The sequence below is a fragment of the Centruroides vittatus genome, unplaced genomic scaffold (assembly GCF_030686945.1).
Source record: "Centruroides vittatus isolate TY-2023 unplaced genomic scaffold, ASM3068694v2 contig_1033, whole genome shotgun sequence".
Lineage (NCBI taxonomy): Eukaryota > Metazoa > Arthropoda > Arachnida > Scorpiones > Buthidae > Centruroides > Centruroides vittatus.
In genome coordinates this window covers 77137-144332 of record NW_027120671.1, presented here as the reverse complement: position 1 = coordinate 144332, position 67196 = coordinate 77137, and the positions used below count along the sequence as shown (strand labels likewise).

At 29.4% G+C, this 67196-nt stretch overlaps 1 protein-coding gene and 1 pseudogene across 2 annotated transcripts; one reads left to right on the top strand and one right to left on the bottom strand.

The window, feature by feature from the left end:
• The first annotated feature begins 28927 nt into the window (after positions 1-28927).
• On the top strand, positions 28928-45598 carry MED4 (mediator complex subunit 4). 2 transcript variants are annotated; one of them, XM_067262409.1, is made up of 6 exons: positions 28928-29124; positions 32053-32171; positions 35468-35583; positions 35790-35934; positions 37266-37412; positions 45330-45598. In XM_067262409.1, the coding sequence occupies exons 1-6, from the start codon at positions 29039-29041 to the stop codon at positions 45374-45376; spliced, it is 660 nt and encodes a 219-aa protein (XP_067118510.1). In that variant the 5' UTR covers positions 28928-29038; the 3' UTR covers positions 45377-45598. The 2 variants fall into 2 exon arrangements, with proteins under 2 accessions (XP_067118510.1, XP_067118501.1); XM_067262400.1 differs by having other exon boundaries at positions 45325-45598.
• A 3997-nt stretch (positions 45599-49595) lies between these two features.
• On the bottom strand, positions 49596-58220 carry LOC136968376 (aldehyde dehydrogenase 1A1-like; annotated as a pseudogene).
• Between the last annotated feature and the right edge of the window lie 8976 nt (positions 58221-67196).

The window sequence follows — 67196 nt, the reverse complement described above, 5'->3', positions numbered from 1 at the left end:
AATTTAAAGGCTTAAAGCTTAAGTTTAATACTATATATACTTCATTTTTAAAAAAATTTAGTTGAGATTTATATGCATATTTAGATAATATTTCATTTTCTCAATAAGAGATTGCATCGCAGTTATCATTTATTTATGTATTTATTTTTATTTTTTAAATAGATTACAATCTTTTACACGTAAAAAACAAAGAGTAAAAAGAATAATAATATAAAATTCTCATTTAATTTTGTTAGTAATTTTTTTCAATAAGTTCAAAACAGCTATTATTTCTACGATAATTTATAATTAAGTTTTCGTAGAGATGAGGAGAAAACACATGATCAATAATTAAATTTAACTCTTGACATTTGTAGAGAATTATTTATAAAAATAACTGTTTTAAATATTAAACAGTAGAAGAATTTATTTATTTGTCGTCATTTTAAAAATATTATTTTGTTTTTCTTTTCTTTTTTAAGCAAGTTAGAAACTGTTGCATCAATTCAGAAAGTCGAATATTCTATGGTCAACATAGAAAGACAGGGTTTTCTCACTAGGATATATCACAATCCATGCCTGTAACTTATTGTATATGATTTGCAGGTGGTCATATACACCCTTACTGACACATGTAATATTTCCCATCGAAGATATGGAAAGCACTTATTATAAGTACGGAAATAGAGAAAGGAACAGGATATCCTGAATATTTTTCCTTTATACAAAGATCTTTATCTCTCGAAGAAACATTCCACATGAATTTATTTCTCTGTAAATCCCTATTTTAATAATCCAACTATTAAAATACAATTCTCACGAATAAATTTAGAATAAAATCGATATTTATCCTATGTAAAAATATATTTTCACTATTTTATCTTTATATTTATCAGAAAATTCGTACGTCTGATATTAATGCATTTATATATTTCATATTCCATATTTATCATTTACGTATGATAAACTCGAATATAAATTATTAACAATATTATTGCTATTGCCGTTATGATATATAATATGATATTATATATATATACAATAATCTTATTATGTAGCAAATTTAATTATTTATAAATTATATTCCCAATTACATACATACTCTGTAATTTGGTGACTGTTGTTAAGCATGTGTTTTGTTTAAAGTGTTATATAAATAAATTAAATTATTATTTCCAAAAAGGAAATGTGTATATGCATTTAATACCTGGTACTTTATGCCTCATCATACCGTTTAAAGCCAGTGTTATGATAATGTAGAGGATATCAGGATGTATGTGTTTTATGGTAGCTTATATGTCTTACGCGTGGTCCTAGAGTGTAACTCTAAAAATCTTGATCCTAATCGATCAAGGGGTTTAGGAGTTAATAGGAGAATGAAATCAGGGGAAGGGTGGGGTTTCAGGTTTTATGGTAGCCTATATTTTCCGCGGGGTCATACGAAAAATTTGATGCAGATCGATCAAACAGTTTGGAAATATAAAGAAAACAAACAGAGAGACATTCTATTCAGGTACATTATCGTATATAATGTGTATATAGTTATACATTATATATATACACATTATATAGAGTCAAATATGTATAAATATTGATACTTGTATTAAATATTATGATAATGTAAGTAATGCATTATTGTAATGTACAGTGTATGTATGAATACCTTATATACTTACGCTTTTACTTTCTACATTAGTATATTTATTGTTAGTTTCATTCCTTTTTGTAGCATGCTCAGGTTAGATATACTAAATAAACCAAGGAAAAAAAATAATAACAAAGAACACAGGAAAAGAAGAGAATATATGGTAAACAACGAACAATGAGTTTACATTTTTTCAATATCTTCTTTTTTCCCTTTAATATTTTGTAATATTAAGATAAATAATGCATGTTATCTTCTTGCAACATGCAAGGTAAATATGTATATATTCGCTAGCATCTGTAGCTACCGGTAATATAATCCAAGCCAAAATCTATTTAAAATAATTGTTTTCTCTTAATGTAATTAGATTATCTGAATTATGCATGTTATAAAATATATTTTAATAATGCATTATTCTCATTATTTATTTACATATTTTTAATTAATTATTTATATTTATTCCAGTTTAATAAATATAATCTTTGATTTCGGAAAATTGTCTTTCCTTCTTTATGTAGTTTAATTATAAAATTTATTGTTTTTTTAAATAATAAAATCAGAAATCATTGAATATAAAAAGATTAAAATTATATATTTATTGCATTTTATATTATTATTTATATTATTTTTCTTTAATTAATATAAGCACTGTACTGAGTATGCAGCTTCGATTTTCGGGGGAAAAATGTTACTTCATAATTTAGCCGCTAGGCGAAATTTGGCGTTGCTGTTTTCATTAATATGTTCATTACGTTCGTTTCTGACAAATTTCGAGAGTTAAGAAACAAACTGTAATTATTTTACTTTATTTACAAATGCAATTACAGATGTGAATTGTGGAATTGAGTTGCGTATTTAATATGTACCGTACATTAAGAAGACAGCAGCACCAATTTTCATTCTAGCGGCTAAATTTTGAAGTAAAATATTTTTTCACGGAAATCATAACCCCATATTCAGGACAGTATATATACCAAATTTGGTTGAAATTTGCCCAATAATTCTTTCTACAAACAACTTGAGCACCTACCCTTTAATTATGATCAACTGTATAAATAAATGTATTGTATTAACAAATAATTAAACGTGTAACAAAAATAAATTACTTTAATAATATAGAAAATTGTACAATTTATATTAAATAATTATATTATAAAATAAATTACATAACTTTAATAACAAAATATATATATATACTTCTTTGATACTTGATTAATTATACACTTAACAAGAATATTTTATGATAATTGTTTTCTATAAATATGATATTTGATAAAGTAAATCAGTGAAAAAAGTGAAAATAATTTTATTATTATTATTTTTTTCCAATAAATTTTTTAAAACATTCTTTAAAATTTTATTACTTCGTATTTTAAGATAAATGATGCATAATATTTTACATTTATAAGCTTGAAGTATTGTATTCTTTTCATTAATTTTACGGTTTATGGCTCGATTTTTTCTACATAATTTCATCCAATTTCAAATTTATTATCTAAAACAATCTCGAATCGAATAATACAAAATCAAGGTAATAGAATAGAGACAAAGAGAGAGAGAGAGGGAGAGAGGCAGAAAGAGAGAGATAAAATCATATCATCCATAACATTACCATTGGTTGTTAGTTTAAGCGAATGTCTTAATATAAAATATTCGGAAATTCATAATTTTATAAGTATACATCTAACAGGAAACTTAAGATAATAATCTTAGTGAAAGCACCTTTCAATTTTAAATAAATAAACTATTCATCAAGGCGAATTATCAATTAAATATCATAATTATTTTACTGATTTTGAATTATCCCGAGTAATTTATCGCACACGGTTACTGAAGACAGGATCATAAACGTGAATGTTCGTCGTAAAATCCTGGATGATTATTGTTGCAATGCACATTAAGATATTGCACTTTATATTACTAGTTACGAATGGATAAGTGAAGCAAATTTCAGAGAGTAATTGCGAAATTTTATTATTAAGAAAATTGTACTTATTTATAAGAAAGAATAAACCAAAAAATAATAATAAAAATTCTATTTTTTTATAGCCGAAACAATTTTTTTTATTCATACAAATTTTACTAGGTTTTAGAATAAAGCATTTTACCTTTTCTTCTCTTCTTATTATTCCCAACTGGTTCGACTTTCTCCTCCTTTTTATATTATATAATATATAATATATATTTTATTCAATATTCAACGATCAAAAATTCGAGAATTATGACACGAAATTTTGTTTTTTTTAATTTGAGAATTATTTTTTATTAACTGTTAAATTGTATTTAACTCGTTTTTACTTATTTTGGTAGAGGATAATAAAACTCGTTTTATGTCCAGTAAGCTTGATTTCTGTGATAATGACCGTCTTGGATATAAAGATAATCGAAAGAAATAATTTTTTTTCCCCTTTTTTTACTACTTCCTTCCATCTATTTAGTCTTTCTATATATATATAACTCTTTATATTAATGAATAGAATAATTGAAGATGTCTTAAAATAGCTCTAGTAAACGTACAAACCAGAGAAGAAAATTTAAAATAAAAATATATATATATAAAAATATCCCTTCTAAAAATTGATACTCGGAAATAAATTTAAGTTATATATATATTGTTATAGAAAATTGTTTTTCTGAAATAAACCAATTTAAAATCGATAAATTCTGTTACAATCGAGTTGTAAAAAGCTAGTAACAGTTTATAATAAGGTTTGTTATTGTAGACGGGGGAGGGAATTGATAAATCGGTAGATTGTACAGTACAAGAGGAAAAAAAAAATAATAATAATAATAATAAATAGAAAAAGAAATGGAAGGGGGAAAAAGAAATAGAAATTATCTACCGTTTCTTCAATGGAAGAAACTCGGCAAAAGTTTTAACCTTAGTCAATGATATAAAAATGGGAATTGCGTATTTCCCACGACATTGATTGGCTAACCATAATGGATTGGTTGTTGAATGTTTTATCCCCAAACGTCATTAGTATCCACAACGGGTGATTTAGATTTTGTTGTTGTAATGAATGATAATGATTAAATATCATTCCTTTCCTATTTAAATTAATATTGATCTTCTGGAGGATTTAGTATTCAAGTAGTTATTTATGGTAATAATTAATTTCCAGAATTTATACAACTTTTAAATTGTTTCCTAAATTCTTTAAAAATTTAATTTATCTTCCATTTATTCATTATGATAATTTCAAATTTAGATATCATTGCTTTTATTTTATTTTATCTTTTTATTTTATCCATATTGAAATGGAGTTGTATCGACGTTCGAACGATAATTTAACTTACAGCTTGTTAGATATTGTAATAATATAGTTATATTAAGAGAATTTGAATCCCCGATTCAGTAATAAAGGCAAACGAATCTCATTTATAGGAAGGTGCTTCTAAAAGTTTAGAGCTATGAAGTTAATAAGGGAGACGTAACTTCTATATAATAAAATTCTAAAGTATAAAAAGATATTACCAGAATCTAATTAAGATGATTTATTAAATTGTAAAGTTGTAGAATAATACGAATCTTATAACCTAAAAATTTTCATACAGGATGCTGCATATTTACAATCAGAATCGTTAAAAGTTGTTTACTTAAGATGTTCTAATTAAAATTGCAATCAGGTTTTACAATAGATTAGATTACTCTTAAGGTGTGTAGTACATAAGAAATCCTTTAATTCGATATTAAAGCAATTCTTCTATTGATAAATTCTTAGAAGATTAGAGATTATAATCTTCTTATAACGCGTAGATAAGAGAATTGGAGTGCATGGTATGCAGAGAAACTCGAACTCAATATCTTAATAGCTGCTGCACTCGAACTCGAAACCTCAATATAGTGCAAGGGATACTGCCACTTACGTAGACAGCTGCGTACCATACTGGATGTCGAAGAGTTATGATACAGTTATAAAATTACTATCATATTATTAGGTGATAAATCAATGCCTGTGAATTATCTATCTGACAATTTAAATGTGTAATAATAGTAGTCTGACAATATGAGAAATTGAGTGAGAGCATTCTCGAATTAATGAGAAAATATTGAGATGATGTATTTACATAATCAAACGGTAAATTCTATTTTATTGTTCATCCAATTGTAAACACGATTATCTTAAGCAATTAAAGAAATATAAATTTTCATTTAAGTCAGTGTTGTAGTTAAGTTATATAACAGAAAATCTTTGCTATTTTATCAATTTTAAAACCTTAGAGAAATAAAAGAAAAATGATTATTACACAGATTCGGTTTAGGTAATTTATTAGATTTTAATTAAAAAAAAGGAAAAAAAACTTACGAAACTTCCAAGTTTATAAAATAAAGAATAAGAAAAGATATTAATGATATTTGAAAGAGAGAAGGAAAATCAAAAATGTGAAAAAGAAAAAGAAAATTAAATTGAAAACCTAGCCATTCCTGTAGTAATGGAAGGTTTGCAGATCAAAAGCAACAGGCTTCTGCACGGAAATAAGGAACAAAATATTGAAATTAAAAAAGGCAATAATGAAAAAATGTACTATTAAACAAATCTAGAGAAATGAAAGAAGAAGAAAGAAGAGAATGCAAACAGATAATAGAGAATAAATATCCATAAGAAAGAAAAAAAAAATAAGATGCAAATCTATGAGTTGGAGAAAATAATAAAATGGAAACGAAAACAAAAATAAAACATGAAAATAATTCTCTGAGGAAAAGAGTGAAGGAGAAATCTTTGACCACAAAAAAAGGAAGCGACAAAGTAGTCGAATAAGAATAAGGAAAAAAAAAATAAAAGAGTATAGAAATATTTTATTATATACTTGAGATTACCGGTTTGTCCACTTAAATGACATTTTGTTATTCTATAAAAATGTAAAAATAGCAATTCCCTACTCAACGAAAGTAAGAAAGGACGAAGTAAAATGTTAAAAAAAAGGGGGAGAAACGAATTAAATGCTTTGATAGAAACAAAAGTTAAAATGAGACTTTAAAAAACTTTATTCGGAACTATAAATTTTAGTACAAGTCATATTTCAATCAAAAAGTTTCTTCTTAACATTAGTTTAAAAAAAGAGAGAGAGAGAATATTCTTCATTCTTGTAACGTAATTGTATTTCTAATCAATACAGTTCAATTTCCCTCAAAAGAAAAAGAATTGAATTATTGAATGTATAACCCGCATATTTCTAGAAAAATTAATGCCCTCCTGACATTTTCCTTTAAAAAATTATTTTATTTTATTTTTTATATATATATATATAAAGAATCGATACATGGTGATTCTAATTTACATTCTACTTTACTTTAAATTTTCAGATTGATGCGTTATGGAAATAAATTCTTCAACTTGATTGTATACAGTGCCTGAAGCGTACATTACCTTTTACAAGGTTTCAAGTATAATATGAACTACGTTTATTGAAGTTTACAGTTATCCCGAAGCCAAAGAATATAGAAAAACAATTAGAAAAGAATATTATATATATATATTTTCCATCTTTTTAAACATTTATTGGCTTATCAAATTGCTTTTTTTTTTAGAGAGAGTTCTTAACGTATGCAGCTTTCTTTCTTTTTTTTTTTACTCTACACCGAAAAACATCCTGAAGAAAGTAATTTAAAAGGTCGAAACATGTCTCAATCAATGGATTTTTTCTTCTGAAGATAACTGCTATGTGAGAAGAATTGGTTAAATCAACTGCAACATATCTTGTCAGAATAGAAGACATGTTGACTCTATATGATGAAGTTGATCATTCGGAGAGAAGTTAAAGGAGGGGAAAAATAATAAAAGTACTTTTTTTCTAGTTTAATTGTTATGTCTTAACGATTATTTCTATGTCTAAAGGACGTTCCTAATTAATTTCTTATGGCTAAAAATTTAAAAAAAATTGAAGAATTTCTGCTACCGATATCGATGCTCGTGTGAAAAATATAGAAGATAACCTAACTTGACACATATATAGAAGGAATAACAAGTTTAAACTGAGGATATAGAAACTTTATTCGTCCGTGAAAAATATATAGAGCGGAGAAAATAGATATTTTATAATATATATCATTTTATAAACGATTCATATAAAAATAAATGAATCATAAAGAAGTTTGCCGCAAAAAAAATTGATTATTAATACGAGTTATAATAGATGAATATTCAACTATTGCATGCTTAAATATGTAAATGATTGTAAATTCAGCAATGCGAATTTAAATGCAATGGTTGTAAATTCAGTAACACTAGGATGTAAATGCGATGTAACATTATTATTACTATAAATGCATTATACTGACACGAGAGGATTGTATTCATTTTATACAAATTGTTTAAGGTAACTACATTATAGGATCTATCTAGAATGCTATTCAACTAGATAATCACTCAATAAATTCAACTAACATGTTCGTATTATCATTACAACACTAGTTTTAGTAAATTTTCAACACTAAATAGACAATTAGATTACTTTTAACGCTGATAAAGGTAGATGTAAACAAATATTGTCTTTTTTTTCCCCCTAGGACCCATCGTATCTTTGAATCTATACAAAATAGAAAAATATAATCTTTAGATGATTAAATTGTAAATGTTTTCAAATAATATATACTAAGAAGAGGCGGTAAGTAATTTAAATATTTAAGAATAAACTATTAAATACCTATTTATTTATAAAATAATGCTCGTATTTAATTAAATTTTAAAAAATTATAGATATAAACGAATAAATTTCTATATTATACAGTTTTTAATTATTAGTTTTTCATTTATTTATTAAATATATTAGTCTAAAAAATTATATTGTTCTAGAGTTAACACTGTTATATCGACACACCTACAATGAAAAATATGGCAAAAAATATGTGAAAATTGAAGAAATTCTTTCATTTAGTTTACTTTGTGTAAATACTGATAGAAAGGGACGAAAAAAATATATTAAAAAAAAAAAAGCAGTAGTGACTGCTACTTTGGTATTTCTGTACTGTAAAGACATTGTGAATGTTTGTCTTTCGTATATGTCTTCCTGTGTAGACATTGCTTCAAATTGTTGCTATAAATCTCTTCTTAAAGAACCATTGTTTGATATTTCGGTCTAGGCACCGAAAGAATAACTGAATAATACAAAAGACAACTCGAACATTGCTGCATTTATGTCCCTTAAATGGCAACTTAAAGTCGTTGTTGATCTAAGAGCTTATTTTTTTTTTCTTATTTTACCTTTAAAAAATTTTATGGCAATAATTTTATTGTTTTTTAAATATAGTATATATATATATATATATATATATATATATATATATTATGTATTATTTTAAACAAAGCAAAAGAAGAAAAATTTATAAGCAGATTAAGCAGAGAATAAATTTTGGTATATCTGTAACCTCCTTAACCTTGAGCCACGTTAAAGATTTATAGAGAAAGAAGAAAGAACAGTCGTGCTATTGAATATCTTTTCTGGCACGGACAATAAATATATGTCTTTTATGGAAATTATCTCTATTAATTCTTATAAATAACTGGTGATGTTTAATTTTCAACACTTCTTTATATTTTTAATGTGGTAAATTATATTTAGAAGTCTTATAAGATGTGTCTACAAGTAAAATTAATGGAAATTATTATTATATCTTAGATAAATATGAAAATTTTCGATTAGACTTTTCCGCTCGTCTTTGGTAAACTCTTAAGAGGTTTCACAAACATTCGTTAAGTAACGAATCACTGAATAATTAGAGTTATTAATTAATTTTTCAAGTTAATAAAGTTTTCGGTGAAATAAATCTAATGATTTATTTTTAACTGTGATATTTTCTATTTTTATTTTCGATTTAAGTCTTTTATCTTATTTGCCATGTTGTATAATATCGCTTTAGGATGTTTTCGTGTAATGTAATTGTTTCGGCTTGTTGACTATAATCTTGATCATTCATCCGGAAAAATTATAAGGTACGAAAAACTTCTCCTCCTTTTTTTTTTATTTATTTATTTATTATTGAATTGCAAATGCTGCGGTTACGTAAAAAGAAACAAAAACATATCCGTCATTAAATAAACACTCCAAACTGTTTCTGTTTATTTACTAGCGCACAAATGAAATAAATAAATCATTATTTTGAACTATGACAATTATAAATCTTCAATATTCTAGTAGAGATTCCTGAACAGATTAAAAATTCGAAAAACATTAATTTATCTTCGAGCAAATAAAAGTTCTAACTTCTAATCTGTTTACTCTTTCTATACTTCATTGATTTCCAATCTTATCAATAAACACTAAGAAACTGTTTATAGTAAAAGGCATTAAATAAAACCAGAAATCGAACCCGAATCCTCGTGTGGTATTTGAAGTCGATAGTAATTCTTTACTCCTTTTTTTTAAAAACTTTAGCTCATCATAAAAGCTAAAATAACTGTTTAAAACTTACAAACGAATTCCCCTTCTGCATTTGAAAGATCTAATTAAACATGTTTTAACAATATTTCAATTATAATTAATTCCGAAACTGAAAGAGGAGAAGAAAAAAAAATAAAACTGTACTCGATTTACTGAACCGCTCATCTCTTATACAACCGTTTGTACATAGTTTGGGTGTTTACTCTAACCTTTTCTACCCGAGAACATATATCAGAATCAAAACAAATAAACAAACCATGAATTAAACTACAGACAATAACACAAGAGTTTGCTGCAAGATCAGCTAGTTTCTTATTTGATTTTAACGTCATTTAAACAAAAGGCTCTAAATTTAGGACAGAAAATCGAAACTAGTAATTTAGCAGAATAAAGAATATTTTTTTTTTTTTTTTTTTACGAATTCTCTCGTAAATAATCTTTCGGCTGGACTGAAATAAAAAGTTGAAATTTGAAGAAAATTCAGTTTTCTTTGAATTTTCTTAAAGAAGAGGGGGAAGAAAGAAAAAATAAATAAGTTTAAGAAGCGAATTTACATACTAACGTCAAAGAAGATATTTCCTAATACAGACAGATCGACATACGAATGACTGAGGCTATTAAAGGCCCAGCGTACTGCTCTGAGGGATCCAGGATTTAAAAACCCAGAAAATTTTCGGAATTGATGTAATATGGCAGCAAACCAAGTGGACCATCTGGGCATTCCCCGGGAGAATGTTTTTAGAAACTAGTCCCTTACAACACGTGAAGAAAACCACGTGGTCAAGCCGTTGGTCATATGGGTGGGGGTGTATAAAATCACCACCTGACTATCCCCATTGTAGGCCGAACCCATGATAGATTTTTTTTAAATCCATAAGGTAAAAAGAGAGAAGAAATAATAATATAAGACAGATCAATACTAACTACACTGAATTTTTAATCGAGTATTTTCAGATTTTCTTACGTAACATCATTGGATTTATCCTTCTTCCAGCTTTATCGTTAAATTATTTATACAATAATTAATTTCAAATTAGAGATAAAATTCTTTCTTAAAATTCGTATTTTATTATAGAATTTTTTTCCTTTTAAATTTCTAATAAATTATTCATTCTTTTGATTATGGAAAAAAAAAAACCTTTTAAAATTTTCAAAATAAATAACTTTAAAAATAACTGATTTCGTATCTAAACTTATTGTAACTTTAGTGAGGTCTCAATAGATTTATACACTCCTACGAAAGTTTGACGTCAGTTTTCTTTATAAAGATGAAAAAGTGACGTCAATATGACGTAAAATGCACACTTGGGTTTAGTGTACTGTACTGTACATTTGTTTCCATTAAGCGTGCGGATGTGTTATATTATAAAATTAATTTGATTAAATTCTTCTTTCTCGATTATTTTATATCTTTTTAATTTTTTTATAAATATATTATTTTTTTAAAAACTACTCATAAATTTTATCAATAAATTTAAAATATTATATAAATAATTCATCTTTTACAAACTAGATGGCGGTACAACATGATCATTTTAAAATATTGTTTAAAATTTACAGAATCGCTACATAAACTAATAAAATTAATAATTTAAATTATAATTATCATATTTAATTCGATTTAAACTAATAAATATCATTAATTTTTGTAAAATATAATTTAAATAATAATTTAGAAAAATGTATTTCTTATCACCAGATGGAAGCACCGAATGCTAACGATTTAATTCAAATTTAAATTTAATTCACGTATTAAATTAATTTTTTTTTTTAAATTCGAAAAACATTTATTTAAATATAAAATATTATTGTTATTATTTGAACAAAAATAAATACTACTTTTCAGCAATTTTTAATTAAATTCTATGTACTTTATCTACCAAATATTGCAGAGGTATAATGAATACCTATAGTTATTTATAGAAATTAATTATAGGACATTTGATATGTATATGTATTATAATAATAATGTTTAAAAATATTATTACTGATGAATGGGAACGAGCTATTGAATAATAGATAACAAGTAGCGTCCTGTTATATGAATATCATATGAAAAAGATTGATTATTAACATTAAAACTTCTCTTACATCATCAAATCCTATCATTAAGTACTTGGTTATCTTCGTGGAATGTAGAAATTATTGTTTCTTGTCATATTTATGCTTATAATACATAAATTTATTATGAAGAATGCTCCTTTTCTGTTTAAAATGTGGTTTAAATTTTTATTTTCTTATATAAGTGAGTATTCTTCATATAATTCTCTGCTAGTCGATTGAATGTTTTCTTATTTATAAAAGGTGTATTGTTTGGCCAGATAAAGAACTAGTACATAATAAAACATTAAAAAATTACTATAAAAATCATATTAATATTTAATTATCTCTATTATATAGACGGGTAAATATTACAAACTGATACCAAGTTGTGTTGAGGATTTGTGAAAGAATGAAGCACTCACCATTGTTCTCATTCGTATTATCTACAGGGTGTCCTAAAAGTTTCCATACATACAAGGGTGAAATGTAACTTTATTCACAAAATATTAAAATGTCAGCATTAAGATTTGTGTTTATGTGTTAGACACACGAAGAAAACCCAGAACACTGCAGCCCATTGTAGTGTGTCCAGCGTGGTGGCCAGTCCATTGATCAGGCACGAACCAATGACCAACTACCAGTGTTCAATGGTTTTATTTATTCGGACACTGGTAGTTTTGATTTTTGTCACTGTATGGGGACTTTTGGGAGATCCTGTATAACAAAAGGGGTTGTTTGTAAATTACGTAACTCAGATACAAGTGGTTGGGTTCGTACGCAAGTATTCGTTACGATGCGTTACAACGAGGTGAAGCCTTTGCAAAAACGTTACGTGATGCTGGGTAACACTTATGTTTCTGAAGTGTTACATAGCGAACCGTCACTGTTTTTCACGTGTAATTATACATCAATCTACGATTGTGAGTATTTCTTATCCACTTAGCAATTAAAATTTAAATCTTTTACCATAATAAAAATTTGTCAGTTGATTATAATAATTTATTATATAACGAATATCAAATTTAGATTGCTATTATAATAAAGAAAGAAAGTTTAAAACACGAAATAAGTTGATACGTCAATATAAATGAATGATCTCATACAGAATTCCATTTTCCATTTAATTTTTATCGCTTAGAAAATTAAGGGTTGTTATTACTTTTCAGTTCCTTTCAGTCTCTTATAATCTCTGATAATGAGGGAGGATATGCGTAATTTTGGGGATGGGTATGTGTGACAGCGTTACGGAACTTTACAGGAGAGTAGAATGGTAGTTTAAAAATATATAAATAGCGTTACTTAATTTATGGACGATCCCAAAATGAGAAGGTAGTAATAGATTTTTTAAAAAAATAAAAACCTATTTAAACTGACATTTATGTAAATTATTTATAAACACATAAACAATTGTATGACGATGATTGGATTTTAAATTATTTCATATAAATTTTACGTAATAATACATTCTATTTTTAGCATTTTCTTTTCTCTTCGAGACAAGGTTATTAAATTCTGTAATGTTCGTAAATCAATTCTATGATGTTTTGTAACTGTATGATTTCTATCTCTACCAATAAATTGCGCTTGAAACTTACTCTCTAGCGACCATAATATTTCTAATCGGTGTCACAAAAACTAGAAACAGCTGTCATGGTGGGCACATTACTAATTTTACTCAAAACTACTATAAAAAATATCCAAGAAAAGTATTTATCTTCCTGGATATTTCTTAAACTTTTTAATAAAACCAGAGTAATGTCTATGTAAAATAATGATATTATTTCAAATACAGTGTGGGTATATATATACACAATTCTTGAAAGCAGAGAAATATCATGTTATATTTTTCTTCATTTTATAACTATTTTATTAATCAAACTTAAAGGTTTATTATAAAAAAAATCTTTTCAAATATCAATTAAATTCAAGCAGATTTTTAAATTCTTTACCTTTACATTTGTTTTCGTTCCTGTATATTAAATAAACACTCTCAGTTAAGATAGTATGATCCTTCCGACAATGTGATAATCCAAGTTATTAACATAATATAATTAAATTTGTATATAACCTATGTAATTCTGTGAAATCGTAATAACATTTAAAAAAATTCAAATTTATAATTAATTAATTATTATTTTGTTAATGTAACCCTTGGTGCCAAGATGGCGGTTCGTCTCTGATTCCAGCAAGGAAATAGTGGGACGCACGTTCTAATTTAACCTAACCTATTCTAATAATTTGGTTGCTAATAATTATGGTAATTTATTAGACTAGGTTAGAACGTGTGTTCCACTATTTCCTCGCTGGAATCAGAGACGAGCCGCCATCTTGTCACCAAGGGTTACATTAACCTATTATTTTTATAACGACAGTGACACTGTGTGAATGTTGAGAGTATGTAAACGAAATCGAAAAACATAATTAAGATATTAAAAGATAAAGATAATAAGCATTATTGAAATAATACGAATATAATCTACTGCTCTGGGGGACCCGGGATCGAATCCCCGAAATCCCGACGAGCTATTGGGTTTGGTTATTTGAAGACATAAAATATACAGTAGCTAGTATCTAAAAAGATAAAGTTAATTTAAAATTAATTTTAAAGCGAATAAAAGTTAAATAGGAAATGGAATTCTGTATGAGATCATTCATTTATATTGATATATCAACTTTTTCCTGTTTTAAACTTCCTTTCTCTATTATAATAATAATATGAAATTTGATATTCGTTATATAATAAATTATTATAACAACTGACAAATTTTAATTATCGTAAAAGTTTTAAATTTTAATTACTATGTGGATAGGAAATATTATTTGCTATCTCAGGTTGATGTATAATGAAAAGAAAACTAAATTAATTAAGAAAATGTACAGATGGTTTGCCTCAACAATTATAAATTAAATTTATACTGAGCATAAGCGAAAATATAGCCCAGTGGATGGCCGAGGCAATTAAGGCTGATTGTGTCGTTAAAAATTGTTTTTCTGTGGGAAGATACTTATCCACAAATTCTCGAAATCGGGAGCAGATAAAACCAAACAGTTTTTTGCATTATAATCCCACTTAATTCTTCTATTAACGTACGGTTCAGAATTTTAAAACTCGAATTCCCATTTTTAATACATCTACTAGAAATTGCCTACCTCTCTAGGGAAATTGCAATCAGCCTACCTCTCTAGGGAATAGAATATGGTGGAACGAAAAACTCCAGAAATGTTTTGTTTGGCCTGAATATATCAGCTCTCGTTCTCATCAACGTTATAGGCCTAATGGAACCCACGGTAGACCCAGAAATAAAGCTCTCTTATGCCCACAAGGAGGAGAGAAACTTTAAAAAAAAAAAAAAAAACCCCTAAAATACAACGAAATAGAAATTAAAGTTTACATAAATATAAATCTATTTATTCATAAATGTAAATGCAATAGAAATACAGCATTATAATAGAAATTAACAGAAATTGTTGTCCTGAATAGACTTAGGAAGGAGCACATAACCAAAAATTAGAAATAAATAAATAAATAAATAAAAAATATCAAAAACTCTAAAGTATATTCCGATATGTATTCGTAGGTGTATAGTATAAGTCTACAAAAACAAAAATATTTAGGTTTATCCTATTCTTATATCTATTTCCGATTCCTTCTTACGATGATATTTGGACATCCAATAAAGTCTACTTTAAAATAATGTTAGAGTTCAGCTTTTTTTTTTTTTTTTTGGTTTTATTATTATGCAAAATAATTCAGTCACTCCGTATCATTTACATTTTTATATTATCGAGCCTTTCTTTGATGCTATCTACTCGTGGTGCCTTTCTTTTCTCTTCTACATTTATGTTATTCAAAGAGGATTATAATTTAAGAGTTGTATTTGAAGATTAATATAAAATGTATAAAATTCTCGCAGTACCATTATGCAAATTTATTATTTTGTTCTTTTTCCATGAATGTGATATTTTCTATCACTTCAATGCTACTTACTGTAATTACTGTATCTATTATGTAAATAATACAGTAGTTTCATTCAAACCACGTACAGTACGTAATAATTATAAAAGCTGTAATTGCGATAATACTTTTTACAAGGAATAATTATACTATTTATAATTCTGAGTTAGAATGGAGCCGATGTAATGGATTTTGAATGTGTATCGCTCCGCCGCCGTAGCTAAACAACGAAAATTCTTCGAAAAGTAATATTTGAATTTTAGAGAAACTGAATATTCAAACATCATGCCGTATAACGTCGTGTGACTTTTGTTTTTATCCTATTGCGGGTTCGTCCAGGCCCACGATGGGGTTGCCGGGTGATGAATGACATGAGGGTAATTTGTCCCGGATATGTGACTTTCTTCCGAAAAATTCCTGGGGTTTTTTAGACTTTTCGAATCCTTTCTCAGGCCCACAGAGCGGTAGACAGATGCATTAACCACATCAGTCATCCGGCAGATTACTTATGTAAATTAATGAACATAGTGGCATATCCAGGCACTGCTCAACGCAGATTTGGGGCATACAGTTATATTAAATTCATATGTGCTCCTTTAGTCTGTGCTCCACACTTTTTGGTACGTCTTTCCAAGAAATATCGGTTCAAATTTTTCTGCTTTTATGTGTTTGTACAAGATTTACTTTCAGCTATTAAAATCATACGTTCTGTGTTATTTTATTTAATTTGATTTAAAGAAAGTGACAAAACAGATTGCTTCGGTATCAAGGAGAACCTGTAGCACCAGAAGCACTTCTTGGATATGCTCCTAAATGAACATAAATTCAATTCTTATTCTGGGAAAGGCCCACCAGTGGCCAGTGGATAAAACTACTGAACACCGGTAGTTGTCGCGGGTTCTGCCTGACCAACGGACCAAATAGTAAATTTAAATACCTAAGATCCTTCGTAGCGTGAGGCTCGATACTGTAGCTTGTTTAGTTTATATGTAAATTCAATTCTGTTCCTATATTTTATTAATGCAAACATCAAAAAAAACAAAGAAGTTTGTATCACTATTACACTGTATTTAAAATTGACTGAAGAGAAAATTCAATTTTAATTTTTTAAATTAGATAACAATTTTCTTGGTGGAGATTACATCTCCTTATCTCCTTGGCTAAGCCAGTGTTTAATGATGAACTAATTTTCATAGAAATATTTTTTTTTTAAATGATCCAATCTGATTTACCAAAATTCCGAGTAAAGTTCACTTTCAGATATTTAATTATGTATAGAAAAGATAGAATTATCTTTCCATCGGATATTAAAGAACATCTAATTAAAATCATAAGGTAATTTAGGTAATCAATTCAAATTCTTACAATATTAAAATATCATTTGAAAGCAATTTTCGGCAAAGATGATTGTTAACATTTAATTACTTTTAATATTTTGTGAAATTTTCTAGTAATTATAGAACTTTGTAAAGTGTAATTAAATAAGTGATCCTTTATAATATAATAACAAGTAATTTTGAAAGCATTTATGTAATTTATATGGTATAAATATTCCTAATATCTTATTATTAAATAAATCTCTAACATAAATTTATCACTACATTAATTTCTCTTTTCCGTCATATATAAATATATAGAATATGTAGCTTTAATTGATAATCGTATCGTATCCCATAGTAATTTAAATATTTAAAATTTATCGTATCATTTATCATTTCTAATATATAATTTAGAATGTTACTACAGGGGAATATTTTCATTCCAAAGAGATTACAACATTAAATTTCTATTATTCTTTTTTACATTCCTTAATTATTACTTGCTAGACCTTTAAATCAATTATAAAATGAATTTGATTTAATATTTAACCGTCTAATTAACATATAAAATTTATGTATGAAGCTATATCATTGTATAAAACCAGATACATTCGAATACAACAGATGTTTAAAAGCTTCGTGACGATTCATCGATTGCCGGTGCCGCCATTTTTAATTTATTTTATTTCATTTTTTCGTAATAGGCATAATAGAAAAACGTTTGTGACGATTTTAAACTAAGTATTATATACTGTATAAAGAATAAATTTTAATTCTTTTCCCCCTATGGGCACTAAGAGGATCCTTTTTCCGTATCCATAGTCAAACACGCAATGGGGCAGTATGGCGAGAGACGGGGCCCGACATATTTGGAACATAATATAATATTGGAATATAATATAATATAATATATTTGGAACAGTCTTTCCATCACAAATTCATAGAAATTGCTCGCCCAGGATTCGATTCCGGATCCCTCAGAGTAGTAAACTGACGTCTTAACGCCTCGGCCATCCGGCCTTCGATTTATAGGCCTATATTTAGAGAAATTCGTACGTATGACAAATCTTTTGAACTATAAATCCTAATTATAATAGTTTCTAGAAACAATTCACAGTTATTCTCCCATCAATAATCAATAATTCTATTTATTGGTAAATTAAAACGTGGAGACATAGTACAATATAAAAATTATATTTCTGATGTAAACTTATCGAAGAAACAATCCGTTTAAACATTTATATGTAAATTGGCGTCGTTTTTACATTGTCGGGGGGGCCATAATCAATTGTACTGTACACGTAATTAATGGGGAAGACTTTGCCAAAAATGCATCATTGTGCACAACGGGGAGAGAGGAGATCAAAAGTCGCTCTGAAACTGTACACACGTAATTAATGAAGGGTCCCGTAGGAAGGAGTAAAAGAAGAAATAAAAAATCACTTTAAAAAATTATGTAAATTAGAATATTAAGTTATTTAAAATACGACATATGTAAACTTTCAAAAAATATTTTTCTATCATCATCAAGAAAGTTAATTTATTATTGTAAATAATAAATTATTTACAATAAAATTCGAGTGGTTTTGTTGATCTTGAAAGAAGTTTTAATTAATTTTCTTTCTTTTTTATACTTTAAAGTTATAAAATCTATTTTAAAAATAAACGACAAACAAGATATATATATATATATCTTACCGTATATAATATATACTCACCTCGCTATATAACTTATATATATATAATTAAACCCTGTTTTAAAGGTGAGATGAATACTTTTGATGACGCCTTACATTAATTTAGTGTATAAATCGTGTATAAATTGAAATTTTAGTTGTTGTTCTTAGCGAAATATTGAGCTTGAAATTTAAACCATTCCAAAAGCCAAGAATCAAATGTTTCCTTCTAACCTTTTATTTATGACAATTTCTAGCAAACTTACAATGGAATAAATTTTATTAAGTTATATACATATTAATGTAGGCGTGTGTATACATAGCCTACAGTACGTATGTATAATTTTCAACTCATATAAGACACTCAAATACTTCACACAATTTGGTAAAATTTAAATATTAATACAGTCGAACTTCTAATAACGTTTACCTCTAAATAGAACCATGGTTTTTTATATATATAAAATATAAAAATGCACGCAAAATAATCCTCAATGGACACCTCCGAAAAACGACCATTTTTTAAGTTCCGGTATGACTGTTGTTCGGAGGTTTGACTGTTCTTTTTTTTTTAATAATTTTGTAAATATTTCTTCATGAATAATTAGAAATTATTAAAAATCTTTTAAATAAATAATTTCAAGCACTAATTTTAATCATTTATATTAATATTTCTGTGACACGAGATGCTGTAAATGGGATTCTTAAGCAAATCGTTGACCGGTTAGGTAATTAGATAATATTTCCTTATAAATATAAATGACAGCGAAATAATAGAAGAATAAACACAAATTATAAAATTTAAATGTTGTTGTAATAGAATATTAAATTAAATTATCATTTGAATATTCTAGTTTAATTGGGTGATGCATACGAAGTGTCAAAGTAACAAAGAATAATACAGGTCTACGGTATTGTACAGGTTTTTTTTTTTTTTTACTTTATATTTACAATTAATCGCTCGTTTTCTCTTGATGTTTACTTGTTTCATATGAGAATTTCCAGCTTAACATTAGAATTAGATTACTCATTGAAAAATCCAATTTCAAATTTACAAGAGATCAAGAATTTATTCTAATTACTACCAAAACAATCGGATAATCCCTCGCATATTCTAAAATATATTCATTACTTAAATGAAAACAAAGACTTACGACATAGGATTATAACTTAGTAAATCTACTGATTTAGTTAAAATAGAATTTGTTAGAAATCAAATAATTTCGTGTTATTAGAAAAGACTAATTTCCTGGTGATGTTCAGTCGATAAACCTTATCGAAATTAGATTTTAAGATTATCTTAAATCTAAAATATTCTTAATTTTATACATTAATAACAATGTTCTAAATAAATGATTTATTAAAAGTTACAAATTAAAGAATGATTTGCTTCAAAATCAGAAATTTCTTGTTCTTCGGGGACTTAACAGCGAAGGCGTTAAACTATTCGTGATGAAAGATATTCTAAACGGGATCCATTTAGGTTAGATTAATTGACAAAATTAACCTTTGCCGGTATTCCCTAGAAAACTAGAGTATTCCTCTACCAAGCATTTTGCCTCATGAGGGATGTTTCATCCAAACAGTCGTGAGAAATGAAACTGGGAATAAGAAGTATCTTACACCATCAATCTCATTGTCCGCTTGTAATAATTGTTTTACGCAGTTTTTAGATACGGTTTTCATTTTAAGGTAATATAATTATTCTTTATTAAGCTTTAACAAGGCATACAACAATATTTAAATATATTCTCGCATGCAAAATAGAACTACAATAAGGATGAAGTTTTCAATTAAAATTCCACTTAAATTAAGATAAATATTTTACGTACTGTACTTGGATTTTCCGATCAGTACATATACAAAGATTATATAAATAAATAATAATGCAACGATACAAAATATTCATCACATGTTTATTTGAAGTCAGAAACGTTTCGAAATTATTTATTTAATATATTAATATAATCATCAAACTATATAAATATTCAGTAAATTCAAATTTCCCAACTTTATCGTGATAATTTGCAATTATTTAAGACCATAATTATGTTGGTACTAGCAGACATGTTCGAGAGGAAAGTAAGCTAATAAGAACTAACATTAAAATGAAAACCATATTAAAGCTTTGATTATTTTAGCTTACTATTATTATGTTTATCGCGAAATATTAGGGGATGACCCCTAATATATGTCCAGTTTCTATGATAGCCTGAATGTTCCTAGAGAGGAACTATAGATAATTTGATGCAGATCGATCAAATAGTTTAGAAGCGCATAGAGAACAGACAACCAGACATTCTATTTTATATATATTTAAATAGATTCAGCAGTTTTGCTTTTATAAGATCATATATAAATTTTATTTATTTATTTATAATTTTAAATCGGAACATAAAAAAAAAAAACATTATATGAAAGTATGATAGAATTTTATATTATCTTGTGCTGTGTGCTCAAAATAATAATAATTATTATTATTATTATTTATTTATATTAATTTAACGAAATATATTTTAATATTGACGTAATCTTTCGTGTAGTTTGTCCTGGGTTTCTTTTAATGTAGTGATGTATTAAAATTAATGTAAATTATACATTAATCGATCAATTTATGAAATATAAGGTTAAGTAAGTAAAATATTTTCAAGCTCTTTATTAACTTTTACATACGTTAAAAATTTAATTTCACTAAATTTATATTATTTAATTCTCTTTGATGACTTCGTATACTTAGAATGTCTTAATTCAAGCAACAAAAAAATATTTAAGGAACGTTTTAAGATTATAATCTGGCCGTTTCAGTTAACAAATAATAACATAAGATTAATTTAAATAATTTACTAGAACGAAACTACTTTAGAGTAATATAATATATATAATATATATATATTTATTTAATTCAAATAAACAGAAAATAAATTCTAATTAATTCAAATAAACATGTATAAACTTAAAAAAATTAAATTCGATTCAATTAATAAATTATTAGAGGATGTTTTTTTCATCTTAAAAATAATTATTTTTCAAAGATAGATCAAGTGTTATAAAGTATATAAATACATAAAGTATACCTTGTTAAAAATGTTGATAACTTTGTAACTTTGTCAAATAAAATTAATAAAAAGTACAGCAACGAGTTGTATAAATTTCCCGGTAATCAAGTTAAAACTCTGTGTGTAGCGTCATCTGTTATGAGATTTTATTTTAAAAACTTTTTATATTATGAATTATTATAAAAGTTTTATTAAAGTTGTTAAAGCTAACGACGAGTGGAATCTTCATTAAGTATGACCCTACTGGAGTTATGACACACGACGCTTTATATATCTCCACCCCCTCGACCTTTAACCACCAAAATTTAATATCATCAATGCCCCTAATATACAAACTTTCCTGCAAAACTTCAAAAATTTTCGACAAAAAACACAGGAGTTATTAAGCTTCAAAGAGGGTGAACAAAATCGTGCCTCACACACTAACATTCATACATACAGAAAAAACTCCCGAACAGCCGGGAAAATTAAAAAAAAATAAATAAATAAATAATTCTAATTTATATATTAAAATATAATCATATAAACTAATTAAAATTTTAAATAATTTTTAACAGTAATCAGTCTCAGATAATTTAGTTTTATAAATTTTATATGAAATTATAATTCACGTAGATATAATAATGATAAATTACACCGTTATAATATAAGCAAAAGGTAATTTATTTACCGAAAGATTTTCTGAAATATTCACTAGAATTATTCGATGAAAATTTATTAGTCGAGTGAATAATTTACTAAAGGCTTATAATACTATTCAAGCATGAACCATCGATCACTTTGCTTAAGTGATTTGTTCCCATTCATCAGAGACTTCATTATGTTACCGATGTTATGAGATAATAACAGTATACAAATAAGTTTTAGGTGAATCAGTCTTTACTACAATATAATTATTAGTTACTTTGAAAATTAAACTAGCTTATTAATATATATATGAAAATGTACTTCCATATTAAATAATGTGTTCATATATTGTTAAATAAACGTGATTTATTATCTTTTAGATTCGTGCGGCTCAATATAGCAATTCAAATAGATCAGTTTTGGATACGTTACACACTTTAAATGCAAATAAAAGTGATTTTAAAAAGAAAAAAAGTGTGAATTTGAATCGAAGTTTATGGCAAAAGTTACATTTAAATCGGCACTGATAGGAATAAAGTAGAATTGATTGGGATTACGTTTCAACCTCCATTAAAGGCCATCCGTTTTCAGAAAATTTTCTTTGTTTTCGAATAAAAGTGTGTACAAAATAACCTCCAAATAACGGCCATTTTTTTATATGTTCCCGTCAGTGGCCGTTGTTCACAGGTTTGACTGTATTTGAATACATTAATCTAATTGGATCATTACCTGTTATTAAATTCATCATAATTAAATTTTTTTGATATAATTTAATATGTATTTTTTCCCTCTTTTGTTAATTTTAAGACCGTCTAGAATATGGATTTCTAATTATTCTAAGTGTTCTTAAGAAATAAACACACGAGGAAGTCATTTTCATTATGATTTAATGTTGTTTGAAGTATATTTACAACTCAGATGGAACAAAACTTGAGTTACAGAGAAATTGGAATTATTTATCAATAACTAACTGAAAATTTATGTATATTATTTTAATGATTTATGTCTAATCTTTCTAGTTGATATGAAAACACAGTCGCGATCGGTAAGAATATTTTATTTATTTTACTTGTCGTAAATTTTTATTATGTATTATTGAATCGTAAATTTCTTGTTATATGTTCGAAATTATTTTTACATAAATTATGTAAGGCAAACAGTCGTTATGATGCGTTACAAAGGGGTGGGGCGGTTTACAAAAACGTAACGTAATGATAGGATCTTAAAAATTGGGGTAAACAGAATGATTTATTTTTATTTCCGAGGAGTTGCATAGCGAACAGTACTGTTTATGTCACTGCTTTGTACGTTATACAAGTAATTATTACTATAATGTAACGTTCGATACCCCGTATTGTGACTTATTCCATAGTGCAATTAAGAGTATCGATCGATGGATACGCATTACGTAATTTTGTAGTTGGGTATATACAAGAGCGTTACAGACGTGTGAGATCGTAGTATAAAAAATAGCGTTACGTAATTTATAAACGATCTTATATATATATAAAAACATTTACACTATTCGGTACTAATAAGGGCTAAATACAAAAGCTATTGAAACTACTTTCATAATCTTTTTACTCAATTTTTAATTTATTATAGTCCAGCAATGGCCGAATGAATAATTAAAGCCACTGAACACTGATAGTCGCGGGTTCGCACCTGACCAGTTGGCTGGCCACGTGGAGTTTACCGAGTTTTCTTCACGTATCTAACACCCAAATAAAATATAAGGTCAGTTTCCAATAGAAAACCTTCTAAGGCTCTCTCTTGACCATGTCTTATACCATCAATCCAATTTAATTTATTATTATTTTAGATCTGAAACATAATCAAATTAATATTTTAAAATAGCGTAATAATTAAATTAAAAAATTAGTAAGCCTATGTCATTCTATATTGTAATCTACAGTCTATAAATTTCTTATTCCATGTAATATACGTTGATTAATTACATAAGATGAACCATTGAACTGATTACACATCCTCATTAAGATAGGAAACTATGATTAATCGATAAATATCTAATGAAAACAAAATTTAAATTCAAAACCATTATAATACATTACCAATTCTAACGTAATAAGGGAATAAGAATACTACAACTATTTTGATAGACGAATCAGAAGTGAAAACACATCTCGAGATTATCATTTCTTTATCTTTCAAATTTTAAAACATACCTCAATATAATATCAACGATAAAATCTTCATTTTGTATTTATGAGCCAGGCAATCGACTTTTGTAAAGACGAATCCCAATAAAAATACGCAGGCCTACTCCATTGTATTTATAATTTTAAATTCTCGTTTAAAGACACGTACAGATTGTCCTTAAATGAGAATAAATGCCTAGTGTAATAGCTAAATAGTCAAAAATTTAAATACAGATCAATTTCAAACTGTACTCTAGTTTATATTTATAAACCTATATACACGATAATATATAAAGTATGCTTTATTAGTAAACTCTACTTATAATTATATATATTTGGAAATTGATTACTAATATATCATTTGGTAATCTCCTATACTTCATGTGAATGGGCATAAGAAGACCTATTCACTATTCCAGGCTATTTTAATTAATCCACCTCCCTTCCCATTAGACTTTCATTATCTTCTCAAAATGATAAGTAGAATAAATAGATAAAATACTGTAACTTCATCTATTTAATTATAAAATACTCCTACACATACATAAAATATTAATACATATTTTATTTTATGTAATAATTTAATCATTTAATCTGAGAAAAGTAAAATTGTTTTTCTCAAATGAAAAATATTTATACAATTTAAATAAATAAATAAATGTTTATCTAAAGCTGCGAACAAACATTGACTTCTGTTTTCGTTTTCAATCAATTAACAAGAAAAGAATAATGTTTGTTTCTTTGTTTGAAATCCCAAATCCATTATGTTGACAATATAAATATTGTTATTCCACTGACAGTCTAATTTTATTGTAAAAATTGCAATCACCATTATTACTGGAGATTGCAGAGGCATCAACGCAATCCATCAAAACAATTATCATATAGAATACATCTTTGTATACGAACTAAAATGTTAATCTTTAGATGAATTAATTTTTCAAAATCTGCTCTGTTGTCTGTACTAAATAAATATAGAAATAAAATTTATATTTGATGTAACGATGGATGGTTTTCTCGTAAACTTCTTTCTTCTTAAACAATCGGAAAATTTTACTTTCTAATGGCTGACATTTTAAAGTAAGATTTATTATTCTGGAATGGTTAACTGATGTCTGATAGAAATGTTTTTTATAACTTATTTTTATAGTATACCATTCGAAAAACTTCGAATGGTATACTATAAAATTTATTTTATTGCTTCATCTGCACCGATTTAATTTCCATATGTTTGCGAAACACTAGTATTTATGTGCATTTAACGTGTATTTTGTAAGGAATTATGTTTCATGCATACACTCGTACCTTTTTGTCTCTTCGTTAAGCATGATAGTTAAAAGTAGGCTTTTCAGATGAAAAATTCTAAAAGGAGAAATTGGATTGGATTGATGGAATAAGACAACGCAACACATGGCGATCTGTCAAAGAGGAATGTCTTTCGGAAAGCCTTTTTATGAGAAATTGGTCCCTATTTAGGTGTTAGACACGTGAACAGAACCTGGAAAACTCCACAAACGTTAATACACACATATTGTATTAATATAACGGCAATATATCGAGCAGACGTTTAAATGCACGTAAATACTAGTATTTCGAAAAGAGTACATTTAAAATACTTTAGAATATTTCAAATACCAATTGGCGTATCAAATACTAATATTGAGTATTTGATTGATTGATGTTTTGTTGGAATAAGCCGTTTAGAAGATCGGATACGTGGTATGAAATGCACGATATTCCAAGAAGAGATGCCTCAGGAAGACCTTCTATGGAAAATTGGTTCCTATTTAGATGTTAGACACGTGAAGAAAACCCATAAAACTCCATGTAGCCAGCAGTTGTTGATCTGTGACTGGCCATTAATGGGCATTGAGTGTTTGACATATCTTAAACCAAAAGAATTTCAAATAAATAATACTCTCAAATATTTAAAATAAGAATTGAAATAGTTACTACCAAGCCTTGGTTCTTCATATGGAAATATTAATTAAAAGTTTACTGTACGGTTCCCTCTATTCTTCGTAGAAATTTTAATATTTTCCGCATTCTTCCGCACATCTTCCATATTGATGACTAAAAAATTGCATTATGTTTATATTATTACATTTTTACACAATGTAGACATTATATATATATATTATTATTTACCATAATACTGTGTAATAATGAAGATATGTACACTGTATTGTATTATTAAAATCCAAAATGACGGACCCTATAACCAATCCCCATATACAGAAGCGGTGGTAGACCTCAGACAAAATTTATTTTGAGGCCCATTAATTAACAGAGGGACGGATGTAAAAGTCTATTTACTTGGGTATATAATAATTTGAGCATATTTAATATAAAACAGATAGTAGAACAAAATAAAGTAATAAAAATGTATACAATTTTTTTCACAATAAATTGGACAAAACTTCACTTATTCATTTATTTGGTGAATTAATTTAGCAGCGCTAAATTAATTCATCAAATTGTATCAGTATCAATTGCTAAATTGATACTGTTGCAACTATACTTTCAATCATTATTAATTTGATAATTTCATAATTAATTAAATATATGATATTATCAAATATCGTAGGCCGCCCTCTACCTACCAAACCACGTTCTTGAAGCTTTGCTAAGACGATGGTTAATGTTTTTTGTTGATTCCGTAATTATTTTTCTATATATTATATTTTAATAAATAAAATTTTAATTGAGTATGAAACCAAATCCGATATAATTATGTTAATAATTAAACAATACATTTTGATTCTTATCGGGTTATAATATGGCTAGTTAATCATTAAGATACTAAATAATTTGGCTAGAGGCAGACGATTACGCCGCCATCTCGTGTTAAATTTAATCGTTAGAAATAAATAAATAAATTAGAATATTCTAGAGGAAAAGATCGATTCAGAGCTTGAACTTGAACCCACAACTCCTACTTACTGTGCAGATTTACTGGATAGCATTACCAATTACGTTAGCCAGATAAATCCTTTCTTTCGGAATATTCAATTTAATTCATTTATTTTTAATGGTTAAATTTAACACGAGATGGCGGTTAAATCGACATCTCTATGCCAAATTACTTAGTATCTTAATAATTAATAAGTCATATTTTTATCCCAATTAGAATCCTGCTGTATCGTTTGAATAAAATTTTATTTTTACTTACATGTAAACTGGTTTAAGCAAGCAATTGCTTCGATGAATCCAAACGAATAAATTATACATTTTATTAAAAAGTAAACACACGACAAAAACTAACGCTACAATTGACCGGATGACCGAGCGGTCAAAGTGGTAGCCTACCGCACGGGGAAACCGGATCGAACCCGGGATCGAATCCAGACGGGTCGAAAAATCCCTAGAAATTTTCCGTGGGATGGTCCAACCGGATATGTCGGGTCCCGACCCCCGGCCCGTTGTGGGGCTGGCTAAAACCATAATTGACTTGCTAAAAGATGTCCTCTTAGTGTCCATATGGCGGAGTTTAAAAAATCAAAAAACCGCTTTCGATTTTTATTTATGTTTCCCTTGGAATTTAACCAAACATTTCTGAAACATCTGATATATTTCACGAATCCTTATATTTTCAAGCGAATACAGTAGAGACTCGTAAATCGGAACCGCCGGTAATCGGCACGATTTTCAGTCGGACTGTGTCGTGCTGAATCGAACGTTTTTGATACTAAATTTACTTCTAAAGTATAATTTTCATCTTTTTATATTCTTCAATATATTTATTTTGTTTGTACAAAATGCAGAAATAATTTTTAACGATACGATAGCCTCGATTATTATTATAAAAATTTTCGTTAGGCTTAAAATCGACGAAAATTCAACACGAAGCGACACGCAACGGAGAAAAATTCAACACAAAGCGACACGCAACGGAGAAAAATTTGAACATCGGACAGGTTAATATATTTTTTCGTACATAAACCGTAATCGGAACAAATCCCTAATCTGAACAACCCCAGTCCCCAATTGATTCCGATTTTCGGTTTAATACTGTATCTGCAAACGATTTCACTTCCATTTATAAAACCAGCCTCGACGATGGCGCCTCTAGTGATAAGAAAACAAATTATGGAAAGATGGAGTCGACAAGTTGGCGTGTCAGGAAGACAAATGTAAACGGACATATGTGAATAAAGTCTTAGGAAATAAAGAAAGGTGACATACATCTTGCAAAAGATGGCGCACCGTCAAGAGGAACCAATATTAATTAGTACTAGACAAAGATTATTGCAATTAGTGGATGATATCGAAGTAGTTACCAAGTACGTGTCTACTTTGTTTACAGTTAAATAATGTTCATATTTGTAAAATTTAAAAAAAAATTATTTTTAATTATGGCAACACTCAGTTTATGCATATTTTCTTTTTTTTTTTTATTAAACCGTAATGTAATCCAATCGTGTCTATTGACAAAGCCACGTTTTCATCGTCTTAAATACAGACAACTGTTTCGTTTAGATATTTATTATTTTTTCATCCTTTGCCTCCTCCTCCTCCTCATCATCATCATCATCATCATCTTTCTGTTTACCTTTTTTTCTATCTAGAATTCAAATGTTTCATTTACATCATGTGAGTTGATTATATAATTGTTTATGTATGTTTAACATTCATATTTGTATCATTTCATTCTTGAATTCAATGCAGTTATCCTGAAAAGCAGTTTAATAATCTGTGTTCCGGTTTATAAAGTAATAATGCCATGCACTCTTGCTAATCTGCACTAATTATTGCTCGGAATTGTTTGGATTAGCGGGATTATGTATAAAGAACGGGAAGTCGAGTAGGACGGAAGACGAATATTATGAATAATATTTGTCTTCTGTTGTATTTGATACTGCCGTCCTGAATATATTTCTATTAAAATGTGTAGTACATATTAATTTTAGAAATTATTCATGTTTTAAAATAAAACATGAATAATTTTAATAGAAATATATTCAGGACGGCAGTATCAAATAGGACAGAAGACAAATATTATTCATAATAATCGCCTTCTGTCCTACTCGATACTGCCGTCAAATATTATCCATAATATTTGTCTTCCGTCCTACTCGATACTGCCATCCTGAATATATTTCTATTAAAATGTGTAGTACATATTAATTTTACGAATATTATGAATTAAGAAAAGTGCAATGTAATATTTTCCAAAAGATTATTCTCTCTGTTATAAGTTATAAAGAGACCAACCTTTTAGCAAATAACATTATTTTATAAATGAGATCAAAACAAATGATAAATACATGGTGTTAAATATTAATGTAAAATTTATTAAATTTTGTTTTTAATTTGTTCCAGTTGGGGAAATATGCCAGCAAAACAAAACAAACCTTAGGGCTTTTTATTTTCAAAGAAATTAAAATTTTAATTCAGTTTGGTTCTGTTGTTGTTTCTATGAAATAGTTCCATTAATTTGAATCAGCTTGACCACTATAGCATCTAATAATACAAAAGAATTTAATGACTTTTTTAAATTAATATATGGTTTTAGAAACATAATATTAAAAGTTTTACTTTTATTTTTATAAAAAATTAAATATTTTGTTAAAATTATTTAATGGTTTTATCATTGTTTAGAGTAATAAAGGTATTGTAAGAATTAAAAGTTATAAATAACAATTATCAATATTTAATAAGTTGGCTATCTTGATTCAGATATTAAAATTTTAAATATTTAATTAAATTTAAAATTTAATAATTTTATATTTATGCTTAGAAAAATTAGATCAGAAATATAATTATTTGTACTGTATATTCTACATTGTAATTGGATGTTTAAATTTAACCCTTTCAATAGTAATTTAGTTATTGTTTTTTTTTTTTTAGCCTGTGTTCCCTTGACCTAGCACTGTTGATGTTCTAACATTCATTGTTTTGCATGTATATTTGAAAATCCAGATGGAGTTTAGCCTGATTAGTTCAGAATTTTGACACTTCACTGTAATATATTCAAATATTGATTCTGTTCCTCCAGTTATCATCACTAATAAGAAATCAACAACAACACAAAACACCGGGATGTGTTAAAAAAAATAAATCATACTCCTAGAACCTATATCCGGTGTGACGAAAAAAATGAAAGGGCTCACCACAAATGTTTTCAAACTGCTGTGAGTTCTTCGTTGGGTGTAAAACGGATATGCATGCGCAACTCATGTTACACTTTTGAATATTTTTTTCTCATATTTTGTTAACTGATCGTCCATCCCATCAGAAACTCATTTTGCATCTGAGGAAGAACTCACAGCAGTTTGAAAATGTTTGTGGTGAGCCCTTTCATTTTTTTTGTCACACCAGATATAGGTTCTAGGAGTACGATTTACCAGTTATCATACTTTTTATGAATTGAGTAATGAACTGAATGTTTATAGTCTATACATCAAAAGACTCAATAGTTACTTAGGTTCGAAAATTGTTTTAAGAAGACAAGAAGGCTTGAGGAAGGTCACAGTGAGGTGTCTGAAAACATTTTCCATAAAATTTAAGTGGAGTATAATTCTCTTATTCTAGATATATGTATATATATGTAAATCAATAAATGTGTATTAATTTATGTATATATATGTAAATCAATAAATGGGTATTAATTTTGCTAAATAAGTAGTGGAGTGCACTTCTTTTGATCATGCAGTCTCTTGGACTTTCTCCATCCCGACTCCAACTGCTTACACATGCGATCGCTCTGCATGAACAATAATTAGCAACCATAGTGGCTTCTGTGTCTATCCATAAGACACAGTGGTGTCAGAATCCTGAAGTGGCATCAACAAAGTGGTGCCAACCCTTTGGTCAAGTGGTGTGGAAGCATGGGAGCACTTGTGCATTGTCACACAATTTAAAAAATTTTTAAATGCATGTCATTGGGCACTTGTTTTAAACCCTTATGTAAGATAACCTTTCCAGGTATATAAATCATATATTATAATATAATACAATAGAAGAGTTAGAAATACAAAATAATCTGATAAACTTAATATTTGTTGTTATTTTTTGCCCAGGCAATGCTGGTCTTACCTGCTAGTTTTAATTTAATTATGTAGTTGTAATTGGTCAAATATATAGCTTTAATATTATATATATTATACAGTATTTTCAATGGTTTATTATCAAATATAAATTATACTATAATGTAATAATTAGATATTACTTTATATATTTTTATGAACTTTTATTTTCATTTAATTTAGAGAACTATTAGAAAACATCTTGCAGCCTAAAACTCAAAAGTTGTCAGCCACTGAACATGCTAGATTAGCAGAGTTATTGGTAGCAAAGGACAGAGAATTAAAAGTAGCATTTGGAATAGGTTAGTTTTATTTAGCCATTTAATTTGTTTAAACATTAAATTTATAATTAAAAATGAAAAAGTAAGTAAGTAACTGATATTTATGACAAAATGAGATTGTTTATTTATAATTATAGAATAAAATTCCTATTTCTGTATTATTATATATATGTGTAAACATTTAATTCTACATATAAAAATATTAGCGAGGTTGAGGCCGAAGTTTTAAACGCAAAAACATTTACATCGGATGTTCAGCACCGCTTTCCTGTAAGCCTAGAAGTTTGACAATTGCATTTGGAAAGTCAGTGGAATCATGCTCAACATTCCAAAGGCCATTGTCAAACTTCTAGGCTTTCAGGAAAGTGGCGCTGAACGTCCAACATACACGTTTTTGCATTTAAAACTTCGATCTCAACCTCGCTATTCTTTAAAACTGGAACTAATATATAATTAATGACCAAACTGACTTTTTGTATGTTTCCAGTAATGCCATCAATGTAAATGTTTTCAGCCTTATTCAGCAGCCACCGTCAGGTTTCTATGGAAGTTTTTTTTTTTTTTTTTTTTTGGTATTCTTTTTTAGCTGAAGAAAAAACAAAAATTTTCTATAGAAGCCTGATGTTGGCCCCTGAATGAGGCTGAAAACGTTTGCCTTTCAATTATATCAATGGCATTGCTGGAAATGTATGAAAGATCAATTTGGTCACCAATTAATTAATTCTACAATCTATAATGTAATTATTTTAAATGTTGGTAAAAAAGTGCATTAATGCAATATGACTTTCACTGAGATTTTGAAGACTAAGTTTAGAGATTAAGAAATAGTTTTTCATTTAATAAAAATATTTTTTTGCAACTAAAAAGTTGAAATTTAGTTTATTAAGTTAAGTTAATTTATTAATTAATAAATTTATTTGTAATAGTTCAACAAATAAACAAAAAAAAGTAGATAAAATTTTTATTTGAATATACTAAAGAACATTCGATTACCGTATATTTCCGCAGATAAGACGATAGTTGAATCATAAAAAAGGCCCCCAAAATCCGGGGTCGTCTTATAGGACAGATACAAAAAAATTAGATTGAAATTTATATAAATTAAAACCATTATGAAAAACCAGACAAACCTTAATTATTTACTCGTAGAAAGTAGGGCATGACCACAAAATAGAATAGCCCATAAGACATTTTTGTGAATAATCAAGGTCATTACCCGAATGCCCGAATCAGTGCGAACATTTGCAACAATAGCAAGGCAGAAAATAAAATTTGTTCATTCGAAAAATTACGAATAGGACATAATTCCATATACGCTATACAGTATTATTATCCAGATGATGATCGCCGATCTAAACTAAATTCATAGGCCATTGATAGTTTAGGGGTCGTCTTATAGGACAGATATATGCTAAAACGATAAAACTTTGACAAAAATTTATACCTCGTCTTATCTGAAGGTCGTCTTATCTGCAGAAATATTTAAAAGATATAATTTATTTATTTTGTGTATCATTTTACAAAAATGTAGTTTTAAATATAGATAAATAAATAAAATTTTAAAATATTTAGTTCCTTATTATCTATATAATTGAAATAAAATAAAGCAGATGTATTTAACATTCCAAACATACCAACTAAATTTATTAAACTTTGACCCAAATTAAGCTTTTATGCTTTTGCTGCACCAAAAATTGAAAATACACTATTAGTTTTAAACTGATTGAATTATTTAATATTTTATTCATTATCATTTGATTTAGTTTCTTAGTTAAATGCTCCACTTATAATAATGTAGATTGCATTGATGTAGTCAGTGGATCCTGTTGTACTAAATCACTTGACTTATCATGTATTAAAATTCTTAGATTTTTAAAAATTAAATTATAAGTTTTATAGTACAGTGGTACCTTGGTATTTGAACATAATCCGTTCCAGAAAGAGGTTCGAGTACCAATATGTTCGAATTCCAAATCATTTTATCCCATTACAAATAATGTAAAATAGATTAATGCGTTCCAATCCCCAGTTGATTCGCTAGTATGTTTTTTATTGTTTCTTTATTCTTTAAAATAGTCGATATCGTCGACTTAGCCATAGAATATTTGACAGCAAGATCCGAAACACGCACTCCATTTTCGTGTTTAGCAATGATTTCTTTTTTCAGTTCGATTGTTGTTCTCACTGTTTTCCTTTTCACTTGACCACTTTCACTTTTATTCTTCTTGGGACCCATGTTTAAGGGCTAATAAATCAAAAGAAAAGGATGCTAATTCAAAAAATATAGCACAGCGTAAGTTAATGTGCATGCCAAACAATGACTGTCTCGTAAAGACCAACAACTGCCGTATTATCGGGCTAGCAAATGGCTATAGTAATATTAATAATTTAAGATAATTTGGTACTAGAGTTAGGCGTTAAGCGCCATCTCTTGCTAAATTTAATAATTGGAATTTTAATTAAATAATTTAAATAAATTTAGGCCTAACTGGACTGTCTCGTAACTGACGCTGCGTCGGCGTCGGCGTCGACTTGGCGGGCTTTCCCGTTCGAGTACCAAAATTTTGTTCGGGAACAGGGGCATTTTTTTTTTCGAAATTTTTGGTCGAGTACCGATTTGTTCGGGCTCTGAAACGTTCGAGTACCGAGGTATGACTGTATCACAATATATATATATATTTAAATAGTGGTACAATGCTATGATATATTCATTATAGAGTCGCAAATCACACCTAAAATCAAATTTTTCCAGCAAATAAACGTAGGTGTGATTCGCGACTCTATAAGTATGGCTCTTGTTTCTGATGAAGTTATATTTAGATATATTCATTATTGAAGAAATTATATTTTATGTTTTATCTTACTTTATTTTTTGATATGTAATCAATAAGGTAAAAATTGAAAATGTAAATTTCTAGAGAAGCAATACTGTTTCATTTCAATTTTATTTATGGAGTGAAAAGATTTTTAAAAGAAAAACATACTAAGTTAATAATTGTATCAAATCAAATTATTTATAAGATGACTTTTCATACAGAAAACTATAAACACGTGAATTTTGGCAGATAAATACAGCAATAATAATAAATTAATATAATAAACTAGTAATAATTAAAACATTATAATATTAAATATATTTAGAGAATTTCAGTACAATATAATTTTTTAAATTTAATTAGAAAAATTCAAATTTACATTATCATAAATTTTATATTTTATTTTATGTTCTTACCGTTTTATAAAGATTTTTAAATAAAATTGTATTTTCTTGTTATCCAGATAACAATGATAGCATTTTATTTTTTAATAATTAACAGCTGCTGTTCAAGCAGAAATTCAAGAAAAAATGAATGCATTGCAATTAGAAGTTGAAAAACAAGATCAAGATATACAACAACTTCAAAAACATTTAAAAGAAGCTGAATATATGTTGGTATGTATTACAAATCTTATAAAAATTTCTAGCATTTTCAACAATATTTCTTGGAGTAAATATCTATATTCTGTTTTAGTCAGATGAAATTTTACAGTCTTGAGAAAATTATTCCTTTGCTGTGGTAATTCTGTAATATGCTTTCTATGACAGTAATTCAGTGTATTTTTGTTTTTAAGAATTCTGACTTTTTTTTACATTTTTAGGTAGTTGCACTTTATCAAGCTAGACAAAAGATTGAAGCCATTGAAAAAGCAAAGGAAAGAAGCGTATCATCAGAGGAATTAATTAAATATGCTCATCGGATTAGTGCATCTAATGCTGTTGCAGCTCCACATAATTGGCAACAGGGTATGTATTTGTCCTTTCTTAAGCACAATTGTAATTAATCTGTAGTCACGTTTTAAAATTTTTAGAATCAATTTAAAAAATATATAAATAATTTCACAATAAATACAAAGAAATCTTGAAAATTTTTATTAATTATGAAAAAAAGTTGATTCGAAACACTATAACCATTAATTATAGAATGAGAATTATAAAACCATGACATAGAAAGAGACTTTATCCCAACATATTACACTATATTATTTGTTTTATAAAAGAGTCACATCTACATAAATTTCAAATAGCATAGATGATAGAGGGTAGTCTTGCTTGACACGTTGATTTGTGATTTTACATTCAGAGTTTAGTTTATATTTTATACTTACTATAATTTTGACATTGATGTATTTGCTTTGTATTACACTAATTAATTGTTGAGGCATTCCAAAATTATGCATTACAATCTGTAACTTAAATCAAGTTATATGATCCAAGTTACAGACCATAATGGCTTGGCTGCAATAATCATATGTTGTGATTTAGTTAGATATAGATGGTAACTTATAGTTATAAAATCTGAACAGGTATGCATCTGTTTTGGACTTATATACTCATTAACTTTCAATATGGCACATCACATATATCAAACTCTCAAAATAACCTTCATAAGCAACAAAAATGTTTTAATCACTAACATTTTCTGTTATTTTCAATGATCTACTTTAGGTATTTGGAAGAAAGTCATTGAAAATGACCAAAAACATTAGTAATTATTACAGTTTTACTACTTATGAAGGTTATTTTACAACTCTATTATCTTATATAGCAGTATCTTTTTGTTGTCACAGATATCACCTTTGCACCAAGTTGATTAATTTGCACTTTACAAATTCCTCATTCAACTTACATAACTAATGTGATTATTATGTGAAAACATTTCAGAACAGCAGCAGCTCAGCCTCAAAAATCTGATCAAGAACTATTAAGCACTAAAGAGATAGGACAAATAAATTGTTTTTCTTTAATTGAACAAATTTCCACAAAGTCTCAAACTTCTCCCTCAGCCAATGTCAACACAAAAACTGTTTGTCAAGAAACCCATGAGTTTCCATAACTATACAATTGCCTCAAATCATTGCAAGAAGAAATATTTTTTCTCTTCTATCTTTTTCATTAATTTCCATTTTATTTTACCTGATATATTGGGAAAAGTACTAAAACTAACAAATTGAATAAATTATAATAGAATATTAGAAAAACTATAAGGCATATAAGTAAGCATAATTAAACAGATTATTATTTGGTGTTAAATAGTAATAAGTGTAAATTTCACAAATAATTATTTTAATTTTAAGGTGATCCCAGAAGACCCTACCCAACAGATATAGAAATGAGATTAGGATATCTTGGAAGATTAAGTGATTTGCCTACCACTATAAGTGGCAGTATGTTACAACAAACCAATTTAGGTGATATGTCCACATCAAGGGGTCCACATGGAGGTATGATAAATGATTTTTATAAACTTTATAAAATTGTTATCAATTAAACTTATCTGTTATATAAACTTTATTTTATATTTTAATTCATTTCTGTCATGTACCATCTCCTCAATGTTCTCCCAATGTCCTTTTGGCTGGGCACTCTGCTTAGCTGATTTTACTTGACCATCTTGCTAGGTAGTGTGATGAATTGATGTGTCAAAATAATAATTATTATAAATTGTTAAGTACTGTTTCCATCTGTGAAAAATAATTCAGAAACAAAAATCAAAAATACTTTTTATCTCTGTAGCATAGAAAGGCTCCAGAAAATAAATTTAAAAATATTTAACAACTATTGTAAGTGGAAACAGGTAGTTGATAGCCAATAGAAACAAGGACAGTTGTGACATATATACATCAATAAGGCAGATGTATCAAAATGAAATGTTGATTGCTTACAAGGAAACATAAACATGCTGCTGTATTAAAAAGTTTTTTGGTATCTATTAAATCTTCAAAAAGATGTGTAAAAGATTAGGAATTATAAACCATCATGCATAAAAAGGTTTAAGATGATATATAACTGGAAAATATGTTCAGTCCTTGAAACCCATAATTATGATGGACAAAACTAATGTAATAAAAAAATATTTTTCAGTTCAAAAAATCAATCACATTCACTAATATTTATGGTATATTAAAATAAATACATTATATAAAAAAACAAGCAATTATTTATTGTGACATCATCACAATGCTGGACTGCAATTTTTGTTCATCTTTTAATTAAAAACATCATGAGACTTCCAGTTCAGACCATATGTTCATAGATGGTTAATCAGGGTCTCCAGCCCCTGAGTTTTCCATATCTGATCCCGATTTTCATGTGTCTAACTCCATTCTTGAGAATAACAAAGAACAGATGAATGAATGTATACACTCAAACCTGTTTTTGTGCGGTATATGAATTTCAATCAAATTGGTATACCGCACAAAACAAATCGCACAAAAAAAGACCGCACAAAAACAGGTTTGAGTGTAGATCTGAAATTTGAAAATTGCAACCCAATAACTGCTATTTTCATGTTTCATTATCACTTGGATTTGCATTACTTCAAAAAATTGAAAACAAAAATAGCTTTCTACAGAGCTGCTTGGTCTAGAATATTATTTTAACTTTAATTTTGTAATAAGGTTAAAGGAAATTAATAATAAATAAAATAAAATAAAAATTAAAAATAAAAATAAGATTAATTCCATACAAAGGATATAATAATTTCTAGTATTATCTTTGGCTCTTTTAAGGTAATTGACTTTCTACATTTTTACAAATCTTTGTTAATAAAAATATCAATTAATTAGTTAAATAAGTAAAGTAATAACGTTAGTTGAAGTTCAATAAATCTGAACATTTTTGCTGTATTGTCTTATGGTGCATGTATACAGTAACTGATTACAATATATAGTCTAACTTCCTTTATACATTTTTTAAGGGAACTGAGAAAAATGAAAAAATGAGTGAGAAAAATGTATAAGTGAAACTACAGGTAACCAGGTAACTCCCCGTATAACACGGGAGTTACGTTCCAAAAAATTGCCGTGTTATGTTATGCGAATCTGTGTTATATGAAACAAAGAACTAGTATGAAAAGGGGGTTAGGTTCCAAAAATTAAAAAACATGCTATTATATTTTCATAATTAAGATAAATATCTTTATTAAAATTTTCTTAAGGAGTGATACATATTAATATAAATTAAGCAATGTTTCCTTTGTCATCATTAAGCACTATTAACTGAAAATTTTTTATCTACGTAGCCAAAAATGAGACAAAGTCTTAAAGTATACTTGTAAAGGTGTGGATTGTCCCAACGGTCAAAGGTGCAGTTCAATGCCTAAAAAGACCGATGACTGAATAAAGTATGGAATAAGGGAAAAACATCTAGCAACACTAAAAGCAGAAGCGTCGAGATCTGGCAACACTAAGAGAAGTTTTGAGAAGGACCATGTGTATCGACAGAAGACGAGAAAAGAAAATTTACATATTGTACTTAAGTACTAATAGTTCTCGAAAATTATGCATGAAAATCTGATAGTACGAAAAATATCAAATGAAGTATCTTTTGCACTTAAAAGCTTTATCACGTTTATTGAACGGGAATTTCCCTATTTTCAAATTAGATAAAGTTCACTTTTAATAGTTTTTATTACAATTCATGTTGTACGAGGGTTTTACCCAATTCTCGAAACGTGTCAGAGTCAATCTATGCTATAAAAGTACTGTGTTATATGGGGATGGTCCCAATTTTCGAACCATGTTAGAGTGAATTTGTGCTATAGAAATATCGTGTTATACGGGGGTTACCTGTATTTGAATTGCTTTCAAAGTGAATATAATTGTCATAAAAGTACAATGCAGCAAAAGTACAATACTAATACTAAATGTTTTTCTGGACATTCTGCATTTTCAGAAAACGGAATCAATGTATAAATAGAATTTTGTATTTATTAAAATATGCTTTAAACTTAAGCCAGGAAATAACATTCTTTAGTTATTTTAAGAAGAAACTAATAAGCACAGTAGTGAAGACACCAAAATCAAATTAGAGACTTTGCAGAGGCTTTGCCAGTCTAATTTTTAAAAATTCATTTCAATATAAGTATGTATAAATTATTTATGAATATGAGAAGAACAAATTATTCGTATGAAAGCATAGAATAGTATATAGAACTTACAGTATGTGACTATTACAAATATTTAGAAGTAGAATTAAGCCAAGATGGAAGTGATAACTGAGTAAGAAGAAATGGGGAAAAAACAAAGAAAGACAGTTTAAAGAGATGAATTGAATCTGGTGGAATGCCAAGAATTAAAAAGAAAATGAAATATATGCAACACTATAACAAGATGTATATTATGTATTATATGGAGCCAAAATATAAGAAATATTAATGACAGATGAAAGAAAACCAGTTAAGTGCAGCTGAAGTGGCTTTGATGCAGCTGAAGATGCACTGACAAAATTATGCAAATTATTATTCATGCACAATAATGATATAAAAAGAAGACAGTTAATATAATGTGGTTATGTGAGGTTATAAATGGAACAGAATTCACAAAAAATGAGAGAGGAAGACCAAGAAAATTTTGGAAAGAGGTTTGTAAAAGATGATGAAGGAGAAAGACATCAAAGAAAAATATGAAGAAACATATATGAATAGAACAGAGGGAGAAAACTAAGAATTATCATTAAACACAATTTATTTTCTTTTCTAGCTTTTCTAATTTTTGTTATAAATTATACTGTTTGTTAATTGTATTGTATAATATTGTTTAAATTTATTATTTAAAAAATTAGCCAAAAAAGAACTTTCTCTGTTTTGTTACATGTGATAAAATAATTTATTCGGTATCAAATATCTATTTTCTAACACTGACTGATAACATTATTGAATATAATTTAACTGTAATCTATTATGTTATGATAATGTAATAATAATAAGTGATAATCAGATTCAGTGTTAAATAGATTTTAGATTATATTACTTTCTATAAATTCTGTTCATGATTAAATTGATCAGTTATGGTATGTACTGATAACTATGCTATTATGATTGGAAAAAATCAAATAATAACAGAAATATTGTATTTTTGCAAATTAGTAACATGTATTCAAATTGCCATTTCTGTTAAATTAAATACATGATTAACTCAATCAGATGATATAAGTACAGTAGAGCGTCGATAAGTGGAACCAATTGGGGACTGGTGTCCTTCCAGTTAATGATTTGTTCCAGTTTCCGACTTTGTATGAAAAAATACATTAACCTGTCCGATGTTCAAATTTTTCTCCGTTGCGTATCGCTTCCTGTTGAATTTTTCTCCGTTGCGTGTCGCTTCGTGTTGAATTTTCGTCGATTTTAAGCCTAATGAAAATTTTTATAATAATCATCGAGGCTATCGTATCATTAAAAATTATTTCTGCATTTTGTACAAACAAAATAAATATATTAAAGAATATAAAAAACATGAAAATTATACTTTAGAAGTAAATTTAGTATCAAAAACATTCGATTCAGCATGACACAGTCCGACTGAAAATCGTTCCACTTTCCGGCCATTCCACTTACCGACATTCCACTTATCGACGCTCTACTGTATTTATAAATTACAAAAATGAATTGATGCTTTGGTAAAGTTAGTAGTGTAATGATATGTTTCTTTTTACTTGTTTTACAGTTTTGTTACATCATATTATTGGGGCTGCAATTTGAAAAAATTGTAGACCTATAAATTCCCAACATTGGCTGTCTGTCCTTCCTTAATCTTGAGAACAGAGTTAGATAGATGAAAGCCCAGACCGGAAATGGAAAAGCTTAGGGGTAGGAGGCCCTGATTAACTATATTTGTCAACTTCTGGTACAAACTGGAAGTCATATTTCAATTCAAAAATTTTCCCCTGAAAGGAGTTAAGCCTTGGTACTCACATGCAGCAATGGACGACAGAACAGCAAAATGGTCACTTTTGCCGTCGAAGCTGACGGAATATGAAGTTGAAAATTTTCAACTTTTGCCATCGCTGAAAGTGGAATGGCAAAAATTAGACAATAGGAAGGCCGTTTAGCAATGTCGGCATAAAGATCATGTGGGACGATAGCATTCAAACTATGGCGGTCAGCAAGCTAAAAAGCTTTATTTGTACACTAATACACTAATACAGTGATTCTCAAACTGGAGGTCGCTGAAAAATTGATGCCAGATCAATTTTTTTTCAAATATTTTATAAATTTACTATGGATTCATGTTTAGAAATAATAGAAATAAAAAATATATAAAATAATTTTTACTTAAATAAATTGCACATATAAATAATAAAAACAATATAAATATTTAAATACGAGCCTAAATATAATATTCATAAATTTGTGCGCTATTGGGGAATCCCGCAAGTTCCACTCTTCGCCTAAACTATGATAGAACAGCGTTGTCATTTGGAATGGCATTCACTAGCAGCATTGCGTCTGTAGGCAAGTCGAGTTAGAAATACAGTAGAGGGTCGATTATCCGAAAACCGATCAACCGAAAGCGTTTCAGTCGGCAAATTCGAATTTCCGCTAGTGCTGTGGCGCTGCAATATTTGGCTGTCTTGGGATACTCCGATATTATTTTAGTTGATATGCATTTTTAGCTGGCAACACTGGCGCGACCATGAGAGGGTACTTAAGGATGCGCCAGTATTTGAATGAGATTTTTGCCCACCGGTGGCCGAGTGGACTCCGTCTTCGCTCATAATGGCGGTGACCAGACCCTAAACACCGGAGTTCAATCAGGGGTTCGTGCCTCACTTGGACGAACTGGCAGCAGGAGTTTTTTCCAGGTTTTCCTCATTGCCAATGACACCTGAATAGGGGCCAGCTTCCCCCAAGTCCTCCCGGAAGGCATTCCTATCTCCCCTTCTCGCGGTGGCCGACTCTTTGGTCGCTGGGCAATCATCCTCCTGTTCTTCCGGAGTATAAGCGAATATCAATAAACTCCTCTATCAATCAAAGTCAAGTGAACGAGACTTTTTGACCCTTGTGAGTGGTAAGTTTTGCTTGTTTTTCTGAGGACTGTGTTGTGCTGAATCGGAACATTTTGAGACTAGATTAACTTCCGAAATATAATGTTTTTTGTTTTTATATTTTTCAATATATTTATTTTGTTTGTGAAAAATAAAGAAATAATTTTTTTAAAAATTTCGTTAGTCTTAACATTGACAAAAATTCAACACAAAGCGACACGCAACAGAGAGAAATTTCAACATGGAATAGATTAATTAAACAAAAGAAATTAACTCCTCCTGAATTTAAATTAACCCCCTCCCTCCGGGATGTTTTTCTACACATACTAATTTTCAGAGGATCCCTTGAAAATTTATAAGTGCAAAAAGGGTTGCAGACCAAAAAGTTTGAGAAACACTGCACTTATATACAGTAATACCCCGAACTTACGTGATAGGTGGGACCGAGTGATAACCGCATAAGTCAGGGTATAATTTCACATATAAATACATACAAATTATTTTTAATTGGGGCCGGAGACTAAAGAAAACAATAATTTAGAAAAAAATGTTTAATGAAATCTTAGATAATATATATGTATAACAAATTATATTATTAAAATCGTAAACCGAAGTTATTTTGATGTAGAAGGCTTCGTAAAATCTAAAAATTCATCTGACGGCTCAAAGATTTTTTTCTCCCGCAAAATTTCCTCGTAGCATGCTAATAATTTTTTAATTTCTCCTTTTTCAGAAGAAATGCACTCTTCCATTGGAGTCTATATTTTATAAAATTTGTAACTCCTTTTCAATTAAACTGAGGCCTTCTGTCAAGTTTTCACAGCTTTGAGAATTTTTTCTTTACCTTTTATAATTGTCCTGTCCGTCGATTCCGGTAGATCAGACTTCTTTGCCAATTCACAAATTTTCATTTTTGTATTGAAGTCTTTAATAATGTTAACTTTACATTCCAAAGATAAAGTTTTTCTTTTCTTGTTTGATGCAGAAGAATCAGTTCTTCTTTGTTTGGATGACATAGTAGAGTCTCTCAAGTCTCCGTAGATATAACAAACACAGAAATAAATAACACAAAATAAATTGTAGCTATGTGTCAATTCCGCGTGACATGTTCGAACATGTAAGCTGAACAATAGTGTGGGGAGAGTGAGTAATCAAGAGTTGTGTGGCACTCAAACAAAAGATGAATCAACGAGATTTGAAAATCGCGTAACTCCGGGTTTGCGTAAGTTGGGGTAGCGTAAGTCGAGGTATTACTGTATTTCATTTATACGCTATATTATTATCCGATTTAAATACTAATGTCAAATAGATGTAACTTACTGCGTAAAGTATTAGGAGTGGCGTAATCGAAATTCGGTGATGAAAGCTAACTTTCGACGATTTAGAATATTTTTCCTATCCAAATTATTCGTTTTTGAGGCTTTTTATATGTGATAAGATCAAAGGCAAATTTAAAAAGTTTAATTGATATAACAAAGCAATCTTGATAGAAGTCATTTTTGACTATTGGCACATGGCCTACCTACTGTAGTAGCTTGTTTATATTTACGGCTGGCAGATGATGTGTTTCAGTTGTAGGGTAATTTCTGCATGTGAGTACATGCGACACGAAACGGCAACCGTTTCTGTCATCTGTTTCCGCATGCGAGTACCAGGCTTTAGATAGCAATTGAGTCATGCCAGTCATCTAACAGGAAAAGTATGATGTACAGGTACAGAGGCAAAACACTACTAATTTGAGAAACATTTAATTTTTAAAAGACTTGATTGTTAAAAATTCTACATTCTTATAATATATTTGTAGCTTGCTAAGTGACTGTTTAATGTGCTATGCAATTATCATTAGAAAAAAACTAGTTCATATCAGATTCAGTCCATTACATCTCTTCATTTATATGAGTAGTTTATGTTGTGTCTATATACATGTACAGTAAATAAATTAGTTTGACCCCATTTTGGATCAAGCACGCTTGATCCAAAATGGCTTTTAAGATGTTTATTAATCACAAATATTAGCGAGGTTGAGGCCGAACTTTTAAACGTGAAAACGTGTACATCGGACATTCAGCACCGCTTTCCTTTAAGCCTAGAAGTTTGGAAATGGCATTTGGAAAGTCAATGAAATCAAGCTCGACATTCCAAATGCCATTGTCAAACTTCTAGGCTTACAGAAAAGCGGTGCCGAATGTCCGACGTACACGTTTTCGAGTTTAAAACTTCCGCCTCAACCTCGCTATTGTTTTCATCAATCTAATGTTAGAATGCTAACCTTGTCTTTATATTTCCATATGAAATTTTTTCTGTCATTCACATAAAATATATTATTATAACAACTGAGTTTAATAATTTTCTTTCTTCATTACTTTAAAGAACAGACATCATCAACTCAGGCAGGAACTTTTTCCTGGCAGCCTCCCAATGATATTAAAGCAAATATAGGAGCAGCTTCAAATCATAATTCTGTTACCATGGATACAAAAGGACACAACAAAGAAAATGAAGATGTAGAAGTTATGTCAACAGATTCGTCTAGCAGTTCTTCAAGTGATAGTCAGTAATTTAACTGTTTTTTATTTTATTGTATTCAACAAAGTATTTGTGTATTCAAATACAGATTTTGAAAATAAACAATTTCAAATCTTTTTTTTATTTTATACAAAGTTTAAATATGGGAATGTTGCTAACATTGCCATTTTTTAATAATAGTTACATCAAGTTAGTATCCATATAAATTATTTAATGCTGGATAAGGTATTCAATAAATAATTTTAACATACTGTAAGTTTTGCTTAGATTTAGAGATATTTATCCCCATGTATTAAAAAAGTGACATTAGTTATTAACCTCTGTGGAATAAAATATGTAAAGTTATATAGGAAACTGATATTTCAAAATTTTTGAGATATCTACTAATAATAGTTTTATGTGAATAAATCACCTGATTCTTTTAAAATGCTTTTCAATAAATATGTAGGAGAATAATGATGGTTCCATTTTTAAGGATGACATACTTTGTAAAAAGTTGTATAAATCATTCCAGATTTTATTGTTCACTTTATTTTATAATTTATAATACTACCACAAGAAAGGTATGAATAGATAATTAAAAAACATAGAAATAGATGGAGGAAACTGATGAAATCATACAGTATTAGTAGTCAATAAATATTGTTTTTTATAAAAGTACTTTATGTATTTAGAATAACAATTTTTCTAGTAGGGTTATTAATATTAATTAGTCAAACTATTCTCATTTTTTGTTGAATTAAGTCTTTCAATTTGATCATGTTATGAAGTTGACATCCTCTTGTCTCTATGATTTTCTCAGTGCACTTTAAATGCTCTTTATGGACTAAAATCTCTGAAATGAAACGATCAACCAAGAATTTTAACAAAATTAGATAAAAACCATTCATACATTGTTATACCAGCGTGGTCAAATGATCCGTTTAGGTACAAGATATCAGCATTTAAGGTGCTTATTAAAAGGGCCTTCTTTTGCATTGCACCAATGTACAAGATCGACTTAGAGAGATTAGCAGAATTAAGAAGGTGGAAAATGTTTAGGATACAGAACAACCAGAATCGAAGGATTGGTCAGCAGTTACAGACAACATGGATGCAGATGAGATAATAGGGAAGATAGGATCAACAAGTTCACATACAGTAGGAAGATAGAGGGAGTAATGGAGGAATTATGTAAATATAAAAACACAAAAACGGTATATAAAAGAGGGCCAAACATATACAGATTGCTAAGGAATGATAAAGATGAAATGAGAATGATGAAGGAGAAAGCTGGGGTCTACAAAATTCCTTTTGAAAATCCACAGTTAGGAGTGACAAAAGATTATGTTGGAGTCACTAGAAGAAACTTGGCAACACATATAAGAAAGCACAAGTACTATGTGAATAGAGGACATAATAACACCTTTTTGGCAGTCATGGCACAAACGGAAGGAGTGAGTGTGAAGTGGGATGAAGCGAGAATAGTTAAGACTGTCCATTCTCTGACAATTGTGTTGGGTATGGAAAAAATAGATATATATATAAGAGTAAAGTGAACAACAAGTGCTTAAATGCAAAGGACACTAATGCTCTCCCGACAGCCTGGAAATACGTAATAGAAAAAGAAATGGGAGTTAAAAACCTGTAAAAGGTTGTGGCAGTTATGCTTTAACTGGTTTAATGTATTTTTGTTATAGTAGTTTATTTTTACATGGTTTGATTATATAATGTATTAGTAATTTGTTGTTTATTTAATATTTAACCGTTTAATGCAATAACTTTTAAACAATTTTCGAAAATTTTTAAATTTAATATTCGAAAAGCTTTGTGTTCTTTTTGTGGAACAGTAATTTTCTGAGGATGGCCTATAAAAAATAGGCTGAAAGTGTTTGAATATTAAAGTACAGCAGGCTCAGCAAGTGTTCTGGTGTTTATTTATATTGTGTATACTTATCACTATTGCATACATGCAACACTTCACACCCTGATCTGCTCTCACCAGCTGTGTTCTTTTGAAAGACCTATGAAAGTGCTTTTGCTTGTTATTGCTACAATTTCATTGAGTCGGATATTCATAACTCTCCATTAAACATTTAAAAAAGAGGTATTATGCTGAATGTACCTGTTCAAGTATACAAGATTTAAAAGTACACGATCATGTTAGAGTTTGTCAATCTCATCCTCAGTGGATTGGAGGAATTGTTATAGTAGTAGTAGTAACGAAGACAGAAGTCTACATTTAAACTATCATATCCACAGAATGATGTCAAATCACTGTGTCCTGCATCATGGCTATAGAAATCAAAACCTGAAGAACAACAAAGTGTAATAGTTTCTGTAGGTAGTTTCATATCATCTAAAGATGTGTTATCTTTTATCAAATATTACACGAAATGAATAGATATCTGTTATCATATCTCGTAAAATTACTTGCAAACATTTCCATGGTTTGAAGTGTGAAACCTTTCTTGAGTTTGTACATTTAAAATTAACTGTATTAAGTAAATACCAGAAAAGAACTAACATCCTGGTTAATACACTGTCATCTTAATTGCTGTAGTTTCATTAAAGGGGGGATGCAACATGTTTATTTAATAAAGCATTTCAGGTAACACCAAGGTGACAACAAAACTATACAGAGAATAAAGATGTTTTAGTGTTTTGGTGTTGTTAATTTAAAGTGGACATTACAAATATGGGCTATTTAAACAAATGTTTAATTAATCATCAGTCAAACAGGCTAGACATTCATCCAAAATGATTTGAATAGTTTCATCTTTTGTTGGATAGATTAAGTGTTATATAATAGATAGAAAGATTTTTAACATGGATTTAATAACTAGGATATCTAATAATATCAATTACAATGTATAGATTGACACAGAAAATAGGAGAACTAAAGGTGAGGCATATTTCTATGGAGGTTTCTATAAAAATTGTCACAGCAGATGAATATTTGTAGCATTTAAAGTATTTCCCACACTTTTTAATGCCACTCTCAGTAAGTTTTGACAAAGAGCTTGCCCACCATCTTTCCTTAATTATAATTCAAGATCAACAGATAACCATATTCACTTTAAAAACACACAATTCACAGATTATTTTACAGAAAATTATGAAACTGAATAAAATATATGTAGTAAATGAATTACACAAATAATTTTATGAAAGAAGCATTACTAAATATATTTGACAACTTAACAAATTTAAGTTGACTAGTATATTATATGAAACATGTATGATTTTAGTCCTTAAGAGTAGGTATATTCATAGTACAAGATTCTTAAACGTCCGAGATTACTTTTGAAGTATTAAATGAAGCACATCTTGTTTTGATATATCTAGTTCTGTGTATGAAGATATTATGTATCATAGTTAAACCATTAAAATGAAAATAAATGATACTTTTTTCATACCTTTATAGATATAGAATCGATTTAAAAAAACATCAAATTCTCACTTTACGTTTTTTTATTTTACTCAAAATGAAAATTAACTCATGTAAACCAATTTTTTTTTTTTTTAACAGGTTAATTATGAATAGGAAATTGAAAACTTGCATGTTAACATATTTAAAAACAGTTGTATGTACTGTACAATTTTGCAGTTTTACAAATGATTTTCACATTTTAATATGGTGATTTCAAAGTTGCAAAATGATAAATTTGTAATTAAATTTTGTAAAATGTAAATCTTAAGTGATAAATGATTATGGATCGGATCACTCAAATAGTATGGCTGTTGATAAAATAAAATTATATAAACTTACCATGTATACTCAAAATCCTAGCTTTGCTAGTATTAATTGTTTTCCTTTGTTTTTCGATTGCTTACTTTAAATACATTAAAACATTTTAAATATTTACCGGCATCCTTTTTTCTTTATATATTCCACCAAAAAATCTACAATCTTGTGTGTTCGCTCCAATTTTTTTGTTTGGATGTATCTCAAAAAAGATCTATCATCATCTTATTTCTCAAAATTTAACAAATTAAATAATTTTGTCTTTTTTTTATCTTGTTTTAAATTAAAATATATTTGTTAATTTTGGGAGGTAGATATCAACTGCCCTTTGGGACGTTTCCATTTATTTGTAAAACTAAATAAAATAAAAATTCTCAAAAAGAGAAACTTGCTTTAAATGAAAATATTTATTTTATTCGAAATTTGAATATTTAGTATTTTTCCAAAAAATATCGAGATTTATTTCAGGAAACTAATAACATTTTAAGAATTCTTCTTTGGTATTTTGATAGTCACCTAAAATAAAAATGAAGGGAAGTGAGTATACAAAATGAAAGAAAATGGGAACGTAAGGAGAAAAAAAAAAATTTAACTTACAGTTTTGGTTTCCAGATATTCCATCATGCTATCAAATCCCCTTTAAAAACAAAAAATATTTTTTTATTCTAAAATTTAAGTATTTAATGATGACAGTTCACAAAATAAAATTTATTAAATGGAAAATTTTATATATTAAAAAAAATTCGTCAATTACATTAAGCTTGGCTTGTAAGAACAGCAAACTAATTAATAATTTTCAGTCTAAGAAAAGGTGATGATGTGATAAGTGCATCACATCTTATCTATACCAGGATCATCTCTAGGTATTGATTTGAAAATGCCTGTGTATCAACGAGCATTGAAGAAAAATTCAACACTCACCGAGACAAATATAAATGCTTATTAGCATGCCATATAGATTCAAGCATTATAAGATCTTTAGACATCTGCCCCAATACATTTTATATAAATATAAATAAATGCAGCTCATTGAATTTAATCTTGAATCTTCACAAAGCTGGTTATAAACAATTAAACAACTCCACAAAACCTTCAAAAACACCGGCACAAAAATATATTATTGATCGAAAACCGTTTGTCTCGACATATTTATTTTAAATATATTGTTCTGATGTTTATGAAGGTTTGTGGAGTTATTTAATCATTGAATTTAATGATTTGACAGTGAACTAAAAGTTTCAGTTACTTAAAAATAATTGTATATGAATTTTCTTAATACTGATTCAAATAATAATTTTTAAAGTTCTTACATTTCTCGTCCAATACCAGACATTTTAAATCCTCCAAATGGTGTTTGCGGTGTTGCATGAAGATAGCAATTTACCCTGAAAAGTAAAAAAGATATTTTAAAATTTTTTGTAGAATAACATTGAGTTTATCTAATTGTTTATTACTAATTGACTTTACAGAAAATTTAGAAGGAAAAACCTGACAGTATTTAAATTGAAGATATCAATATATTGTCATATTTTAAAATCACAAATGAAATCTAAACAAATCATGCATATGGATTATCATCACGAGCAAGAAAAGGGCCATACAGTGATGTGATGAATTTTAAAATTATATATTATCATGTACAAATTTTAATTTTTAATGTGTAATCCACAAATCTAAAACATCTCAATAAATTCTAGTGTAATTCTACAGAACCAGTTCTAAATTCTGCACTCAGTCGATGTTATAATTCACTATAAATTATTGTATTTCAAGCAAATTCTAATTGAGAACATTGAACTAGCAATATTTAGTATTACTATTTTAAATGGAACGATACCATTTAAAAAATACTAAATCAATGCATATATTAAGAATTCAAAATCATAATTAACTGACCAGACACTTCCAGCTTGAACACCTTGAGCAAATGTCATAGCTGTGTCAATATTTTTTGTCAATACTCCAGCTGCTAATCCATAAGTGGTATCATTAGCTCTGGCCAGAGCCTCTTCTGGAGTTTTGAATTTTAATATCTGTTGAACGGGACCAAAAATTTCTTCCTTTGCTATTCTCATATTGTCAGTTACATTAGAAAAGACGGTCGGTTTGATAAAGTATCCTTTGCCTCCTAAACATTCTCCGCCACAGTTCAACTTTGCTCCTTCATTTTGGCCAGACTTGATCAGATCCAAAATCTTTTTATATTGAATATCATCAATCTGGAATAAAAAGAATTTAAAATGTTTGAATTATTTCAATATGGAAACAGAAAAAATTACAATAATGCTGAACAGCATGCGATTTGATTGAAAATTATCAAAAACATTTTTTTTTTTATTATTGTGTATAATAAATACTAAGATTTTTATATATAGATTAAAATCATCTTAATTTCCTGTGTGCAGAAATAAGATTATAAAATATAATATTTTAATAGCAAGTACTGGCATATTGGAATCACTAATAATAATAGTAACTTCTAGGATATAATAGCGAGGTTGAGGCCGAAGTTTTAAATGCGAAAACGTGTACGTCGGACGTTCGGCGCCGCTTTCCCGTAAGCCTAGAAGTTTGACAATGGTGTTTGGAATGTCAGCAGAATCATGCTCGACATTCCAGATGCCATTGTCAAACTTCTAGGCTTACAGGAAAGCAGTGCCGAGCGTCCGACGTACACATTTTCACGTTTAAAACTTCGGCCTCAACCTCACTAATAACTTCTAATATCCTATATTTTTAGTTCTGTAACTATAAATTTCTAACTCAAATTTGATATTCCTAAGTTTTATAAACATACAAAAATCATAATTAGATTGTTACTTGTATCTTACTTGTGGTCCTTGCTGAGTGTTATCATCAAATGGATCACCAACAGAACGTTTCAGTGCCAATTCCGTGCTACGTTTCACAAACTCGTCATAAATTTCTTCTTGAACATATGTTCTTGTAGCTGCACAACAGCACTGACCTTGATTAACAAACACCATTTCGTGTGCCAATCTAACTGCTTCATCCACTATAAAAGGAAACTCGTTTTAGAAAAATCAATTTTTTTCTTATGATTTAATCTATACGATTAATTAAAAAACTTACAATCAGCATCGGCAAATATTACTAAAGGACTCTTTCCACCCATCTCTAATGTAACACGTTTTATATTTGTAGCACCAGCTGCCTGTTGTATCAAGTGGCCAACCTAACATATATATCATTCCAGATTAAAAATTTATATAATTCTTCACATATATTTTTTAAATTTAAATTATACATTATTAAAACACTTACTTCTGTCGATCCAGTAAATGCAATTTTGTCAACATCTGTGTTATGACATAGTGCGGCTCCAGCAGTGGGACCATATCCGGGTACGACATTAACGACGCCGGAGGAACACCTGCTTCTTTTAACAGACTAGCACAATACAGAGCAGTTAACGGAGTTTGTTCGGCAGGTTTTATAACAACAGTATTTCCTGCTGCTAAAGCTGGTCCAACTTTCTGACTGAAGAGCAATATTGGATAATTCCACTAAATTAAAAAAAAATTTAAGAAGCTGCAATACTTTATAAGTACAATATTTTTAATTTAAAAAGAAGTCAAAGAAATTATTTTTCTTAGAAACATCTTTAATATAAACTTACAGGAATGATACAACCACATACACCCATTGGCTCAAGTCGGGTAAAAGAAACTACATCACCATCTGAGGAAAAAAAGAATTATGTAAACAAATTTAATAATACATAAATATTGTAGCATTAAAAAAAAAAAGACTTCAAAAATGATGAAATACCAGCGGGAATTGTTTTTCCGTGAACCTTGTCACTACAACCGGCATAGTAACGTATAACGTTAATACTGAACACAATATCTCCATAAGCACTCTTATAAGGTTTGCCATTATCCAAAGTTTCTAAACTCTAAAAACATTATTGAGTTTAACTTTTTTGTTTAAACTTTTATTTTATGTACAATTTAAAAAACTTACAGTCAAATATTCAATGTCTCTCTGTAATAAATCTGCGAACTTATTTAGAAGAAGACCTCTTTTTGAAGCATCCAAAGTTCTCCATGGTGAATTCAACTTAAAAGCTTCCCTAGCAGCTTTCACGGCAAGATCGATATCTCCCTAAAATACGTACGTTCTTATAAAAATTTTAATCGTGTAACAACTTATTAACATATCAAAGTCTATGATTTTAATAAAAATTATTTCTTTAATCTTTATTACTAGGTTGTAAAATATATTTAACAGAATATATTTAATGTCCACGTTGACAAAATATATAATAAGAAACTAAAGGACAGTATGGCAATAATAATTAGTCGCTATTTTTGTTTACGGCACTTCCTAGAGGCAGCAGACGAAAAAAAGATGCTTCTATGCGGACGATAGATGAAACTTGCATTAACATTTTAAATTATTTCAAAAACAAATTTTATTTAAGAGAAAAAAATATTGTATTAGGTTAAAACTAAAGAATTCTGAGAAGTATCAGAATTTACAAAACATGCATATCTTAATTAAATCTCAAAATATTTGAAAGGTATACCTTATCACCTTCTTGAACGTCGCATATCTTTTCACCTGTACTTGGGTTGACTGTTGGAAAAACTTTTCCACTCAGAGAATTTCTCCACTCATTATTGATAAAAATCTAAAAAGAGAAGAAGAGAAGAGATTTCATTTAGATCAGAGTTTTCTTCAAAATATTTTCTCTGGATATTTTATTTTATATTTAATCCTTAAATACAATTTTTTAATATAATTATTATTAAATTTTGTAAAACTATCTAAAAAATGTTTAATAATTTGAACATTTATTTACAATACAGGAGAGTGCAATCTCATGATCAAGTAATTATTGCTTAGGTTTCTTCAGATTAGTAAAAGGTTTGGATTAGCAGAGATTTATATAAAGAAAAGAAAGTCAAAAAAATGACCAAAGAGAAATATATTCTTATATCCAAAAAAATAAGAATTATTATCCAATCAGAGAAAAAAATAAACAAATATACAATAAAAATATCCAGAATGAAGTTAAATATTCCATTAAAAAACAAGTCTATGAAAATATGCACTCTCCATAAATACAATAGTAGCATGATATTGTTTTTTGGCAGTTTAACCATTGAAGACAATTTCTTACTATTTTACAATCTAGAGAATAACTCTTGTCAGATTAGAATATGGAGAGAGCAATAACACCCCATGAATATTGTGGAAATAAAACAGTCTATAGGTGGTAGGTACTCTGGGGAAGCATTATGCTTCATGGTTACAGTGAGCTCCACATCTGTGCAATGGATACCATTACTACAAGAAGGTACAAAGACAAGCCCATATAGAATTTTACCAAGGTGTTATGGATGTATATTTCATTATTGCTCATGCACATAGGACTGTACTGTACTTGTCAATAACTTCCTCGACAGCATGGAATCAAGGCAGATATAACTTTCTGGGAGTCATGGCTTAGATTTTTTGGACCTCTTTTCTAAAATTTAAAAAAAATTAGTATTTTTATTCCTTGTAGCTTGTGTCTAAACATTAAGCAGTTTTGGCCAAAGATCATACTAACTGACATCCCTGAAAAAATTAAATTATAAAAACCCATCATAAAATAGATTGTAATTAAATGTGTTTTATACATTGCACATTTTTAAAATTTTAGGCCTTTCTATGTAGCTAATTCAGATAGGTAGGTGTAATAAAATTATGTGCTAACCACTGATCAATTTACAATTATTTTTTAACAAGAATTTTCTAAAATTATTTAAGAATTAAATACTTTACATTGTACATTGGACCCCCTAAAAGCTGAGGGTCCTGGGCTCAAGCCCTATTAGTCCTTACATTATCCACCACTGCATGGAATGGCAAGCAAGATCTCCAGATCTAAATCCCAAAGAATGTATGGGATGCTCTAAGGATATGGTGGAGACTCACAGGAGACTCAAGAACATTCCAGGAACTTCAAGATGCTTTTGTTCACTAATGACCTTTCTCCTTACAGAACTAATAAACGACAATATAATCAGCATTAGCAATTGCAGTGCAGCATATATACAATCACATAACATATTAATCATTTTCTGTGCAAAAAAGATTTCTGATAATACCTAGTATTTTTTTCTTGTTATTTTTGGTTTGATGTAATTTAGATTAAATTTTCACTTTTTCAATTTTGTTGAATATAAAACACAATGTTCTGTTTGTTAAGTTTTATATAGTTCTAGTTCCTAAGATATAGGCCAAATTATTATGCTTTTTTTTGGTATGAGTGCATTTTATTGTGTCTGGGACATGTATTTATGGCAAAATGTGTTTATCTAAACCAGGGACGAGCAACCTCTCTCTATGCAAAGGCCACATTTAAAAACTTTTGAACTGACGCAGGCCGCACACAAGAAAAAAAGATTAAAAACAATGCTGGTAAATCACTATTTATTCATGTATAATTATAAATTAGCATAGGTATACTTAATTTAGCTTCTGGAACTGATGTAAACATAATATACCGGAAATATTTGGTTAAATATTAGTCGCTGCTAGTTTTAAATTAATTTCAATGTGTCTATTAGCTGGTTTATTGTTTTAATTTTTACTAAATTCATTGAGGAAAAACTATTCACATACATAAGTTGTAGAAAATAACATTTGAATTTTTGCTGCATACTTCCTTAAGCTGGGAAATTGATACATTCATTCATATTTTATGTGATGCGGGCTGCAAAAAATATTAATGTGGACCGCAGGTTGTCCATCTTAGATTCTAAACAAAAGACAAAGCTAATTTTCCTGCAGTGCTAAATGCCTCCAAACTATCACATTACCTTCACAAAGTTAACTTAGAAAAACATTGAGGTTATTTTCTTAAATCATTCAAGCCATCCAGATAGTCAAAGTTAGTAGTATGATAGTTTGGGAGACCTAAGTACTGTGGATGGTTTGAGGACACTTAGCTCTGTAGGTAAATTACCTTTAGTATTTGTTTTATCAAGAATGAATGACTCAAGTTATTAATCAATGCTTGCCGATCATCTCTTGCCATTTCTTCGACAACACCAGCACATTCCCTTTTCATTGCATAAAGATACTGCAATCATCTAATCTAGTTGCAGTAAACACCAGCTAGTTCCAGAATTACAATATCGGAAGTTCTGGATTGGCCAGCATGCTCCTCAGATCTCAATCCAATGAAACCCTCTGGAGAATTCTTGAGAGAAAAGTACATGCAGATAACCATTATTTTACATCAGAATACCTAAAAATGCAATGCTGCAGGCCTAGGAAGAGGTGGATATGACCTTACAAAATCTTGTTCAGAGCATGTTTAACAAAAGATTTCAATTAATAAATAAAAACAGATGCCTAAACAATTACTAATTATTTAAAAACCCAACTTATGATTAAAATAAGCAAACAATTTGATGATATTCTTTTATACTTACATAACTTTTTTACATTAAAATAAATTGTGTTATTAACAATTAGTTTATAATGCTAATTTGTTTATAATGTACATTTTGCAAAGATCTACATTTTTATGTCAAGCATTGTATTATAGATTATATTTTTAAAAATAAAGATTATATTAAAACTAAATTGCTACAATCTTTTGCAGTTTAAATATAGTTTAAATACTTGTCAAAAGATTAGATAAATAGATAACAAATCTAATCTCAGTTTCTTATAAATAATCTATATATACGTTAGCAGTAATACAATTTAGATGAATAGATTGCGAGTACTTCAAACTATCCTTCACGGGCCTCACATAAATTTACCATTGCATTTTTTTGAATTGTACACAATAATAGCCAAATTGATAAACGAAGCAACGTTGTTACGATCTGAACGAAGATCCTGCATAAATTATAAAAAAGAAAAAACTTTGACAATAGTTTACTTCACAGTTAAATGAAATTATATATTCCAACTTATGTACAATTTTAGTATTAACACAATAAAATGTCTTCTACTATTAACACTGTAGTGAGTAACACAAAGTCAGACAAAAACCTTTTACAGTGTTGTATACAACAGAGAACCAACTAGCATTTTCGGCCTCCACAGAGGCCTTCTTCAGGCTGAGAACATCGTTCTGGCGGTCTGGAGGGGGATGACATTTAGTTCTCAACCTGACGAAGGCCAAAAACATTAGTCGGTTCTCTGTCATATACAACACTGTAAAAAGGTTTTTGTCTGCGACTTTGTGAATTTATTTTAGTATTCTTTCATATTAAAATGTTGCAAATTTAAGATTGCATAGAAAAGAAGAGGAAAAAATGTGACTACACATTAATTACACATCCTTACAGGAAAAGGAAGAGAAATAAATTTCCTTAATAATTCATTAAATATAAAAAATCTAAAACTTTCACCAAAGTTTAACTTATCTAGCAATTAGAAAGATATCAAATTCAGACAATTTTGACCTTGTTCTGCAATCATCATATTATTTTAATGAATAAATTAGATAATACTTATTATATAATAAAGAACACTCTTATCTAAAGAATGTATTAAAATTGTTAAACTATTTCTAAATAATATACATTTTTAATATTTTAAATATATTTCAAAAATTACGCTGATAAACTAAAATACTAAATATTTAGCAATTAAATTAATTGATCAATTTCAAGAATTATAATTGATCAATTAATATTAATCGATTTCAGAAACTTGATCAAAATTAATCAATGTAATTTAAATACTTATGATAGTGCGATAAATGCGTTTAAAAATATTTAAATGTTTCAAATTACCTGAGTGTATTTAATTTCAGGTTTTCTATTAGGTGCCATCGTGCTGTATGAAGCAAACTGTTCAGGAGGTGAGGAGCACGTTCCTTTTATAGTAACCAGCAACCTCGACCTTGGAGTGTTGAGCAAGATGATAAACAGTACGACAGTTGCTTACAAAAAATCTTTATCAGAACTTTTCCTATGCGGAATTTATCACTTTATACAAGTTTCCTAATTCATTGAGATAATAAAAAGTAATAGTGAAAAGTATAGGGAAATATAATACTTTTCAATAATTTTTGTAGTAGCGTAAAAGTACTATAAAAAGGTTAATAAAATTTCTAATATACCTTTTTTTCAATAAAAATCGAGTTTTTAAAGAGAAAAAATGTTTTAATGCTATAGAAAAGTTATCTGTAATCTGTATTTTTCTGTTTCATATATCTGCAACGTGTGATTAACTTAGTCATATGATATATGAGGATGATAGACGTACGAAGTACGCGTATTTTTAATTGGGTTACTGTTTGATAAATGTCTGGTCATTCTCGATATATTATGAGCTATGTACTGAAAACGTCTATCACAGTTTAAAAAGGAAAGAGTTGAAATATTCGAAAGGAAATGCACGAAAGAGGATTCAATACAGGTCGACACCCTTTCGAAACTCGTTTCTATTTAAACACGCTAAACTGGTACTGATTCAGAATTGATATACCAAGATACACGTAGTAAACTATAAGCCGAAACACATATCTGTTACACGATATTTCACGTGACTGTCACCCATCAGTAAATAATTTAATTTTGTTTCATACAAATAAGAAATTCTGTCTTTTAGGCGTCAAATGACTTTCGTGGAAATTACACTATGCCTTCAATGGCGTCCAAAAAAAGAGGGGCATGTGGATTATTAAGTGAAGATGTCGTTCATCCTACCGCTCTGAGGGACCCGGAATGAAATCCAGATGTATTTTTACTCCTTCCGCCATGTGGATACCAAGAGTATCTTTTTATCAAGCCCTTCTAGGTTTAGGCCGGATGGCCGAGGGTGAAGGTCGCAACTTAGGGGACCCGGGTTCGAATCCGGACGGGTCGATAAATCCCCAGGAATTTTTCGGGGGTGGTCCGTCCGGATATGTTGGCGTCCCCGTTCCTTATTACCCGGACGCCCTATTGTGGACCTGGCCGAACTCTTAAGGGGCTTGTTAAAAAAACAAGACTATCCCCGAAAAATTCTTGGTGTTTTTTGACACGACCGGATTCGTTCCTGGGTTGCCCAAACGGTAGGTTGATGCCTTAACCTCTCGGTCATCCGAGTCAGAGTTGGCCCTGGAAGGAAAATTCGTGGGGTTCCTACTCGGCTTCGGTTAACGGCCGGATGACCGAGCAGTTAGAGCAGTGGTGGGATTCGGCCTGTTCTCACCGGCAGAACGCTTCCTAAAATATTTTTAGTTCAGCGAACCGGTTGTTAAAATTTTACTCGCATTATTTATCTAGGGAATTTCTCTCAAAAGTCTTCGTTTGCGTAAGACTACTGACTTTTTGAGGCTCGATGGAAACTGGAGCAATAAGTGCGACTGAGAACTCGTCTCTGCTGCAATTGCGACCACCCATCGCCATTGAGCATCTGACATTTTCTGCTCGACTCGTGGGTACGAATAATGAGCTCTATACACAAACGTCTGTGTTTCTGGATCCGGGAAATGCAAGAAAATAAATGCGTTTTCAGGACGATTTTGCCTATCTGTTGCTGTAAAATCCCGATTAATTCGGAATGGTTGCAAGTCTTATTCTTGAGGTAGTAATGCGTTTATGCAGCATAATCTCATTTTAGCCGTTTCCCGTCTAATGGATTAAATGTAAAAATGTAGTAATTGTTTTTATAATTATTCTTTTCCGGGCGTTTTTCACATTTACTGGATAATTTTAATGATACCTACAGTATTAATTTTAAAATTGTGTATGCTCTAATATATTATGGAATAAATGATTATTTTTACATTTATTACTTTCCAAGGAGTTATATATAACAGAGGGAAGTATAACGATCGGTCAAAAAATAACCCCCAAGATTTTTACATTTTTGATCTAGGGTCTTGAAAGGTTGAGAAATGCAAAAGAAATTGAGGTTTTTTCCGTAGGTTTGGATGTTAGTGTGTGACACGATTTTGCTCATGTGAGGACCCGAAAACTAGCTACGCAAAATTATAAAGGAATTTTATGTTTTAATTATGTAAGACAGTGATAAAAAGACATGGAAAGATTATGACTATATAAGGAAATGTTCGATCAAGCAAAAGGAAAAAAATATATTAGCGAGGTTGAGGCCGAAGTTTTAAACGCGAAAACGTGTACGTCGGACGTTCGGCGCCGCTTTCCTGTAAGCCTAGAAGTTTGGCAATGGCTTTTGGAATGTCGAGCATGATTCCATTGACTTTCCGAACGCCATTGTCAAACTTCTAGGCTTACAGGAAAGCGGCGCCGAACGTCCGACGTACACGTTTTCGCGTTTAAAACTTCGGCCTTAACTTCGCTATTATTTTGTAAAACCGATTTTAAAAATATATAAAAATGAATGTTTATAAAAAGGCACGTTTAAATGTAATACCTGTACTTAGAAAAATGAACTTCTCAAATTAAAACAATAGAATGATGTAAGTCCTAAAGATCGACCATGAGGATCGAATTGACTGGCTATGTTGACTTATCCCGCGATCTGAGTTCCGATCGCGTTACATTTAGTAACGAGTGAAGACCAATTAAAAAGCAGAAGTGAGTCGGATCGACCTATCTGAATGTTCAATCTGGGACCCCCAAAAAAGATATAAAAATCCGAATTTAGCGGATACGGGGAGCTCCTCAGTCTGTCTCTATTCTGGTGAACATCCTTCCGAAAAAGAAAGGGAAATTTTCGCCGACTTCGCTCCCACTCCGAACTTGTTAACCTTCATTCAAACTGTTAATCGTCGCCTGACAATGCCCCGGGGCAGTCGACTGCTTGAAGAACTAGGAACCGGAATCCGCACACCGACGGAAATTTAATTTGTTGTAAGCATAATTTGTACAATAAACTGAGTTAACTGTTGTAACTGGAGAGATTTGTCTCTGTCATCGACACTCCCACTCAAGATTCGACATCCTGCCCTTACGCGCGGTTCGGCAACCTCACACTCACTCTCTTTGAAGCCTAATAACTCCTGTGTCTTTTGTCGAAAATTTCTGAAATTTTGCAGGCAGGTTTGGGTATTAGGGAAATTACGCTATTAAATTTTGGTAGATAAAAGGGGATCACTTGTTATATCTCGATTGGAGTCGGACTTAATAATTTTACTCGTTTTTCTTTTAAATAAAACTCATTTATACTCTCAAAAGCTTTTAAGCTTTTTGCTATTTTATAATAATTAATCAATAATATAAAAAATTTTTAAATAACATCTCATAACAGATGGAGCCACACACTTTTTATAGTTTGGCGGTGAAAGTTATGCAACTCGTAGTTAGAATTTTTTAAAGTAATCTTTACAATAATGGAAAAGAAAGACTTGAAGGATCTTTGAACTAAAAACCCAAAATCTGGATCTGATTGTTTATTCAACGGTCTTTATACATTAGCCATTAGCCCCAAATTGAAGAAGGCAATATGTCAATAAGCATTGATGATAATCTTCCTGAATGCATTGATGCATTCAGAAAGATTAACTTCAATCTACAATTTTTTATCTTCAATCACGAAGATTATCATATCCAGCCTTTGAAGATTATCTTCAAATGCTCTAGCATTTAGGATAATCTTCATGGACCGTGCAACAATACAACAATTTTTAAAAAATGCCGGATTGCTAATTTCTAAGAAAGAGTTGTGTTGCGAATGTTGTGCAAATTGCAATTTTATTAAAAGAAAAAAAAGGGGGGTGTTCATGTATCAGAAGAATCTAAACTGGAGTATCGGGGAAAAATGAAAAGGCATAGCAAACTTCTTTAAGAAAAAAGATGAAAGAACATTTTTCATCAAAAGCTCGCCATATTTGTATGGAAAACTTTAAACAATATAAACAGTAGTACATATTTTAGTTTCTTAAGCAAAATATGGTAATTGGCAAGGTATTAAAATATAAGATTCTCGATTGAAGAAACGATTCTTAGCTGCTTATTTGACGCCATTTGAATGCCAAAACAAAGCATCCTACTATATCTTTACAGTGAAAATATTACCGATCAGAAGCTCGTAGTTTTAAACACGTGTTAATATTTCATTTATTATGATTTAAACTTATTTTAAACTATTTTTATTTAAACAACTCACTTAGTCAGATAGCTCCCTACCAGTGGCTAAAAGATAAAACTGTTAAAAGCGTTATACGTGTGTAACTTCCGCCCAAGGTCCTAGGACCTTGACTTCCACCAGCTAAACCGAATGAAATTGGTGGTCTGTAAAGCGCATGCGCCATTGCCTATAATCTGGCTTAGAGTACCTAGGGTGCATATACTTTTAGTTTTGTATGGATCGATCTGTAAAATTGGATCAGCCCTTGTCACGTGATACAGATAGCTTCTGTCATAGCAGAAAATATACAAGTAGGATCGAAGATGGCGACAAACATTTGTTAGTTAATAATAGTCTCTGCTTGTTAGTTAACATATACTGATTTTTAAAAATATTATACGTATAATATCTTTGAAACTCTGTATATGATAACTAACAAGGATCAATTAATTAAATTAAAATAATCTAGTTCTATCTTGAGGAAACGGTGTTTTGTATTTTCTTTTCTTTTCTTTTCTTTCGAAGACACTATGTAGTGACGTAAACTTAAACACTGGGCGAATTTTTCATCCTTTACCAACCGAATAAAAAGGATGAAAAATTCGCCCAGTGTTTAAGTTTACGTCACTACATTGTGTCTTCGAAAGAAAAGAAAAGAAAAAAAAATTAAAATAATCTATTTTATCTCTCGATATTAAAACAGTAGTTGGTACTAAACGACATACGCTGTTATGAATTATCGTTTATTTGACAAAATTGTTTGTGCTCATTCATACGAATTTTTAAATCGTATTACTCTGTGAATAAAATTGTTTTCCACAAAATAAAATTTAAATAAAAATTTTACAAAATTAAAAATAAAACTTGCAGAAAAGGTGAAAATGCACGCCATACATTCTTGCTGTACAGTACAATCTAGCAAAATTGTTTCTAAATACTTATTTTTTCATCTCAGTTTATCGGACATTTCAATAATGATGTTTTTACTTGTCATTTATAAGTTTTAAATAAGTTTCCTTGTCAACAATTCAACGTGTTTCTTCATAGCAGAAAATATAAGTAGCTTTACGTAAGCTTAACATCAACCATGGAAGCCGCCATCTTTAATCTCTTATCCGATCCAAACGATCCTACCCTCCGCTCGGATTAGTTTGATCGCGATCCAGTTGATCCTAGATGGCGTTTGTATACGCAAATAGAGATTGATCGGATCGCAGTAGTTCCTTTGTATACACAATTTGAACGATCGAAGTGATCTTGGATCAGTTTGATTCCAAAAGTATATGCACCCCTAGATCTCAGAGTAGCGACACACGAGTCATCGCCGCCATGTTCTGTCGACTGTCATCACGTGGTCTAAGGGTTTACATTAAGAAATTACGACTTTTTTTTAGTTTAATAAAGCATTTTATTCCTAAAAGTGCTTTATTGAACTAAAATAATCGTCATTTCTTAATATAAACACATAGAACACGTGATGACAGTCGACAGAACACAGCGGCGATAAGCCGTGTGTCGTTACTCTCATATCTAGGTACTCTAGGTTTATAAAATGAACACGTCGCGAACGAATTTGGGAAGATGTCACGTTTGTGTAACCCACTTCTGACCCGCCAACGGGCAATAGAGCCGCGTCGGCCCTCCAAACAATTGATTTTTGTCGCTGTCTATAAGTTTTATGGGATGGACACGTATATCTTAACGAATAAAGAAGTACTTATTCATACGTCAGCTGACAAGTGAAAATTACGCAGAAAGCGCGGGAACACTCTCGGCAGTGCTGGCGCGTCAAAATGGACTAGCAACTAAAACGGCAGCGCTCGTGGCGGCAACACTGGTGATGTAACTGAGGCGTGGGTGGAACTCCGCCCATGCACTTTTCCCGCGCGCATCTCAACAGATAAGGCCATTTACATACTGGCCACACGCTCGCAATCTAAATATCGAAAAGTGAAAACAAAATTTTTTTCTATAATTTTCTTTACTACCAAGGCGCCACCTAAAATTTAACGCCTGGAGTGACTGCTCTGTTCGTTTTACGGTGGGGCCGGCTCTGACTGTAAGACATTCTGATAGCATTACTTGGCGTGCAAACGGCCACAATCATTACCAATTCCACTTTGGATTTTCAAAAATACAGATAACATTACTTTAGAATAAATTAATGATTCGACATTTCTATAATTTTATTTATTAGAAAACAGAAAGAATTATTTTAACTTAAAAATCATAAAGCAATCCTGTTTCTAATGAACATTACTATAATAAAATAATCCTTTGTGAAATATTACAAATCGATTAATGTTTTTACGTAACGCGTGACGTAAAAATATGACGGGATCATAATACCTCACGCGTTCCAAACAATACATTCTAACAATACGTAACGAATTGTTAGAATGCATTGTTGACTTTTTCTATTGTAGGTGGCTATTGTTAAGGGTAAATTTGTTCGAAAGTTCCGCGTTTCATTGAGATTTGAGAACAAATTGTAATTAAGTAATGTACGGGAGGCAGAAAGGGCTCTCTATGTCGCCTTTCTCTTAGGCTTGCTCGAGTAAAAAGATGAAATTTCCTGTCGGCCTTTTTATTCGAGTTACTCTTTACTCCTCACTCAAACTAACTCGTTGTGTTCTGCATCATTAAGGCTCGCTCGGATGAAGACGAAGACAGCACCCCGTTCTAGAAAAGCCCGCGGAAGGCGAACAGGCCGCGTAGGGCGAACAGGCCCGCGTAGGGCGAAGAGGCCTTCCTATGGCAAAGAACGAAGATACAAGAACAGGTCGAAGGCAAAAGACGGTGAGGCTTTCTGTGTTTCGTTTCTTCAAGGCCCGCTCGAGTTAAGAGGCCGACCGGAGATGGAGAGGGCTTTCTGTGTCCCGTTTTATTAAATCGCGCGCAGGGCGAGTGTTTTTTTTTTTTTATTGTTTTTAGTTAATGAGGTTCGGTATGAGATTGAACTAAATTTTGTGACTCTAACGTGCATTTTATTACGACCTTGTGTATTTATAGATTTCCGTCTTTTTTATTACTAGTTTTTGTAATATTGCATTTCTCAGTTCAGTTAGTAATAATATGGTGAGTTTCGAATAGCTGAATCCAGAGGTAATTATGAATATTTTCATCGTGCGAGTTAGGAAGAACTCGGCTCGACAAGTGATGTTGGTCACTTGTGGAGTTGGATTCTTTCCAACTCTTGGTGGAACTCTGAAGCAGCCACCTCCACGTGGTGAGTTCTGGGTTGTCGTTCGTCTGGTAATGACGAACGGCAGGCGAAGAGCTGCTTGTTCCATTTTATCCATTCGGCGCTGCTGCGCAGCTTTCTTATGCCGATTGACGTTGAAAACCCTAAGTGTTTTGGTGTTTGGTTGAAATAGTCGAGTACAAAATCAAATTTAAATTTATTATAAACTGCTGATAAGTAATTTACGATTGTCCCTCCTGTGATTTATTAATTCTAAAACTGAAATATTTTGTTAAATACATTCTATTATATTAACTCCGGCTTTCTTGATGGGTCGGTATTGACCCTTCAGGGGTCAATGAAAGTTTGCGGGGATAACTAAGACTTTGCAAATATTTACAATTTTACACATTTTTCTTCTTGCTCTTAAATAAATGTTTTTTTTTAAAATTATATAAGAAGTTATATTATATATAATATAATATTGTATAATATATATAGTACTTAACATTGAATGAGTGGACAGAAAAAATGCTTTTTTAAATAGGGACAATACACAAAAAAAATTAGGAACTTTTCTATTAATTGGTTTAACTTTTCATTTTTATTAGTTTGTAAACAACTTGAACCAATCTTCCAACTTACTTTGTCGGCTTCTTGTGTATATAACACGGCAGTGGCGTGCCGTGACGTTTGATGATAGAGAAGCTGTGTTTCTGTAAGAAGCCGACTTCCAGGGGCAATCAGTTAATTGCGCGTCAGTAATGATCTAGAATCCATTCGTACGTGCGTGGTGGGATTGTCGAAGATTATATCAATCTCCGTTCTTTCTTTCGTCCATTTGATTGTCACTCTCCCTCAATCACGCTTCTCGAGTGGTGGTCCCTGGTTACTAAGCGTAACGAGACTCTTACCTGGAGCCGGAGAAAAGTCAAAACAGAAGATGAATTCGATCTTCCATCGATCATAGGACGACTTCCTTCCGCGGTTTATAGTTTCTGCCTGGCAGTTTGATATAAACAATGGGTGTCCGACTACAAACGTCTTTTACCTATGTCTTTTTAAACTAATAAATTCTTCTCTAAATTAACCGTTTTCTCGCCTCTTTCGTAACGGATCAGACCTGTCCGGTACATGACATTTCCATAAAAGTTTTAAACAAATACTGGAAATGACAAAAATAAACAATTTATGTATTTTAGTTGTAAAATACAAATAATACATACATAATACAAATTGATATGATACAAACAATGATCAAAAAACTTGTTTTTTTAAATTTTTTATAAACTAATTCTATTCGGCGATTTTTTCCGCAAAGTCGTTAATTACTTTATCATAAAAGTCGTCTGGTCGCGACTCCATCAACGTATTTAAAAGCTCTTTTTCTATCGAAAGCAACGCTAGCGACGACAATTTTTCCTCCGACCCAGTATTCCTGGCCAATGTATGAATTCTCTCCGTGGTCGAAAAACTGCGCTCAACAGACCCACTGGTAGATGGTACCGTAAATATTAATGATATTAAATTATATAATTCTTTTAGTACGTCTTTGTTCGGATCCACATTAATTATAATGTGTTTTATGTCTAAGAGTTACTTGTCAATATAGTCCGGACACGAATATAAATATTGAGATTCGCTCCGTAATTTAGATAAATCAAAAAATTTCCCATAAAATTTACTTCATTTAAAGAATTAAAACAAGCTTGGAAAAATTGTTAATAATTTTAATATTATGAAAAACATGTAAAAGTGATAAAAATTCTAAAGATTTTATGTCTG

Coding starts and splice junctions, on each gene's coding strand:
- MED4 (XM_067262400.1), top strand. CDS start 29,039: ATGGCGCACCGTCAAGAGGAACCAATATTAATTAGTACTAGACAAAGA. Junction 29,125..32,052: donor GATATCGAAGTAGTTACCAA/GTACGTGTCTAC, acceptor CATTTAATTTAG/AGAACTATTAGAAAACATCT. Junction 35,935..37,265: donor TCCACATAATTGGCAACAGG/GTATGTATTTGT, acceptor TTTAATTTTAAG/GTGATCCCAGAAGACCCTAC.